This window comes from Vicia villosa, linkage group LG6 (assembly GCF_029867415.1).
Source record: "Vicia villosa cultivar HV-30 ecotype Madison, WI linkage group LG6, Vvil1.0, whole genome shotgun sequence".
NCBI lineage: Eukaryota > Viridiplantae > Streptophyta > Magnoliopsida > Fabales > Fabaceae > Vicia > Vicia villosa.
The window spans coordinates 130,834,181-130,906,269 of NC_081185.1; the positions used below are offsets into that span (position 1 = coordinate 130,834,181).

The 72,089-nt window shown below is 33.2% G+C and overlaps 3 protein-coding genes and 1 long non-coding RNA gene across 4 annotated transcripts; 1 reads left to right on the forward strand and 3 right to left on the reverse strand.

Annotated features, from left to right (window-relative positions):
• The first annotated feature begins 10,393 nt into the window (after nt 1-10,393).
• On the forward strand, nt 10,394-16,687 carry LOC131610014 (mitochondrial fission 1 protein A-like). Its single transcript, XM_058881864.1, has 5 exons — nt 10,394-10,587; nt 11,172-11,310; nt 12,303-12,424; nt 16,265-16,328; nt 16,400-16,687. The coding sequence occupies exons 1-5, from the start codon at nt 10,495-10,497 to the stop codon at nt 16,483-16,485; spliced, it is 504 nt and encodes a 167-aa protein (XP_058737847.1). The 5' UTR covers nt 10,394-10,494; the 3' UTR covers nt 16,486-16,687.
• A 3,088-nt stretch (nt 16,688-19,775) lies between these two features.
• LOC131612389 (DNA-directed RNA polymerase V subunit 5A-like) lies at nt 19,776-23,228 on the reverse strand. Its single transcript, XM_058884188.1, has 4 exons — nt 22,829-23,228; nt 22,528-22,704; nt 20,493-20,606; nt 19,776-20,165 (listed from the first exon to the last, which is right to left on the reverse strand). Exons 1-4 carry the CDS (start codon nt 23,153-23,155, stop codon nt 20,040-20,042), a joined length of 744 nt encoding a protein of 247 aa, XP_058740171.1. The 5' UTR covers nt 23,156-23,228; the 3' UTR covers nt 19,776-20,039.
• A 7,676-nt stretch (nt 23,229-30,904) lies between these two features.
• On the reverse strand, nt 30,905-33,251 carry LOC131612390 (uncharacterized). Its single transcript, XR_009287363.1, has 4 exons — nt 32,983-33,251; nt 32,782-32,888; nt 31,610-31,876; nt 30,905-31,038 (listed from the first exon to the last, which is right to left on the reverse strand). It is a non-coding gene; the product is annotated as an uncharacterized LOC131612390 (long non-coding RNA).
• Nucleotides 33,252-47,093: 13,842 nt separating this feature from the next.
• On the reverse strand, nt 47,094-48,825 carry LOC131612391 (uncharacterized protein At5g39865-like). The gene has a single exon (XM_058884189.1). It carries the CDS (start codon nt 48,491-48,493, stop codon nt 47,228-47,230), a length of 1,266 nt encoding a protein of 421 aa, XP_058740172.1. The 5' UTR covers nt 48,494-48,825; the 3' UTR covers nt 47,094-47,227.
• Between the last annotated feature and the right edge of the window lie 23,264 nt (nt 48,826-72,089).

The following is a 72,089-nucleotide window of genomic DNA, read 5'->3' on the forward strand; positions in this document are numbered from 1 at the left end:
CAGCTTCCTCTTCATCTAACCTTTCCTCTCCCTTAGTCTCTTCTGAAGAAATCTCTTCATCTTCACCTGCTGGGAATGCTGTCTCTGGTAAAGATGGTGGAAGATCTGCTTCAGAACCAAGTCTCCCTGACTCCTCGCCTGAAAGCCCGAGAAGCAGTCAATGAAGCGTTTCACTCCTTCATGGCATGCTGGCACAGACGTTGTCTTAGCTAGGGTCCTAGGATTTGGTCTTTGTAGTTTTCTTTTCCTTGTTGCTTCTGCTTGTTAAACATAGGAATTTCTTGTAAACCTTTTTGATTATCAATGAAAAGTTTCTTTGTGTTTTACATTCCAGTGATTCTATTTGTCGTTTTATGCATCTGAATCTTTTGAAATATTCTTTTTGATGTTATGACAAAAAGGGGGAGAAGATAAATGATAAATGATTTGATTTAATCAGTTGCTTTTACTAACAAGAACTGCAAGTTCTATATGGTTTAAGTGTTTTGCAGGTACAGAGAAGTGAAGTGAATCTTCAGAAGCAAACACCAGAAGCAAAACCATAAGAAGCGTTATTCTGTAAAAGGAATAAGCTCTTGGAAACTGAAGCAAGCTGAGTGCTGTCAAGCTTCAGAGATCAGAAGCAAGAAAGAAGAATGAATCAGAAGCACTGATAATAGAATTTGAATATCATTGTCTATCCTGTTCTGACAAAATTCTATTTGCTCTGATACATATAATGTTATGGCTCTGATACATTATTTGCTCTGACACATTATTTCAGCCTATATGGCTCTGATACATATAATGTGTTCAAACATACATTTTATGTTCTAACTCGTTCATGCTGACTTTTGTCGTTTAGTTTTTGTTCTGTAACATTTCAGGATGTAGAGATGCTCTGATGATGCTCTGGTACATTCAACAATGTTCTGATACAAATCTAGCATGAAGTGATGTTGGTAGAAATTCAAGTTCTGAAGCTGTCCTGAATGGAAGCAGAAGTCAGAAGCTGTGAATGTTCTGAAGATCAAAGAAATTCAAGTTCTGAAGCTGTCCACGATGGAAGCAGGAATCAGAAGCTGTGAGTGTTCTAAGGATCTAAAGAAATTCAAGTTCTGAAGCTGTCCAATGGAAGCAGAAGTCAGAAGCTATGAATTCTCTGAAGGCAGAAGCTTATATGATCGTCTCTACCGAAATAATCAGGGAAGTCTTTTATCAAAGTTCTTCGAGTATTTATTTCAGGGGGAGATTATTTATCTCAGGGGGAGATTGTTAATCTCAGGGGGAGACATATTCATATGCTTATGCTATAGCTGTGTAATTTGTCTTTTGCCGTCTACTCTTTCTGATCGCAAATTCATATCATTTATATATGTTTTTGTCATCATCAAAAAGGGGGAGATTGTTAGAACAAGATTTGTTCTTATCAATTATCTTAGTTTTGATGATAACAATAATATGAATTTTGCTTAAGATAATATGGTACTCTAATCCAATGCAATTTCCCTTTCAGGAAATATATATAAAGAGTACGCATAATTCAGCGCTCAGAAGTTGTGTCTCAAATGGTTCAGCATGCAACATCAGAACATGGTCTGGCAAGACATCAGAAGATGGTCGAAGCAGAATCAGAACATGGGTCTATGGAAGCATCAGAAGAACAAGAGATCAGAAGCACTGAAGCTCAGAAGATGGTATCACGCTCAGAAGCACTTCAAGATCAGAAGATCAGAAGATGCTATGCACCAAGCTGTTTGACTCTGATGATATTCAAACGTTATATTCACAAACATCAGATCAGAAGAAAGTACAGGTGGCAAGCTACGCTGACTGACAAAAGGAACGTTAAAAGCTATTAAAGGCTACGTCAGTAGACACAGCGTGAACAAGGCTCGAGGTAGTTGACAAAAGCGTATAACATTAAATGCAATGCTGTACGGAACACGCAAAGCATTAAATGCATTCAACGGTCATCTTCTCAACGCCTATAAATATGAAGTTCTGATGAGAAGCAAGCAAAAACGATTCTGCACCAAAACAACTTATATCAAACTTGCTGAAACTCTGTTCAAATCTAAACTCAGAATCTTCATCTTCATCAAAGCTCACTACATTGTTGTTGTAATATATTAGTGAGATTAAGCTTAAACGATTAAGAGAAATATCACAGTTGTGATTATCGCTTTTAAGAAGCATTTGTAATACTCTTAGATTGATTACATTAAGTTGTAAGGAACTAGAGTGATCGTGTGATCAGTATACTCTAGGAAGTCTTAGCAGTTGGCTGAGCAGATTGTAACTAGAGTGATCGTGTTGATCAGTAGACTCTAGAAAAGTCTTAGAGGGTATCTAAGCAGTTGTTCCTGGAGTGATCAAGTTGTGATCAGAAGACTCTGGAAGACTTAGTCGTGGACTAAGTGGAAAACCATTGTAATCCGTGCGATTAGTGGATTAAATCCTCAGGTTGAGGTAAATCATCTCTGCGGGGGTGGACTGGAGTAGCTTCGTTAACAGCGAACCAGGATAAAAATAATTGTGCAATTTATTTTTATCGTCCAAGATTTAAAGTCACACTTATTCAATCCCCCCCTTTCTAAGTGTTTTTCTATCCTTCATCCACCTCTGAAAATTTCTCTGAATCATTCCCATCAATCTCTTCACCTCCCCATCCTTCATCTTACATCTCTTCACTTTTGTATTCATCTTCCTCTTGTTCTCCTCCATCTCTTACTCTGCTCCGGTCATCTTCTGTTACTTTAGTTCTACGCTCGTTTCCTTCTTCTTGTTCATTGTGCTCAGGCTTATCATAATCTTCAACAATACTCCCATCTCTCTCTTCATCCTCGTGCTTTTGATTTTGATTTTCTTTGTCCTTACCGGAAACAGATCTTTTCTACCAAGTTTCAGAATCTCATAAGCTGTCTGAGTTCCATTAGAGACTTTTCCATCTTGATGCCTTTGGATATGTTGTTCCTACTTGATGTCGTTCCTTTGTCAGGGGTGGTAGAAGATCGTGTGAAGTGTTGGTTTAAGGATACTCTAAGGGAAGTTAAAAATGGTGATGTTAATATGTAGATTTTGGTTGGTCAGATGTATTATAGTGGCTATGGTGTTCCTAAAGATTTTCAAAAGATAGAGTTTCTTTGTTTTTTTTTGGTGATTTGAATCTGCATTTTTTTCAAATCAACTTGCATTTCCATTGATTAGAGCTGCAAAATTAATCAAGTTTAAATATTTTGAATGGTTAGAGTTGATTAGTAAAAAGGGGAGGTTGAACGAATGACGTGATTTTACTCTGTACTTTTGAAATTTGGTTGTTGGATATAATTCGTTGGTGATGATCGGTGATTATCAAACTTGTATGATTGAGATTCCTTTAAATTGTTTGAAAATGGGAAACGTGTATGCTATCAGCTGATTGAAATTTTGGTAGTCAAAAGGTTGCGGACGATGATACTAAAGATTTTATTGATCATAAAAAAAGGAAGGCGATGTTGCTTTCCGATTGCATAAGACTTTGCTTTAAAACGGTGTAAGTAATGACTATGCATATGTACCATATTTGAAGGATTAGCATTTTGTGAAGGTATCATTTTAGGTTTTTTCATAATTTTATCATTGATTGTTTTAGATTTGCAGTGCCTATTATATGTTTTCTAAGTTTAGGGATTGGTTATTTGTGAGATTTTGTATCTATTTTAAGGGGTGTGCCAAAATTACCACCAAACATGAGATTTTGTATTATCTCTTTTTCAAAGATGTCATCATTCATATAATCAAGCTTGATGATGCATGAACTCGAGAAACAGTAGTGGTGATGCATTTTGGATTACAATATTCATTTATCGTTCCCATTACCTTTTGATATCCTTAAAGTGAAGCAGATGTTGATTATTATTCACCGAATATATGACGTATAATTGCAGAAGAATTGTTATTATTTTTTTTACATTATTAACAATTTGCGAGAGTTTTTAACCTCCCAAAACAAAACTCCTCCAATTTAAATAAGATATCAATTTTTTAATACATATGTTGACTTAGATTTTCACCATCAATATTTGACCCACTGGACTGTCTTATTTGATCCGGGATCAATTCTAGCATCAAATAGTTCCAACCTCCACCCGATCGTAGTTAGTAATGATTAAACATTGTTTTTTTGTTTTTTTGTTTTTTATTGTCACTCTCTGAAAAATTTAGGCCGGTATAAAAATCAAATATTTTAATCTCTCAACAATCATATTCTTATACTTTTGCTCTACTTCTCATTTTGATCTCGATAATATGATGAAACACGTGTTTTTGTAATGAGGTGTCATACAAAATGATGATATTTCGTATATTTGGTTTATTTCACCAATTTTTTATTGATTGTTATATTATAATATATTTCATATTTATTTTTCGTATTTTTTAATATGCAACTTTTTTAAATAATTATTTTTTTATCACAAAAATAATCAAAAATTTTAAAATATACAAAAAAAATAAATCAGAATGAACAAAATCTTTCTTTATCCAAAATATCCCAATCTTTCTTAGCACCATTTATTAAAATCAACTAACCCACACTTATTTTCTACCACGAACTATGAGGCTCTAATTTTTCCATTGCACATATGAATACGTAGTCACAAGATTTCGAAATCTTGTCAAGCACAATAATAAAAGACTAAACATTTCCCCATTTGTAAATATTTTTAATAGAAATAAATAAAAGTGCAAACAATCCTTAGCAAACACTTAACCCTACTCTATTAGGAGGTTCCCGTTGAATAACAGATGTGACAGGTGCAAATACCTTCCCTTCTCATAGCTGACTCCCAAGTCCGATTTTGTTGTGATGACCATTTCCTCCTTAAAAGGGTTTTATCGACGTTTCTCTTCAAATAAAAACTTCAGTGGAAACTCTGTAGTTTATTTCAAATGTTAGTACGCTTGGGTATTTTTTGCGCCGCGACATAGTTGCTGGCCCATTAGGTCCTTCTGCCTTTAGAATCGTCTGAGGACTCTAAGGCTTGGATTCGCTTCACTTCTGGTTCCCTGGCCATGAAGGACGCATATGGGCACAAAGTTGTAGATTTTCATGTTACTTCTTGGGCAAAGTATATTTAGAATGTGGACATCCGTCCCTCCAAAGATTTTGTAGTTTGGAGACTTTATCACCACAAAATGTCGACTGATGATGCTTTATGATAAAGAGGTTGCCATTTACCTTCAGTTTGTTCTTTATGTTGGAAGAACCAAGATTCCATGGAGCACCTTTTCTTATTTTGTCCCTTAGCTACTAGGTGTTGGCATTGGTTCTTTAACATCATTAGGGAGCATATCAACTACAATCTTGTTCATATTCTAAATATTTGCGAGAAGGCATGGAACAATCAGTATAGAGCTGTTATTGAAGTTTTAATTATTGGGATTATCAACACCATCTAGTACTGTAGAAACCAATCTAGGTTCTACAATTGTTTCTTGCACTAGAAGGAAGCCCTAAATCTCATAAATTTCGAGGTGTCCTTCGTTGGTAATATCACAAACGAAAACTCCAACTCCTCTATTTCGGACTTTACCATCATTATGAATTTCAAAATCTTTATTGTCATCTTAGAGCTCCCAACATCTTAGGGAGAGGGGTTGTGATATCCTCTTTACGGGGACTGGCTAAAGTATAATACAAATGGCTCTTTCTCCTCTGTTAAGGCTTCGTGCGGGGGTTTATTCAGGGATAACCAAGGTGACTTCGTTTATGCCTTTGTTGAGCGTGTTTTATGCAACTCCTTTTTCTAGGTCGAGCTTTTGTGAGTCATCATGGCTATTGATATATCCAATAATTTCAGTTGGCAAAAGATTTGGCTTGAGACAGATTCAACTCTTGTTATTCTAGCTTTGCAAAACGCCCTCTTAGTTCCTTGGATCATCCACACCAAATGGTTGATTTGCAAAGCTAAGATGAAAAACATGCATATTTATTCCTTTCATATCTTCCGTGAAGGGAACCAATGCGGTGATAAGCCTATGGATGTTACCCTCTCATCCTCTGATCCTTTGCTTTGGGATGTCGTTCCTCCACTCCTTACATAACAAGTCAGGGAGACCCCACTATAAGTTTTGTGATTCTTGAAAGGGTTTGGTTTGACCCATTGATTTTCTCTTGTATATTTTTCTTTCTTGAAATACAAGGTTTCTTTGCTTAAAAGAAACTTCTATTTAAAAACATTAAATTATTCTTAAAATATAAAAAATATTCATTGTTTATAAAATTCATAACTGACAATAGATAATAATTTAAAAAATTAAAAATTTGATCGAATTAAATATATGAAATAGAGAAATTGAGAAATAGTGATTTGTAATTATAATTTATTTTTTATTAAAAATTTAAAATAAATTAAAATTATAAAAGTGTTCTAATAACGAAAAAAGTTATGTCATAATAACGAAAAAAATGTTCTATTTTACATGGAGTTTTAGGTACCGTTTAATCGATCTTTTTTTGGTTGTAAAAGTTCCTTTTAAGTTGAAGTTGAAAATAAGAGCTTTATAAACAAAGTTAAAGTTGTTTGGTAATATTTATAACTTTTTAACTTTAAAAGAATTTTAAACTAAATCGTTTGATATATATTTATGAAAATATTTTATTTTGTATATAGATGAAATAATCTAAAAAAGTGAGAAAATAATAAAATATAATTTTTCGTCTAAATTTAATCCAGTGTTTGATGTAAAATATTTGGAAGTGAAATTACTCAAAAATAATAAAAATATAGATATGCGGGTAGAAATGCTTTACTCAAAAATGAATACAAATTAAAATAAAATAGTACTATATTCCTAAAAGATATGATATATGTTAAGAAAATTTAATGAATATTTTTTTATAAATATTTAAAAATATGTTAAGATAATGTTGACACGTGAATGAATAATATTTTTTTAAATTGGATAAAACAAAAATAATATGGGAAGAATTATAAAAATGTATGTTGGGATGAAGAATTAAAAAATAATTTAGAATAATGTGATATTATAAATTGTATTTAATGAGATTCAAAAATATATAATTATGTACAAGTAAATGTTTCGAAAGTTATAATAAAGTTACTTTCAATTGTTTTAGAAGCTCTTTAAATTATATTTTTATTCATTTTTTTATAATAAACTTTTTATAAATATTTTTTGGCCCTATTTCTCATTTAAAGTAGAAGATAAGTCAATAAAAAGTTAGACCAAATAGTACTTATAATAGTAAAATATTAAATTATTTTTAATTTTGTCACTAACTTTTATCATATTTGTGACGTCTCCTTTATACCACTTCTAATGAATTATTATATGTTTGAAAAATAAATTATAATATTTATAAAATCAACTATGTTATTAAAATAAATTATATTGAAGTAATCAAACAAATTAGTTCTCACTTTAAGACATTTTCAAACTGTCAAATTAATCTCTATATTTTAATTAATTATTATCAATTTAGTTTATATATTTTAGTAATGAATATTACTTTAATCTTTAAAATTATTAAATTAGATTTTTACTTTTAAAAGAACTAATAGGAGTCAAACTTAATAAATTGAACAACATTTTTAAAACCTATGTAATTTCTTTAGTTGTTTTTTTCTTTCGCATCAGTTTCGGCCTACATAGTAAATCGACTAATCCGACTCGTGCTACGGAGGTACGTGCACTGGTCTAGCATTGTTTCTGCCAGGAATCAAACTCGATATTCCCCAAATATCGTCGTTTGCAAAGATTCATTTGTCACTCGAGCCCAAATACTTGGTTAGTTTCTTTAATCTATTTTGAATATGCTTTATGTAACTTGATACTTGGGGCTGCATTATTTCTTATAAATATTTATTGGGGAGCCTAGGCTACCCTGTATAAAATAGGGGGTAATTTATTTCACAAATTTGTTACCTAAAGTAAAATTTTAAAATTTTGTATAAAGTAAAAATTTTAAAATTATGTATTAATCTAATATTTTAATATTTTAAGGTATTAGGTGTATGTCACTTCTTACTTATAAACTGTTCAACATCCTCTTTTTTATCCAATGTGAGAATCATCACACTTGACATACCAACATTTTACTATTCAAAGATCAAGTCATATATTATTTCTTTGATTTAATTTTGATTCTTTAAAGTTTTGGATTAATATGTAATTTTAAAATTTTACTTTATGTGGTAAGATTTCATTAGTGCACGTCATTTAGGATAAATTACCCCTAACTTTACAGGGGTACCCAAGAATTTACCAAATTTAATTGATAGACACAATAATTAAAATTGATGATATCGAATAGATCATTCAATTTTTATTTATTTTTTGACTAAGTTAGCATCTTAAATATTGATACTTCAATTTCATATAAAATCAAGCTTATAATAATTTATCTGAAGATAACGTCAACAACAATTAGATTAATTCCTATTTTTTATGGTTGAAGACTGTACCACTTAAGGTGTCTATTTTTGTCTAATGATTGTTATTGAATCGTCATCCGATTAAGAATAACTTGACTATGCGGCATATTCTTGCCACGAACGATAAAAAATATGTGGCAAATTGTGGCATGGATGACGACATAGATCATTTGATTGTAACCTGTAATTTTTTCGGTAGGTTGTGGTCTATTATTCTTAATTGGTTAGGATTGTCTACGACATCTGAAGAAACGGTTTGGGATCACCTATTGCAGTTTGATGAGCTTGGTGGTTTTTCGAAAAAAGTTCGGTTGGTTTCTAACACTATTTAGTTTGTGGTGGTTTGGGTTATCTAAAAAGAGTGAAATAGACATATTTTTCAAAATAAAACGGAACAATTACAAGAATTATTTAAAAGGGTAAAACTTCAGTCGTTTTGGTGTCTAAAGTCTAAATATGTTACGTTCGATTATGATTACCAGTTAGGGTGTGTTTGGTTTGAGGTAGATGGAGGGGAGGGAATATTTTTAATGAAATGTGTTTGGTTCAATTTTTAGGAGAGGAGGAGAATAAAATCCCTCCAAAATACACTTTTTGCGTTCTCCCAAATAGGAGGAATTTGGAAGGGAAGTGAGTAATATGAATTTTGATATTTAATAAATTAATATATTTACTAAAATATACTCAGTTTTATTTTAGTATTTCAAAATTGTTATTTTCTTTCATGTTCATGCTTCTATTTTGTTTGATTTTCTCTATTGCTTATATCAATTTATTATAATTATTTTCCACCTTTAAATTATTATTTTATATTTTTTATTTGATATAAATTATATCACTATAATGTTTTTGTTTTCTTATAATTTTTATTTTTATATTTATTTATGTTAGTTTTTTTCTAATTTATTATGTATTCTATTATATTTTTTTATATAAAATTTTAAACTATTATTATTTTTTGTTTATTATATTATGATATATATAATATTTAATAATAAGTGAATTTATATATTCAAAAATTGTTACCAACACATAGTTTATTTTGTTCCAATAGTTATAATATAAATCAAGTTTACTTGATTTTTTAAGTTATGTGATAAGTTATGACATTTTAATTACTCAATATTAAAATTTATTTTTAAAAAAATATTTAAAAGTTTTTTACATTTGAATATCATATCATTTATATAAAATTATAAGAATTAAAATATAAATTATTAATAAAATTTCTTTCCTCCTCTAATAAACCAAACAATTTTTTAATCAAAATTTTCCCTCTCCTTTCCCTCCTCTTTTTTAAACCATATATATATATATATATATATATATATATATATATATATATATATATATATATATATATATATATATATATATATATATATATTCTCCCCTCCATCTCATTTGAATCAAATACACTCTTATAATTATTTTATAAGTTTAAATTCTTTCTTGTCGTTTTCGGTAAATCTTGTGCTGTATTAATTTGTTATTGTCGTTTATATATACTTTATTTTGACTTTTTAAAAAAGAATAGAAAAAAATAGAAATTCATATTAAAATGATCATGTTATAAAATTAAATAAGAATATTTTACTCTAATGATTATATATTTATGTGTGTGTTAATCTTAAACATCAATAGTCAAAGAAAATTAAAACAAAAAAAGTTTCGAATACATTTTCAATTTTTTATATGAGCTTAAAGGTAGTGCATTGTCAGTATAACTTTTTTTATACGGTCAGTGCATCACAACCCTTAAATTTAAATACTTTATATTTAATTTAAAGAAAAAATTAAATTTTTATAAAATTTAACGGTTTGAATTTCAGTTAAAGTGTATTTCCATTAAATCCTTTTTATATTAAATACTATATTTTTATGAAATATTTAAAAAAGAAAAAGTATTCTATTATTACAAAAGAAAATAAATTATATTTTAGCACTTAAAATGCCGCTAAGTAAGGAAGTATAGAAATGTTGTGAATCTACCAACAAAAAATAAAAATCAATCTAACAGAAAAAAAAAAAAAGGTAACTTTCCGTTGAGTTGCAGTTTGATAGTTAACCGCCGATGGACGCCAAAATCGGAAGCCTCATCGAATCCGTCGGAAACTTCTTCACCGGCGGCGATCAGATCCCCTGGTGCGACCGTGATGTTATCTCTGTAACTCCCTCTTCTTTCTCTTTTCCGTTTAAATTCACGTTTTCCTTTGTTTTTTTTCTGAGTTTTTGTTTTCATATCCCTAGTTTTGCACTCCGAAATTCGATTTTGCCGGTATTGATAACTAAATCATGACGAGGAATACATGCAAACATTGTGACACTTTTTTGTTTTTCTAATTTTTCTTTTCCATCAAGTAATTGATTTCATTTGTTATACATCATTATTCCCTAATCGGTAACCTGTTCAACACAATTTGTTAAACGTTTTTCGATTTTCATCTCGAGTTTTAACCTATAAATACAGAATTGGCACCTTTTTTCACTTGTTTATTGTATTAGTCTTTATAAACATGAAGCAACTTGAGAAATTTGTGTGAATAAAGATGAAATGAAAGTAGAAATTATTTTCTCAAACCAAATAGGTTTTCTTCCTTTTTAAAAATACTAAATCAGCTGCTATTAGTGAATGAAGGGGGTCATAAGTTTTCTCTCTTTAATGAGGCACCCTTTAGGCTCGACAGCTCTATAATGCTATTTGCTTTACTTCCTTTAGTCTTATTTATTTTGAATTGCATTGTTTTAAAGGGCTGTGAAAGAGAGGTTGCAGCAGCTTCTGATGGTGACTCTGATGAGCGGAGGAATGAGAGCATAATGAGGTTGTCGTGGGCACTTGTTCATTCAAGGCAAAAAGAAGACATTCAGCGTGGGGTCGCCATGCTTGAAAGTAAAGTGACTTACAGAATAATTTTCAGTGCTTTGGATTAAATTTTCATGTTTTATTTTATATATAAAATAATGGTATTGTGATATAGTTTTAACTCTTGCACTAAATTTGTTTTATCTTGTGTAATATTTATGGTCAGCCTATTGACACCGGCCTTTTATGAACATATGAGAAACAACTTAGATCTCTGGTTTTCTGCTGCTTCAAAATCAACTGTATTTTTTAGTTTCTATTCTGATTGTTGTTCTGTATAGGTCAGTGGTTTAAAATATTTATTTTTAATATTTAAGCTTTTAATTCATTCACCTGATTTTCCCATTTTCTCTGTCATTGTGATTTCTATTTCATGGCATCTCAACACTATACTGTAAACTCAACATATTAGTCTTAATCATTTTTGTTCTTCCACATATGGCTGCTAACTTAGATTTATCTGCCAACTGTGCTAAAATTAATGTAATGTCACTTGGAAAATAAACCATCCAATGTATTCATAATTCTATGTCAGTTGTTTGACTATTCTGCCTAAATGGAGAATTGGAAGTGGAACTGCATCATAAGTAACATATGCAGGACCACTAAACGCTGGACCTTCAAAATCCCTCTGAAGTATCATACACAAACTTCAATCTAGGATGATGAATTTACCAAGCTGACATTTGTAGGGCACCTCTATTACCCGGCCTCGAAATCTCTCAAATTTCCTAAAGCTATTTATGTTTGCTACGTATGAATGTTCCATGGTTTAAACTACCTTCAACAATGCAAATCAAATTTCTTTTTTTGCCGAGCTATATTAAGCAATTTAATTTTTTAAAACTGAGATGCTTGTGGTGTGAATTTAGACAGTTTCCTCACTTTAGGGCCCCCACATTCCCTCGTTTCTTGCTATGTGCTTTGTTATAAAGCCCTAAACAAATATCTTTGATGTTGAATTATTTTGACCTTTACATGCATGGCTAACCTCATACATCCTTAATTATGATTTACAGCTTCTTTGGGCAATGATAAAAGTCCTTTACATCAAAGAGAGAAGCTTTATCTTCTTGCTGTTGGGTACTACAGGACTAATGATTATACTAGGAGTCGACAGCTTCTAGAGCAATGTTTGGAGGTATGTCTTTCTCACTTACTGTTAGATAGTAGCTGAAACCTTTTTTTCTTGTGCCAGATCATCATTTCATATGATTCCTCATGTATGATTTTATAGGAACACAAAGCTCTGTATGATTTTTGGTTTGTTTTTCTCTTCTAGATAGATAGAAAATTAGAAATATTAAAATCAATTGTTATCTTTATGAAGTATCCAGTATCCACTGTTTTGTCTCTAGGCTGGGATATTCTATGTCTCGTTTTTCAACAATAGTTTATTTATTTCATTTAGTTGATACATAGTCTATGCGATGTGGTTGCTTTTGTGGGGCAGCAATATCATATTAGAAACGTAATCAGATCCTTACGTCGTTCCCTATAATTTGGGATCGCTTGTTATTCTAGACGCTGTCAATTAGGATCTTTTATCCTTTGTTACCAACAGTTACAATTTATAACAGGACAATCAGTGAATTGTTAGCAGGTCTCCTGTCAAGTTTGACTATACTAGGCGTGAAGGACATTTAGTAAATTGTTAGTAGGCCTTCTATCAAGTTTTGTCTATACTAGGCGTGAAGCCAAATGCCCAAGTAATTAGGCCTAATTTATGTTATTCAGTGTTTTAAATATAATAAGGATGACAATTAGTGGTCATCGGATTGTTGTTAATTGTGGTTTGAACAAGGGAGAGCCTAGGCTCTATAGTTCCAAGAGGTTGGTTACTCTTGTGTCTGTAACTATTACCACTGAGGCACTGAATAAAGGTATTCCCACTGTAACTCCTCTTACATACAGCAGTTATCATATTCTGTCTGTCCCTATCATTGGTATTGGTGGCACTGATCCAGTGCATGATAGTTACAAGATTAAAGATAGACGCAGGATTGGAATTCCTCAAGAAGGCTTACAACGATTTAATGGCGTCTTGTACAGATTTTCAAGAATTGCAATAGAGCATGGAAGCCGAGAACTCTTGATGAGTAGCACCTATGAACTCTTGATGAGTCTCAAACTAACCGGTACCCTTGAGGAATTCCGAGCTGAATTTGAGTTATTTGCAGGACCACTCCGAAGTGCCGATCCTGAATATTTGAAATGTAGTTTTCTAAATGGTTTGAAAGATGCTATTAAGGCTGAATTGAAATTGCATCCTGTTGATTCTCTGCCGGAGATGATGGATTTTGCGCTACGCATTGATGATCGGAATAAAATGTTTTCCAAACCTGCAGAGAGCAGCCATAAGCCTCAAAATTCCTTTAAATCCTTTCCATCAAATAACATCATTTCCTAAGGACCCACCCAAAGACTCTTCCAATCAATAATTCCCAAGAAACCACCCCAAAACAACCTTATAACAACCAATGAAATGCTTTTAAGAGGCTCTCTAATGCTGAAATGCAGGATAAACTTACCAAAGGCCTTTGTTTTTCTTGTGATGAACGATTTGTACAGGGACATGTTTGTGCTATTAAAAAACTTCATATGTTGTTAATCGAATAGGAGGTTGATTCTGGTCACAATACTAATGTTGACATAGTAGCCACTGAATTCCAGAACCTACACCTTTCAATGTTCAACATTTTAGGTTTTACTTCCAAGAAAACAATCAAATTGTGGGGAGATATAATAGGTCAGAAAATCATTGTGCTGATTAATTGTGGAGCCTCTCATAACTTTATTTCAACCATTTTGGTTGAAGAAACAAGTTTACCAGTTGTGACGACTCGTGCTTGCACAGTGGAAATGGGAAATGGCCGAAATATTCCTTTTGAAGGACTTCGTGAGACTGTCTTTTTGCATATGCAGGGCCTTGCCATACAAGACTTTTATGTCTTTGATCTTGGAAGAGTTGATATAACTCTAGGAATTAATTGGTTGGCTAAGTTAGGTGAAATTTGTGAAAAATTTAGTGAATTAACTCGCCGAATTCCAACAAAAGAGGGTTGTCACATGTTACGTGGAGGTCCTACGTCGGCCAAAGCGGCCATTTCATTGAAGACACTCATTCAGGAGTTGCACTAGGAAAATGAGGTCTTTGTACTAACATGTTATGTACTTCCTTTGTCTTTTGAACCGGGACAACAACTGCCAGTGTGGCTTCAAACTATCGTAAACAGCTATCGGGAAGTCTTTACGGACGTCCAAGGACTTCCCCTGCAAAGAGCTTATGATCATGTAATTGTTTTGAAAAATAGGCCTCCGTTCCCAACCTGATGCCTTATAGATACCCTCATAACCTCATTATTAGAAGATAGAAATTGAAAAGTTGGTGGATAATATCCTGAAATCGGGGATTATACGTCCAAGTGTAAGTCCTTATTCTAGTCCTTTCATTCTTGTGAAGAAAGATGATAGTTGGTGGTTTTGTGTGGATTACCGGACTTCGAATAAGATCACAATTTCCGATAAATTCTCTATCCCAATCATTGCTGCGAGTTGGGAGGGGCCACTATTTTTTTCAAAATTGGACTTAAAATTAGGATATCACCAAATCCGGATGCGACTATAGGATGTTCCTAAAACAACATTCCGGACTCATAAGGGCCATTATGAGTTTCTAGCAACGCCCTTTGGCTTGACGAATGCTCCATCCACCTTTCAAGCACTAATGAACGAAGTCCTTCGGCCTTATTTAAGAAAGTTTGCTTTGGTCTTTTTTAATGATATTTTAGTATACAACAAAACTCACGAGGATCATCGATTCCCCCTTCAAGCTGTCTTATCGCTTCTTAAGGAGAATCAACTCGTGGAAAATTTCAAGAAATACTTTTTGGCCTATCTCAACTTGATTATTTAGGCAATGTCATTGCAGCCCAAGGTGTGGCAGCAGACGCTCAAAAGATAGAATCGATGCTACTTGGCCAACACCCAAAGATCTCAAGTCCCTAAGAGGTTTCTTGGGTTTAACGGGGTAATGTCGCCACTTTGTAAAGAATTATGGCAAGTTAGCAAGGCCTCTAACCCAATTGCTCAGGAAAGATGACTTTCATTAGGATGAGGAGGTGCATACTGCATTTTCCGTTTTGAAGACATCAATGATCGAATTGCCAATGCTCACGGTTGCAAATTTCAGTTTGCCGCCCATTTGTGATAGAAACATATGCTTCAAACAAAGGTTTAGGTGTTGTTTTGATGCAGGGTGGTCGAACAGTGCCTTTCTTGAGTCAACCATTGTGTGATCATGCTAAACGGAAGTCAGTTTATGAAAGAGAATTGATGGCCATTGTGATGGCAGTACAAAAAAGGCCATTGAATAAAAGATATTTCTATTGTAACTGCCCATGCATATACCGGCTTATCATATTCTGTCAGTCCCGATAGGGTTGGCTAAGTAGACAAATGCTACATCTGGAAGTAGGGAGAATGTGTTTATAAATACTCCTTAGCAAGAGGTTTATAGTTCGATCTATGGTGAAAAAACAAATTTCTTGAGAAGCAATTTTACCATTATTGCTTTGTCAGGCTCAAACATGTTTGCTTATGGTAGGAGGATACATGTGTGTTTCATTAGTTTGAAACAGTTAGATCTATCAAGTATTCTCTCAAATTTTAGTTGTTTTAGAAGAAGATCCTGCCATGGACAGGTCTTTCCTCTAGGTCTCGAGGGTTCCTCTGTGTCCAATCCTGTGATTCCGTCCTGTATATGAAAAAATTCACTGTATTAGATGACTGATTTGTTATTATTATTATTTACACATAAGTGAGATTATGAGTTGTATTCATTGTTTGATTTCATTTTGATTCCGTTTCTAATGAGTAAAGAAATTAAACTATTTCTGTGTCTTAGTTATTATTACATGAATGGTTCAGTCTCAGCTTTTCTTTTATCTCTAAATTTTGGGGTGCCCTTTTATCTTTGCAGATTGCACCCGATTGGAGGCAGGCACTGTCCCTCAAGAAAGCAGTTGAAGATCGAATTGCAAAGGGTAAGTTACTTCTTTCTTAATCTTGAATCACAACATCGGAACATTACCTAATGGTTTTTGTATCAATGCAGATGGTGTTATAGGAATTGGCATCACTGCAACAGTTGTGGGGCTTATAGTTGGTGGTGTTGCTACAGCATTGGCCCGAAGGAATTGAATATTATACATGATTTGATATTTGGTTTTTTGTTTATTTTACTTTCATCGGGAAACATTTAAAAGTCGTGTAGACAACTACAGCTTTCAACATTCTTTATTTGTTCAAAAGAGAGTTTTTTTTTTTACTGCAAATATATAAGTGAGAATACTTTACTATTATTAGAAATGATAATAATAATAATATAGCCATTATACTGAAACTATCTGTTCATATTATTTTTGTACTTAGAAACTGTTAAGTAGGCCTTCCTTCACATACAGAGTAATGGTTTTCTTGTCACCATTGTGTAATTTTCTGGCTCCTTCACGTGTCTGAATTTGTTTCTCTTTTTTTGTCTGGATGTTTTGCCACAACATTAATGAAGGATAAAATTTCATATTTATAGATTTTTTCTATATTACACACAACTAAGGAACCATCAATCCATCATACAACTAGAGATTATGTTAAGCTCTTCCAGGCAACAAAAGTTGTCAATCACTTTTCAAAAATTTGAATGCGTTTGTTTCGATTATTACCCTAAAAGCAATAAAGCTAGAGCTGTCAAAATGGACTACCCGGTCCTAAACGGGCCGGCCGTGACGGGTCCTGGGTTTTTTAGGGCTGGGCCAAAAAGGCCCGGTTTAATATGGGCTCGAGAATTACTACCCGAGCCCGGCCTTAGATGGGCTTCGGACTACCCGACCCTAAACGGACTTTTTTAATTAAAAAAATTAAAATAAAAACTCCATAATATTTATTATAATTAAAATTAAAAATTATTGTATTTTAATTATAATACATTTTTAAGTACTATATTATCTTTTATAAATACTATAATGTGCTTTTAAATACAATATATATCCAAATTGTATAAAATAATACTTGAATATTTAAAATAACGGAAAAACTAATATAATACAATCTAAGAGTCTTGATTATATTAATGTAATATTTAAAAGTGAAAGATCGAATAGAATAAAGATAAAATTTAGTGAGAAGAGAAAGATCAATATGATATTTTGGAGTAAACAATTTAAATATTAATATATATTTTTTAAATTTTATAATTATGCGGGCCTAATGAGCTACCCACGGTCCATATGGACTAGTCCTAATGGGTAGCGGGCTTTTTAGGACTGGGCTAAAAATGTCCTGAAAAATATGGACTATAATTTTAAGACCCAAGCCCTATAATTTTCTGGGCTTGGTGGACCGACCCATAACCCATTTTGACTACGGATAGAAAATGGATATTGAATACTATACGTATTCGATACGTTAAAATATGATTAATGTAAGATACATAAATTAAAATTAGACAATGTGTAGCTTTTGAATTTGCATGTTGATGGATGAATGTCTCGTCTGGATCTCTTAAAGAAAATAATATGGATTCGCACAGAGACCACTAGAGGTGAATGTTTATAGTCTCTTGTTGGTATTTATGAAAATGGAGAAACAAAGCTCTCTTTGTAGAAGGTTTTCAACGGCTTGACAATTCGATTGAACCAATCATGCAACTAGTAAAGAAGATAGAGACAGGTGGCTGTGTAAAAGGCAATGTTAGGTTATCAGAGATAGAGATCAAGTTTATTTAATGGGATCACTCGAAGGGCAATTAGATCAAGCTTATTAGATCAAGCTTAATTATGATGGTACTTGCAAGAAGTTTACTTCTAAGGCAAGATGTGGAGGCTTGTTTAGGGATCTTTCAGAAATTTGGCAGAAGGACATGCACATAAAATTGGTGTGATGCTCTTACTGCAGAGATGTGGGAGATGTTGCATGAGATTGAGATAACTTGGCATGAGAGAATTACAAAGCGGGAGTAACTCTAAAGTCTTGATAGATATGATTAATTAGGAGGTTGGGGAAGAACACAACTTTTCAACTTTAGTTCATAGAATTAGAAGGATGACATAAATGAATCGACACATCAAGTTCAATCATACCTATTGAAGAGTAATTCAATATTCAGAAGATGGACTGATCTTCTGATGGTTACTCAGAAGATAGTATTGACCAGAAGATGCTGTTTGGGTCCCATTAGCTTAGCTGTTTAGTAGTAAGGGTACTTTAGTATTTTGTAGTACTGTACTGTTTGTACCTTAGACTTGTTCACTAAGTTTACTGTTTTAGGGCTTATGTGGCAAGATTTTCTTTTCTTATAAATAACCTTGTAATAGCTATCATTAGTAGTAGAATACAACATTTATTCTCTCATCTCTTTTGCGCCGTTATTCCTTTATTCTCTTTGTCACCATCTTTATTCATTGTGCACCAACAATACCTGACGGAAAAAAAATTGTTGTGCAATTGAGTAGTCAATTACAGTCTTTGAACAATAATGGTCTTCTCTTTTTTTCAAATCTTATGTTGGATAAGTTGGATGTCATTTGAATGTCATTGTAGCTAATGATAAATATAAGACCTCGCTCCCTAGACATGTTAGAGTAGCTCATTAGTCTTTTTTCGATTTCTCTTTAAGCCGTGAGGTCCTCTTTTCTACTTAAAAAATACATAAGTTAAAATTAAAATTAGATATTGTGTTTCTTTTGAATTTGCATCTTGATGGACAAAAATAATACTGACATTTCTTTTATTTCAAGTATATGTTTGAATCAGTGTTTCAAGTGCCATTATTATATTTCAATGCACTTTTTAACGTTATTTCGAGAAGCTTCCACATTCCAATGCACTTTTGAACGTTATTTCAAGAAGCTCCAAGTGTTAGCACATGCATTAATATGGTTTTTTGACGTGATTTGATCGAATTCAACTCAATACCAAACACATACGAAATCTACCAACAGTAATTGAAGCTTAAATAAGTAATTAAAGGAATTGGATTTTGTGCTGTTGGCCAACGCTCCAGCCTTAGTTTTGTGCTGAGATGAAAATTAAAAAAGAAGTGGCAAAGATGAGAGAGTAAAATGATGAGAGATAGGAAAAAAAGAGAGCATGAGTGAGAGCTGCAAAAGAATGACAGCTGCAGATGTAGTATTTCAATACACATCAACAATTTAGCCGAGATCTTAGAGTAACCGCATTTGAATAGTTTTCAACAATGATTATTTGGGGTAGATGTATATGGGATTGTCTCCAAGATGAAATTCAAAATTTCAAACTGATCATTTATTTGGACATTACGATTACTTTCAAATTCAATATATTGACAACAAATGATATTTGTCCACAAAAAAATCTGAACCTTTGGTTGAACTTCTTTTTTAAAATAAAAATAGGCTTATGTCACGTGAATTTCTTTAACCTTGAATTCACTCCACTTTAATTTGACAGGAACAAGGTTTCAATGTGCTGATAGCTTTCCTGATTTACATACATTAATTTAAATCTGATACATTAGCAACACCTCGACGGCGCAGTAAACATTAGTAGTACACAGAGAAATCCACAAGATCAAACTTTGTGAGTTCAAAACATTAGGATAGAAAACCTAGGATTATAAGTTACACTTCTACTGTCATAAACTTACGCATGATACAACAATTGAATTCTGCGAAGAATTCAAACACCAAAACAAAAGAGAAACGGAGACTATGGTTATATCACCAAACGCATCGATAGGTAACATGCATCTGGGTGATTTCACCGGTGTAGGTAACTTTAACTACCTGCCCCCTCTGAAGTCCATAATATCGAGCAATTGCATCTGTCTGTAGCATCCGGGGAAGCTGATAATAACAAGAGTTAATATAAGAATACTATAGTATTGGAATAGGATGAACAGTGCATAAATTTAAGATTCTTGAAATACAAGTTATAACATATGTGTGGAAAAAGAGACAACAACGACTAAGCCTTATCCCACTAGGTGGGATCGGCTACATGGATCAACTTTTGCCATAATGTTTTATATCAAAGACCATGCTTCTATCCAAATCATTAATCTCGAGATCTTATGAGTGGAAAAAGAGAATACATACAAAATACGTCTATTTCATACTATTGCGAAATCTAATTCAGTGATTCAGTTATCTTAAGAAGTTATATTGACTAACCTGCTTTTCTTGTATATCGTACTTCTTCAGGAGATTTCTTTTCTGCTTATCAGTAAGAATCTGATGCTTTGGCTTCAACACGTGCTTTGTAATATTAACAAGCAAGTCTGTGATCTGAAAAGAATTAAAGGCTTCAATGAGATTTTGCTCATGAAGCTGATATTTTTGTCATCACAAATAAGAAAACAAAAAGGACAGACACCTAACAATGAGATTTTGCACATGAATTTGATATTTTTATCAAGTGTGAAGTAAATAAGATTGTTGTAGGGATTATTAACTCATAAGCTATTTAGAATGAGATACTCACAGCTTTTAAGCATCTCAAACTTGATGGATCTTATCGACTTTTGTATGTCAAAGTTTTCATCCTCAATAAGTTTCAGCAATAGCAATTTTAGTACACTCTGGGGTGACAAGACCCTTTTTAAGAATGGTGGTCTCTTTCTTACTTAACTATTTATTAGAACATAACGCATAGAATTTAACTTGTCTGGTACAAGGTAGACAAAATTGAGATCTTAGATAGGATCAAGGAGGGAAGTCAAGATCCTAAATCGTAACACGGATCATAAGATCATTTGAAATTCATAAAACTAATGTGTGTACACAGATGCAGATACGTTGAGCGCACCGATGCAGCAGTCCAACACAAGATCAAGAAGAAAGATCGAGAGATGGGAGTAATCAAAGCAGAAGAGTGAGTGTGGTTGGTGTGGGATTAGAGACTTGGGGTTTAGTGTTTGAACCACTTATTGGGATCTGTGCAAATGGCTTTTGAAATCCAGCCTGCACATTTGAGATCACCAAAAAGTACCAACTCAACTGCTCCTACAAGTTTGCGCAGAGATTCCACTAATAACAACAAAAAAGCAATTTTGTATGGACTCAAACTGGCAAACGGTTTCATGTAAGTTTTGATATAGAGATGATAACAAACTAATGTTTGCACCAACTAGGATCGTATAGCAGTTTAAATACAGATGATAACTTGATATAGGTTGACAGATATGCAATCAGAATATTAGTTTATTTTCTAGTAAAATGTGAAAGATTACCATTCAATTTACCAAAAGCAGACAAAAATCAGAATCATGCAAAATATTCAGATATAAATTTGGTTTCTTTTCAACTATACCCAAGCAAACTCGTGAATGTACTTACAAATACGGGTCTAAAGAGAAGTGAAATAAAACGCAGAAAAGAGCAGCACACATTTATATCGTGTGTATTCAGTGGTGCTTTACTGTCAGCAAGGACATTCTCACCGAGAGTTCCCTATGTGCCACCACCCCAGCCTCCTTCCCCGACAGTGACTACCCCTCAATGTTTTTCTCTAATTTAATTTTTTTACTCATTCCTGATTCACCAATTGGATGTTGTTTCCCCTTTGCCAAATTGAGGTTTTGTGTTTGCTCTTTTGAAATTAGAATGTTGAGTTATTTGTGTTTATGGTATAGTATGTATCTTTGTCATTTATAGGTCTTTTAACATTACCTAAATTCTGAGCTTTGTACACCCTGACAACAACCTTGATTACAGAAATTCTTCCCAAAATTTCCAACTACAAAAAAGTAATCATTTCCATATTTTTTCTTAGATGCCCACAAATCCTAATTAACTCAATTTCTTCATTATTTAAACAACTAGTGCATGTTTGGTTTAGCATTTTCCTACTGCCACCGCACGTTTGGAGACCATTTTACCGTGAAAACCAGAAGCTACAAAACTAAGCTTCTTCCCTGCCGCCAAACCAAATGTGCTATTAAATATGGATTTCCTTTGCAAAGAGGTTTAGAGAAGCTAAAGACAGATTGCCATTTTCTAACAGTAAAACAAACACAAAATTGTACTTTTTCAGAATAAAGTTGCATGCAAATGCAGCTTTAGGGTTAGACTAAAACATCAAATATATTCATCAAACTAGAAAAAAAATCAGAGCCATCAGATACCATTTAGAAACACAGCATGCACAATCATATAAACAGATTTCACAAACACACACACAAAAAAAAAAAACATGAAACAACCTTACCTGAAAAATTTCAACTTTGAAAGATAGAACATTAACCGCTTTCAAAGCCTGGCTAGTGATCTGATTTTGCACAATCAAAATCAAACCACTGAGAGTGTCTCTATTCACAATCTGTCCAACAATGTTCCTAACCACATTCAGTTTCACAGTCCCTGGCCCACTAAAAATAACCAAAATCTACAAAATCCAACAAAAACCATCACAATAAATCCAACACAACACAACACAACATCTAAACAACAATAATAAATACTACATTAAATTAACCAAGAGAGAGAAAATCAAGAGAGAGAATGTATACCCTTTTAGAGGGATCAGTGCTATGACTAGCCGTAAACCGGAGTCGATCAACATCAGGAGATTGACCATGAACTTGACGAAATTCTTCAAGGGAGAGCTGGATTTCGGGAGTGGGAATAGAGTAGCCTCTGTCTTTGAGCATCTCGAGTGTTGTTCTGCGAGAGAGGTAGTAACGATGACTCTCTATGCTTCCATTGTCGGTCTTGGTGATTAAACACTTGGGTTGTTCTTGTTCTTGAGGTTGGAGTTGTGGTGTGTCTCCGTTGTCAGTCTCCATAGGGGTTGTGGTTTGAAGAGAGAGGTTGTGTACTCCGTTTTGTTCTGCCATTAGAATTTAGAACTCTCTTTTTGGTTCTCTCTCTACTTGGCTTCTCTCAACTTTCAACTCTCTTGTACTTATGTCGGGTTTCTTTATGATTTCTTTTATTGTTTTATTAAATGTTCACGTCGTAAATTGTGAATTCAAAGAATTTTTACAAAATTATAGACACAATTACCGTCCTCTTGCAATTATAAACATAATTATTCATTCCTTTTAAATGTTTTATTATTATTTACTATTTTTTTCATTTTATTTTTAATTAAAATTTTATTTTAAGAAAATAAAAAATACTTTTTAGTTATTTTAATATCAATTAAATTAATTATAATATTAATTAAATAAGTGAAATGCACTGAATAATAATATAAAATAAAATAATTAGTACTCCCTAGTCCCTATACTCGTGTATATAGGAAAAAGTTATTCTCTCTGTCTCATAATAAATATCTTATTTAAGTCATGCGCGGTTCTTAAAAAATAATTAGATGAATTAATTTTAATAATAAAATTAATATTATTTACTAAAATACTCTAGTTTGTAGAGTTGTTAAAAAAAGTGAAAGTTAAAAAGAAAAGTATAATAGTAAAAAAAATAATAAATGTTGTATTGATATTCTAAAAAAATATTTATTTTGGCATGAAAAAATTGTAAATTAAATACTTTTTATGAGATAAAGAGAGTAGTTTTTTAGATTTATTGGATAATCAATGTATCTGACCTATATACTATCTAGATACATTGATTATTCAATAAATTTTAAAAACATTTTTTTCTTATAATAAAATCAGAGGGAGTATATATTTAGACAAAATTAATATATATGGTAACACTTTTCTATAATCTAATATTATTACTCGTCTTTGACACTTTATTATTCACTATTATTACACTCCTTTTAAACTCTAACTTATTTGGGCATTTCAGTACTACTCCCTTCGTCTTATAAAAAATATCTTATTTGAGTAATGTGCGATTTTTAAAAAAATGATTAGATGTGTTGGTTTTGATGATATAATTAATATCATTTATTATAACACTCTTATTAATTATAGTTCATAGAGCAATTGACTAAAGTAAAAGTTATTAGATAGGGGTATATATTAAGAAAATAATAATAAATGTTGCATTAGTATAATAAAGAGACAATTATTTTAAGACAGAAAAAATACAAATGAGACACTTTTTATGAGAGCGAGTGAGTAACTTGCAGGTCCACCCCCGCTCTACCGTATGAGTGATCAACGTCATTGATTTTAAAGTTGTACCCCACTCTTACATCGTATCCAAGAACTCCATTAAATCCTTCAATCCTGCACCACCTCAATTCTTCTTCACCAATGAGATCTACACGAAAAGAAGGTCTGACGAAGATCTGTCACTAGAGGACCTCATCTAAGCAGGGACTGATACCGAATTACAAACCAGAAGACCTCATCCAAGCAATGACCGATACCGAATTACAAAGTAAGGGCAAACAAAAGCTAGGATTTCTAGATCACGGGAAGGTTAATGGATTCCCAAATGCGGAGTTACCATTAGTTGTAATACTTGTCATAGAGGATCACATAGTAACAGGATTCCTCGCAAGCGACATAAATTCGTATAATGTTCTCTACGCTGGCACGCTCGAGTAGTTAAGGCTCCTTCAGCCAAATAGGGATCCATGCAAGGATGGAGATATTTTGGGTTTCAACGATTCAATAACTCTTTTAACGTCGATCAACGTCAAAAGATAACGTCCCTTGACGAATGACAAATCTACCACTATCACCTAGAGAAGAGGAAAGCCAGAGTTTTGGAGAGGATCAATATGTTTGACCTTGGCGAACGCGAATAATAGGTTAGATCAATTATGGACAATGATTCCAAAGTCGTTCAGCTTGGCGATAATCCAACCAAAATCGAGAAGATAAGACCCAGACTCCCTTTCGAGGTAAAGAACCAACTAATAAAATGACTTTGGATAATGTGGATCTCCTTGCTATGTCTACACATTAAGTATCCAGCATTGACCCCACCATAGTGTGCATATAGTGGAACGCCTATCTCAACGTTTGACACGTCTCGTAACGAGAAAAGAGGCAACTTCCAAGGAAACTCGCAACTATCACTAGCATGTTTGAAGACTATTAGACACCTACTTCATTCCCGAAGAAAAACACATAGGATGACTCTCCAATGTTTAACTAGGCGAGTGGGTAAACAACTCAGTCGAATGTATGCAGTTACTAGTCTTGAGCATTTACTCTAGGTGCAACCAAACATAAATGTTTAAACCTGATAGAGTGTAAACTTCATTCAAGAATAGGTAAACCAACCACAAATATGTTGGTTGCATACTTATCCCATTTATAAAGGGATATGTAGACACGACAAACTAAAGGTGATAGATAAGGTCATCCAAAAGTGAACGGGAACGACGCCAGCGACATATCAAGACTAGCATTATTTAGAAGATCAACCATTCACTAGACGGTTGGACGCATACTTTTAGGAGTTCATTTTTTGGGGAACACATATCCATACTCTTGTATTATACATTTTATTAAGGAAGAAATTAAAAAGGAGTTGCACATGCCTTACATGCAGTTCCCCACTGACCATATAAGTATTTCTCAAAGATTTTTGAAATATGAATAAACGAATCTTCTAACTAAAATAAATATTACACATACAAATATTATTGTAACTTCGGTAGCATATCATGGATTGTGTTCATGAAATAGGTCCCTCATTGGGCGGAACATGCTTAAAGTGCAGCAAGTGCACCACCTCTTAGGAACTAGTCATTCCAAGAGAATAGATGGTGGAGCTCTGGAGACGTCCACCCGAACTAGGACAAAACCTCAGGTCATTGACAGGAACCCTTCCTTTGGCCGAGGATGGTTCATAGTGATGCTGAAGACCAACACTAACTCTCATCGATTGACATAGATAACAACTAACACTTAGTTTCTATCTGATTCACACCAATCTAGACCACAAAATTAAGCAAATATGCTAAATCTCATCAGAAGGCGACCAAAAATTGGTTTAAAGACCTGGAGAGGATAGCAATGGGGTGACTCCCACTTACATAAATAATCCTTTCAATCATGTCAAGAAGAGAAACCACAAGCTCGTTCGAAGCTCAGAAACCAAGCCAACAACGAAGCTGGATGAAAGGATTAAGTGGAATATAGAGTAGATAATCGACAACATATCACTCATGACGGAATAACTTATTTTTCTTTGTGGCCTTTGTTAATTATTTTGATTCGGGAAACTAACTATTTAATTTTTTTATTTCAGGGATGGATCCTACAACACTTCCCCCGCATCTCGGGTTGGTCACTTGCAGAGGGTTATATTGAAGATAAGCATTGTGCCTGCGCATACGACCCCTCTGAGGGAACCAAACGGTAGAGTCGTTCCGGTTGTACATTGATCGGCTGGCACATGAGGACGTACACTTCTCTTCATACGACGACCACCGTGAGACGATATCATTTGACAACGTATTGCTGTTTACGGGTTAGAAGACGACTGCCTATATGCCTGAGCGGGTGATGCGTCAATTCGGGTTCACCCAAACTATTCCTCGGGATCCTGTTGTAGATGCTCCTCCGACACTAAAACAGAGGGATATGGATGAGCTTTTTGATGATTTTGAGAATCATCTTGTTCCCGAGGAGGCCAGAAGTACCGTAGCTACATCTAATTGGAGTAACTAGTATGATTACATGTTATGGTTCTTCCGGGTGTCCCATCCATACATGACACATGATGTTCCAAGGAACCCACCAAGGCCAGTTAATCAGGATATCCTAGAGGAGGAGCAGGCTAAGGCCGATCATGCGACTGACGTGTTTCCCAGGTGTCATCATATCATGGAGCTTGCACAAGATGGTATAGAGAGAGGTTTGTTTCTTGATGGCACCATTGTTAGAGGTGTTCTGGATGCCATCTTGGCGGAGGCTCAGGAGGTTATGCTTTACAGGAGGCAATGGAGGGACGCCACGAGGGTGACATGTTGACTCATCATCCGTCGTACCTAGTAGTTTTTGTTGATTCTTTTGTTATTTGGTTGAATTTTTTAGTTATTCAGTTTGAATTAAAATTTTTCTATCTCATACTACTATAAAACTATATATATATATAGTAGTTCGGGTTTAGTAGCATTTTGTTATTCAATAATTTATGGCCTTTTTTCCAATTGTACAGGTGATCCGGAGGGTGTTCGGAATCAAAAAGTGGACCAGGGACGTCTGCACAATGCTGATGAAGAGGATGATGGGGTGTATCTGTAAGGCACTTTGACGAGTAAGTAAGTAGGAGTACATATAGGTGAGAGTGTTTTGAGGGTTAAAAATTGTGTTACCTGACCCTCAAATGAGAGGGTTTTTATATTGTCCCCCAGCGCTTAGCCATTGGTCCACGTTTTGGGTTAGATCGTGGATTTTGGCCCAAAACGCGTGACTACCAGGATTCTAGGAGTATGTTTAGGAATCCTGGGAGGCTGCCCGAAAATAGTCGTTGGTCGGGCAGATGAGTGGTTCCTGGTCGACACGGTTGTCTGTCGAGCAGAGGTTGTTCCACCCCTGATGGGAGCAGGGCGTGTGCCTTAATAATGGGATAGAAGATGCCCGGTCGAGAGGACAGTCCTTGACCTGATGGGAGCGAACCCAATGACGGGCAGAGGAGATGGCGCCTCCACCGCCCTCAGGTGATTGGGCCAACGTCACTAGGTCGTTCTAGGAGTAGGATTAGATTGGGCCATGCCTGACCATCGGGCCAGTCCAGAACAACAGGTATTTGTATTATGTGCGAATCAACCATAAATATATTAAAATGGTTCTGATACTGGCACAAAAGAAATCGGAAATATATTGCCGGTTCAAAATCGCAAATATACTTCTAATTTTTAATCAATTTTAACAATAAATGGTGCTAACCAAAAATATATTTTGGATTTTAGAGGAACATTTTAAAAATTACAAAGGATTTATGTTTAGGACATGATGTAGAATAAGAATTTCCTTTTTTTTCAATATATGTCCCCTATTTATAAATAAATAAATTCAGATCTCTACCCTCTCATCTCTAACCTATTTTTATCTTCTTTTTCAACAATTCTTTATGAAGTTCATTTTTCATACAATTTTTCTTAAATTTGTTTTAACATTTTTTTCAGTTTCTATTCTCTTTTTATTTTCCTAATTCTTTAGGTATCTCAAGTTTTGATTTGGGTTTTAGGGATTTGAAATTAGAATTTAGATTTGGGATTTAGGGATTTAGACTTGAGTTTTATGCATATTGATTTAGATCTGAGATTCAGAATTTAGATTTGGGATTTAGATTTGGTTCTAATGCTTTATGTATCTTAAAAGTTCCAACAAACTGTTTTTTCACGACTGCTTTGAGTTTCAAGTTGATATGATAAAATCTAGTTCCAACCAAAATTCGGAGCTGGTAACATGTACAGTGATGTTTCCTATCTGTTCATTGAGAAATAGACTTAAAACCTTGTCTTTTAGTTGCTTTGGTATAGGATACAGTTGGGAAGAACATGGGAGGTGGTGGGTGTGATAAGAACAATGATAGTACATGTTGACGATTGCAGTGTTGTTGATGTACATATCTTTGTTATTTTTATAGTGAAGAAAACTGCCAGGGATTATGGTGATACTTTAAACATCAATTATTATAATGTTATTTATTTATTTGTAATGATTTTGAATTGATGTAATGTTTTTTTATATAAAATTCATTTATTGTTAATAATAACCTGGCATCACAATTTAAAGTTGATAATTTTTTACTGGAATTTAAAGAAATGTTTATTTTGGATATGAGTATCACAATTTAAAGTTGATAATTTTTTACTGGAATTTAAAGAAATGTTTATTTTGGATATGAGTATGTTTAGAGGTGGTAAAACGAGTTTGGTCCGTCAATTTTTGTATGACGGACAAAATTTTAATGCCCGCATGTTTTAATGTGCCGACCCGCTCTGTTTTTTTACGGGTTTTTTAAGTTTTTTTTTTTAAAATTTTATAATTTTAAGGACTAAAAGGTTGAATGTTTACAGATTTGCCTCGTTCCGTATTCACTTTTTTGTGGTAAGGACCAAAGTTTTAGGCATGCATCCTCAAAAAAATTTACAAGACAATTTAATCAGGACAGATATGCCTATTTGCCACCCCTAAATCCATTTGAAATAGATAATTTAAGATATAAATGTTTTTACCCGTCTGGACGCAGAGTTTCTATTAATTGACAAAATAAAATAATTAGAAAAAATTATTTATATTTTTGATTAATTTTCATTAAAAATTTAAAAAATATTATTTTCAATTATTATTATTATTTTTTTACATGTTACTCTTTTATTTTCTGTTTTTTGTTATTTATTAGTTTTTTTAATTTTTTAAATTAAATGAATAAATATAAGAAAAAATTACATGTAAAATGAAGGGAATGATTTGGTAGTGTCCCCTAGGGTGGACATCGGTTCGGGTTCGGGCCCAAAACCTCAATCCGACTCAACTCTCAGGTGATAGTTATAGGCCCAATTCCAACCAAACTATGTATTAGTTTTTTCGGATTTGGATTAAAGCGGATTCAGGTAACTATTCTGATTTATTTCAGAAAATTTTACTTCCTACCCCTACACTTGCCTTCCCACCCCTACAATTTTTTAAAAATGGCAATTTTACCCTCAAACATTAACAACTATTTTACCATTTTACTTTTTACCATTTTTCCAAAAAGTCAAAAAAATTTGAAATCTGCACCCCTACGCGCATCAAAAACGGAACACTTGAGGTAAGAGTTCCGGTTCACAAAATTACAAACCGGAAGACTTTTGAAAACAGTTCCGGTTTAGTTTTTTTCTTTCCCGGAACACATTTGGTAAGTGATCCGGTTTGCAAAATTTCAAAAAATCAAAAGAAAAAAAATACACACCGGAACACATTTCCAAACTGTTCCGGTTTGTAAAATGCTCACCGGAACACATTTCAAAACTGTTCCGGTGAGCATTTTGGCCAAACCGGAACAGTTGGTGAAAGTGTTCCGGTGAGCATTTTACAAACCGGATCACTTACCGGAACAGTTTGGAAATGTGTTCCGGTGTGTATTTTTTTTTTTTTCTGATTTTTTGAAATTTTGCAAACCGGATCACTTACCAAATGTGTTCCGGTTTGGCGATTTTGTGAACCGGAAGAGTCTTCTGAAAGGTTCCGGAGCGTATTTCGTGGAGAGAAGGGAGAGTGTTTGTTCAAAATCAGTAAAAAGTTGAAAATGAAATTTTTTTTACCTATTTATACGAGGGTAATTTCGTCCAAAAAATTTGATTGTAGGGGTAGAAAGACAATTGTAGGGGTAGGAAGTAAATTTTTCTTTATTTCAAATTTACTTTGCAAATTGGGCCCATACGAAATTCAGCCCAAATAATAAATCATCAAAAAAATTCTAATTTTTAAATTCTTACTATAAAAACTAGTAACTAAGTCACTCAAAACGATTTTTAACTTAATTTTTAAAATGGAAAATTACCTTTTTTTTTATTAAAAAAAATTTTGATTATTTGAATAAAAAAGTATTAATTATTTGCTTAAAGGACTATTTTAAGCCATTTTAATTCATCCTTCTAAAGATGGATAAACATAGAATATTTTCAATGAAATTGGATCCTATGTCTGTATCATTCAAAAAGAATATTAAATAACAAGTTTAATATTACAAATTTTGTATGAAATTGAAAACTAAATCTTACTTACATAAATAACAAATTTAATAAAATATACAAAACCAAAACCAATACAAATACAAATTTGAAGTTATTCTCAAGACCTCGGGTTTATTAGACAATAAAAACAAGACTACTCCAATGATAACTCCCTATCTGCACACACACAAAACTAAGAATTAAAAAAACCTTGGAGAACAAAAACTTATTAGAAAATTAAAAAAAAAAAAAAACTTAGCAATGTTCTTTCTCTAAAATTTACTTCATTTTTCATTCAACAACACCTTTAGAAAAGACATTGAAGTCAACCTTTAGTGAAATTAAAAGAAAATCAACACTGTTATCAAATTTATAAAAAATTAATAATATAAAGCCATACTCTTCTCATTTACTAGATACAAATCCTATTTCTTTTTTAGATCAACAAGAAAAATAGAGGAGGTTAGAAACACTAATAAAAGCTCATTACAATAAAACTCAATCAAATTAATAACTAATCTTTGAGAGTTAAAAATATGTCACGTAAATTTTTTTATATTAGCTACTGTAAATTTTGAAATTCTTTAAACAAAATTAATTTATGATATTTTATAAGATATACAATCTACATAAAGAATTTAAACAAAAAAAACTATTGTATTTTTTAGGCTTTTAGTGTCTAATATCTCAAAAATATAATGCTTTAATGTTTCATATTCAAAAATAAAAAGTTGAGTAAAATATTTACCATAACTAAACATGGATCTTTGGATCTTTGAAATGAAACAAAATCGCCTCCTTTACTTCACACTTGAAACAAAATAGCCAAGCTCAATTAGAAGATAATATAAAGTATAACAATGTAAAGCTCTTAATGTCTTTCTCGATAGGAATCTTCATAATGTCTTCACAAGTTCCATATTCTTTTCCTACATTTGCTTTTTCATTCTCGATACGAACCTTCATAATGTCTTCACAAGCTCCATATTCTTTTCCTCCATTTGCTTTTTCATTCCTACAATTTATGTATACATATTCTATAAAGTTAATGTGTTGAAGATGCTTGACGCTTGAACGCAAGAAGATCATAAATTCTAGAAACTTTAATTTTAATATGATAACTAAGTTTTGGAAAAAGTTATATGCAGCTCTTCAACTTCACAAGTTACAGTAGTAGTACTATCCAAAAAATTCAAGTTCCAAAATACAGTATTAAAAAGAAAAAAAAAGAGTCCAAACTTTCTCCACACAAAACTAATTCAACATTTTAACGTTTCAAACCAACAATGGCACAAAACTAATTAGTTTTTTTTGGCTCCCGCCCTTAGCTTTTCAAGCCTAAATAACAATACAAAATTTAGACTCCAACAAAACAGAAGTTAAAAAACTCACAAACTCACAAACTCTAATGTTTATTTTGGAATAAGTCCTCTCTCTAAGTCATGAACTTTCTAGTAAAGTTACTTTTTATCTTTGTTTAACACCCAACAAAAAAACTCTCAAAATATTAATGGATACACTAATAATATTTTTAACAAAGTGAAAGTGAAAACTAATAATAAGTAATAACTAATAACATTTGTAACAAAGTGAAATCACTATATCAAGCCAGGGAAGTAACAACTAATAACATCTGTAAGATGAACATTAGTATTTAGTGGAGCAAAGTGAAAACACTATATCAAGCATAAACTATTTCTCACACAAAGACCTAATCAATGCATAAATTTTATCAAATATAAACTTTTGCACACTCACACACCAATAAGACATTGGGTAACGATAGAGAACTCCATAGAACGCGATTAAAATTATAGATCTGAAATAATGAGAGAAGGCGAGTCAAGTAAGAGGAAAAAGAGTTTGATAGCCAGTGAAATTGTAAATATGAAAATAGTGAGTGAAGGCAAGAAACTTAACCAAAATCCATGGACGAATAGAGAGAGAAAGTGTCGGATGAAGGATTTGTCCGCGAGACGTTGAGTGACGGCACAGAGCTTCATGGATGGAGTTTGAGATCGTAAACCCTAAAATTAAAACCAAAGTTAGAGAACGGCAACCATAAAATGAAAATCAAAGATTTATACGAAGGAAGACGTAAATTGACAACCCTAATCTAACCTTATGAATGTTCAGCTTGTGTCAAAGATTGAGGGTGAGCTTGGGCCAAGATAAATTGAAGTCCATCTCTGAGTGTATCTTCGGTCGGATTCGGTTTCCGACGAGCCCAAAACCAACCTCTGAATCCGACCGCACAAGCTCGCAACAACCCATTGTTGATTTTCAACATAATCTGTCAACCGACTAAACCCAAACCATGTCTCAAAGTTTGGATCAGAACGGTCGGTTACCGTTTGTCCACCCCTCTTTCCACATCATTCAAAATGTGTGAACTATTAAAAAAAGTTATACGTGATCTCTTTCTTAACTAAAAATAATAATAAAAAGGACAAAAAAATTTAAAAATAAAATGGAGGACTAATTTTGTGATTTGACTAAAATTTGGGATATATATATATATATATATATATATATATATATATATATATATATATATATATATATATATATATATAATTACACTTTTAAATCACATTACTTTAATATCATTTAAATAAAAAATTCTTTTACATTTTTAAACAAATGATTTTTAAATAAATATTCAAAGAAAATTCATTAAAAAATTACACATTTAATTAATATTTGGACGACTTTAAATTGCGACAAGCCGTTAATTTTATTTGTCAAATCTTTCTATGTGGGATGACATTAAATACAGTCCTTCCTTTGACGACTTTAAAGAAAAGAAATGGTTGTAATGTAACTACTATCAAACACTTTATTCGGGGTTCAAGATTAGAAATGCAACATCTCATGAAATATTTGGTTCAACATAAGTATGTGTACAACTATATATTGAATTATGATTGTGACATTGTCAAATATGTTTTCGATGCCGATCCATATTCAAATAAAATGGATTAAAATTTGTGTTCGTGATAAATCCGACTTACAAAATCAATAAGTATTATTTGTCATTGATTAAGTTTGTCGATGTAACTTTTAGTGAAATGATATACTCAAATGAATTTATTTATGAAAAAAGCTAACATGTGTCATAAGGGTACAAGTTAATAAGTTATTTATAGAAATATTTTCTTGAAAGACGCACATTCAATGTGTTAAAACTTTAAATGTGATTTAATTATATTTAATTATATTTAATTTTTTCTAATTATAGTATCCTTAACGTATGCAATAAGGGCACATGTTAGCATGATCCTTTATTTATTTGATGGTTTAGAAGGAACAAAGTGGCATATGACTTTAGAGAGGATTTATGATTTGTTGAAATTCTAGATTATAACCCCCAAAGTAATTTTGACTCATTGGGAGAATACTTTGATGAAGGTTGTTCCCAAATGCCTATGACATGATCACTGAGGCTTTAGGCACAACAAAATGGTCGCACTTCCCGTGGGACAAAGACTCAGCCCCAACTCACTCTATGATCGTGTGGAAACTCTTGCACAATAGACTATCCACTGATAAGAATATATGTATGCGTGGTTTCTCATTTCCTTCTATCTGCTCTCTATGCCAAGAAGCTGCTGAAACAACTACACATCTGTTCTTCTCGTGCGAATTTGTAAGGAAAATTTAGCATTGGCTTTGTGGGAAGCTACAACTGTCTTACTCTATTAACAACATGGCAGACTACTTCAAGATTTTAAATGAGTCATGGAACCCTCAAGCCCTTGCAGTTATCAGAGCAAGCATACTCTATTCCGTTTACCAAATTTGGTAGGCAAGAAACATGCTTAGATTTGACAATAATGTTACTCAATGAAAGCATTGCATCTCCAATATTGCTGCCAGAGCTAAATTGGTGGGAAATTTAACTTCAAAAAAGGCCAATAACTATTTGAGTAGCTTTTCTATGCTTAAAGCCTTTGACATAGACACCCATCCTCGTAAGCTTCTGACCGCTATGGAAGTTATTTGGTGTCCGCTGGCTCGGGGATGGATCAAGTGCAACATTGATGGGGGTTGCTTCGGGTAATCCGCTCTTGGCTTCTTGTGGTGACCTATTCAGGGATGATAAAGCTAATCATTTGCTTAGCTTTAGTGTGTTTTTGGGCCCTGGAAATTATGTAGTTGCAGAGTTCATGGCAGTAATCTTAGCTATTGAGAAGGCTAAGCAGATGAATTGGACTAAATTATGGATGGAATCAGATTATATGTTAGTGGTGAAGGCTTTTGCGAATGTTCATTTTGTGCCTTGGATTCTCAAATCTCGTTGGCTTACGTGTTGGGCGTATACTCTTAGAATTGATTTTATTATCTCACATATTAATAAGTGCCAAATTGTAATTATTTTTCTATATAGTTTTGAGGCACTTATCTTCTCTTTTTCCTCAATTTAGACGAGTTTTAGTGTATATTACACAAATACGTATACTTTGTGTTTTAGCGAGTTTTTGATTCATTTATGTACCGACTAATATTTTTTTCATTTATTTTGTAGTTATTTGAGCATGTATGGAGCATTGAGTAATAAAGCTTCAAGGATGCAATTTTGGATTAATAAAATAAGAAGCAATTGAAGAAATAAATAGTTGCATACTGGTGTGAGTCGCCCGGTGGAGCAATTGGCTCGCCGGGTGAGCGTGGAAAATAAGTGTCTTGCTTCTTCCTTGGGCCGCCTATTGTTCGCCTGGCGGAAGAATAAGGAGTCGCCGGGCGAAGCAATTCGTTCGCCGGGAGAAAGTAGATATTTTTGCCCACTTGTTGACATGGCGTGGGCTGTGTGGCCAGAATAAAGCTGTTTGCCGGGCGGAGCAATTGGCTCGCCGGGCGAACGTGTCGGGACAGACTTTGTATATAATTTCATTTTAGTTCATTTTAGGTTTTGTGTGGTTGGTTTTGGGGATTTTTGTGCTCTCATTCCAATTCCACCCATTTTTCTTTAGGTTTAGCTTAGATAACAATTGTAGGTCTTGCATTCGGAGGTGGATTGCTTATCAACCGGCGCTGACAAACCGGAAGATTTATGGTTTTATCTCTATTTCTCTCTATGTATTTTCTCTTAGTTGAGTTTTGTATATACATTTACTTTGAACTCATGTATATTTGTCACCCATGGTGTTATATAAAGCTTGTTGTACAAATCTTTGTTGACTGTTGTCTTTGATTTTTGCTCGGTGCTGGGGATTTGGGTTGTTTTAGAGATAGACTTCTTGAATCTTTATCTAGGATGATTATCTGTTAGTTTCTGGATTTTAGAGATAGATTCAGAGCTAAAATTTTTTATGGATGTCGAAGCTTAATGCGTTCGTGTTGGTTGTGTCTGTTGAGAGATCGTCGATACGATTGATATGGATGTCTGATGTGTTGTTGAGGTGTGCTGAGAGATCGTCGCCGAGATGATATAGTAGTTCTCTCTACTTTGAGTTAGAAATGACTCAGGGTGTGAGCGATGCCGGATGACATTGACGAGTACTGTAGGTTGAGTGTAACTGGTCGATAAGTTTAAGGGCCAGTTTGTTTCAACTTTAAAAAAATGGATTTTTTTCTTTGTATTTTTGAAAATAGATTTTCCAAAACCGTTTTTCAAAATATTACAAATTTTTTTATACTCGTTTTTTCTAAAATGAAACACTAATTTTGACATCCTGGAACATAAACATAGATTATTGAAGACCAAAACTTACTCAAAATCGTAATTTTTTCAAAACGTTGTATTTCAAAAATGATTTTTATGAAAATCTATTTGAAATAGCTTCAAAATTAAGTGATTTTTTGAAATTTTGATATCTAAATTTTTTCCTCATAAATAGATGAAATACCTAAAATAACATTTTAAGAATAACTATTCAAACAAAATTTTCATTTGAAGCTTTTATCAAAAGTTTCTTTGTAAATTTTTTTTTCACAAAATTTTGTAACACTATAAAAATCATTTTTAAAAAAAGTCAAAACAAACGGGCCCTAAGTTTGTGAGAAGTAGATTATATACAATGCTTGATAAGTCTTTTCTTTCTGAAGAATGAATTCTTTTTGTGTTGATATTTACTTTTCCGTTTTCATATTTAAATTCATTAAAATTCAAACTCATAACTTTGGAAACTGTTGAACGGCAGTTCAATGCACTGATCCCTGTGGAGACGATAATTTCCCAGATAAATACTTTCAAATCTTTTGTTGCTTGCCGCTTTACCGCTCCAACACATATCTTTAGACAGGTCAATTTTTGTCCAGATATCCTGACTAATATCGGGTTTAAAAGCAAAAACTTCGCTTGGTTTGATTTTGTGCATGGAGACATTAGACCGAATTACTTGTTAGACAAAGCGGATATCCCTAGACTTTACTTAAGAGGTTTTACTTTGGTCTCCCTCTTGTGTCTCTTGTATTTTTTTGTTTTGATAATTAATATAATCCTCGTTAAAAAAAAATGCTCTAGAGTTTTGGAACTAATTTATCATAGGAGATAATTTAGTTAATTTTTTTTAGCATTGAGCTTTATGCTTGTCTTAAGTGGATTCTCTCTACTCAAAATATGGGTACCGCTAATTTCAGTTGGAGCACTTTCTCTAGAGATTATCTTTGGGCTATTTGAAAGGAAAAAAATCTAATTGTTATCTCTAAGGATGCTTATCGGCAACATGTGATCTGGAAGAAATCTGATATGAGCTTCTTCAAAGTTAATTTTGATGGATCTCATATAGGTGGTCACTCAACTTTTGGAGGTTTTGTTCAAGACAACAAGGTAATTTTATTAGTGTTAAGAAGTGTGGTTAGGCCTAATTCAACCCTACAAAACTGACTTGTAGGATGAGGATTGCCCCCACTTATAAGGATATGTTTAGGCCATATATTGTCCAATGTGGGACTCTTAACACACACCCCTCACGCCCAGGACTAGATAACTAGAGCGTGGAAATAAATGGCGGGTGGCCCGATAGCGGAAACCATAGAAGGTGGCCCACCGGATCTTAAACGAGGCTCTGATACCATGTTAAGAAGTGTGATTGAGTCTAACTCAACCCTACAAAACCGGCTTGTAGGATGATGATTGCCCCCATTTATAAGGACATGTTTAATATATTGTCCAATGTAAGACTCTTAACAATTAGAGGTTTTATTTGTAACATTTGATCGAATAATGCTTCTTGCAAACTTTCTAAGTATGTTTTGGGATTCTACTAGTAAAAGATATTACTCTAACTTATGTTATAGTTTAAAGATATTACTCTAACTTATGTTATAGTTTAAACTGACTATATGATGCATACACTTCCAATATTCATTTTAGACCTCTACTTAATTAAATTCTATTCTTTCTCTGATTCAACTTATAGTATGTATCATTCATGTTCACACATATACCATTGAGCAAATAGTTGGGTTGAGGCTGTTGCTTTTAGAGACTATAAAGTTAATTTTGATTTTAGTTATACTTAGACTAAAGATTTAAGAAGAAAATTTCCTTTTTTACACCTTAATCTTTTTAACCTTTTTAAGTGTCTCTGACCGAATTTTTTTTTTATTTTTAGAATTTGGGGATACATCTTAGAATGCGCCACATTTCTTTTTTTTATAGGTGTTTTCGGTGATGTATTTTCGAATTCACAATTTTTTATATTTTTATCCAAAAGAGTGTTTGCTGAGATGCATTTTCGAAATATCTCAATATTTAATCTTGAAATTTTCCGGAGATGCATTTCCAAAATAACGTAATATTTGTTAAAAAATTAAAATCAAAGTGTATCAACTGTATTAATTAATTATATAATTAATAGTATAAAATAAGATATATAATTAAATATATAACATTTTAATTCAATAGTTTTAAACAAAAATCAAATACAATGTTTATATTATTAATAGAATAATTAATTATTATAAATTCAAATATATATTTTTTTTGGTATTAGTTGGTTAAAAAAAAGTTCTCATTAGAGACATCACAAACTCTTTTTAAAGGATGGACTTGAATGCAAACATACAAATATAGGCAAATATATAATTATATAAATTAATTGATAATTATATTATATAAGTATATAATTAAATACAAGAGAATATTAAAATACAAGATAATTAAAAAATATTTACATAATTTATAATAATTAATTATTCAATTAATAATATAAACATTCTATTTGAATTTTTTTTAAAAAAATTTAAATTAAAATAGTATATATTTAATTATATATCTTGATTAATACAATTAATACAATTGATACACTTTGATTTTAATTTTTTAATAAATATTGGGTTATTTCCAAAAATGCATCTCCGAAAAATTCTTAAACAAAATATTGGGATATTTCAAAATTACATCTCCGAAAACACCTTAATTTGGAGTGCGTTCGAAAATACGCTTCCGAAGAGCATTTTTGGATTTTCATAGACTTTATTCACCCATACAAGCTGGAAAAAGAAATTCTCTTCAATAAAGGGAGGCACATTTAATGTTCTAAAGAAAGTCTTGTGAACTGCTTGATTTAGCGGTATAAATATTTATGCACATGTAAAAACTTGAAGTACACACTTACTTTTTAAACTTTACTCTACCTTGTTTTGAACTCACTAATTGACTTGGGTGCTTAAGTGCTAACTTTGCAGGTCCACCCATGTGTTCCGTTACACTGGAGATTTGCAACATCGCATCAAGATTCCAACACCACAATCCATGTATAATTCTGGTTAAGGTCTAGAATAATGGCGCAACTATGAGAATCGATTTCAGATTCTCACAAATTTCCACAATCAGATCTTGTTTAATGTGAGTGTGTGTTTGCTGTAACAGAGTGCCAAAATAAGAAAGGATGACCTCTGTTTAAAGTTCCTTTGGATCTTTTGACCCAACACCTCTTCTAATTTATGACATCGAAAAAAGCCAAGAGAAAATCCCCGTGGAAGAGGAACTATCCGTTGTTAAGTTCTGGTCGATATGCATAAATAGATCGTGAAACAGAGTCGAGAAACCTGATACTACAAAAATATCGACGATACCCTCAATACAACAATGTCATACGCAAGTGAACCTCACCATTCATCAGCACAAACGTGTAGATCTGCAGAAGCTAACCACAATACAAACTAATAGAAAGCAGAGAACATATAGTTTACTCTTGTACTTGCAGGGAAATCATCATCAATTTTATCAGGAGGATTGTGATCGTCTGTTCTAGGCATGAAACTACCCCCAATCCGTAATGCAGAAGCTACATAGTGAATACAAAGAGATGATCACCACCACTGCTAGCTCGCCTAAAACGAGGTGCCTTTTCTATAGGAAAAATATGCCAGGATTCTCACACCCAGAGCAACAACACCTCTTAGTCACGGTGGCACAAACTTAAGGTCAACCAGAAGATTGAAGCTAGAAGGAACATTGTTACCCACCTAAGTGTGGTCGATCATTCGCAGGTGTCGATCATTAACCATTACCCAACTCTAGAAAAGAATGAGATAATGTTTGAAGGAGTCTCAACGACCGTGAAGCAACTCAAAGGACGATCTTCCGCAGTCCCATAAGGGAAAATAACAAACTACAACTCCACCTTAAACCGAGCGTCCTAAAAAGTATTCGGGCTAAGTACTTAAAAAAAGTATATTTGAATTAGATAATTATTTTCTAACATAATAATATTGGATAAGAATAACATCACGTTTTCTGTCAAAATGATGTTGACCACCCCTTCTAAAAGTATGAGCAATCAAGTAAAGCACGTTAAATCGCAGTTGATGCACCCCCTAAGAGTTAGCCACTCTAAATGTGTAGGCGGTGGAGTTCGAAGACATCAACCTCGAACCATACTCAAATTTGGGGTCAGGGAAGTGGACCTAACTCTCGGTCGGGGATGGTCCCTAGTGACAATGAATAACTACACTTGTTCCCAACAAATGGGACAAGTAAGGATTACGCCAGTTCCCAATAAGCGTGATGCGTAATGAAGAAATGTGAAAGATCGTGTTGGATCCCAAATAACAATAAGACCAAAACTGAGTGTAGCAAGCTACCCAATTCTCGATAAGGAGGAAACACATGGGAAAATCAACCCAGAAGATATCAAATTCAATAAAAACCCGACATCGGAAAATAAATTTAATTAACATAATTAAGAGAATTACAATAACCCAAGAAAGGAAACAAAGGTGTGCATGTCAATAACCCAAGAAGTTTATACACGAGGGCCTGCTTCAGGGACTTCACTATCTCCTATAATAGTGCCATCCTTGACCACTTTATCTAGGACTAACTTTTACCAAGGAATCCGAGTTCCCGGACACAACAGATCCACTTTATTAGCTGTGTCTTTAAAAGATCTGAAAACGGTCTTAATACCCTCGTTAATATGTTTGTTTACTCTCTTATGTATCACCTTCAACTTTTCAGTATGAATCTTCCGCTGCATGAGAGTCTTTTTCCTTCTTCAGGGTATCTTCAGCCACTGTCAATTTAAAGGTCAATGTCGCCAAAGAAGCCTTTGCTTCCTCAATGGCCTTATCTTTGGCCTCTAAAGATTCCTGTAACTCTGACACCCTAGCATCCGTAATAGAGGGTGATTTGTGGGTTTCGTATCCTTTTGAAGGCTACACAACCCGACCATCTTTTTCTAAAGGTCAAACAACTTCTCTTGGAATCACGATCGGTCATGGGAAGCTACGTGATACTTCCCTTTCAATATATCTATTTTATTAAAGGGATTACCTAGAGTAAGAACATCCCTTCGAAATCCAACCACCACTGACATCAAAGAAGCACTGCAGAACATGTGGAAGGCGGCCTCTGAAATTAGCTCAGTCTTCTCACCATATGGAAGATTCTAGAGGAAAGCAAGATCCCGCTCGAGCACATAAGTATGTGCCTCCTATAAAGTACGAGGTACCCGAGATTGGAGGACATCAAGAAACTTAAAGAAATTAGGCAGAGCTCTAACTTCCAAAGTAACGAGTCTCGTGGGAGAAGTGTAAGAGAGATTGAGCCTTTTGCCCATAATGTCCTTTCAGGAAGCGTCAGAATCCCATATTTATTTGAAGTGGTTAGCAGAAGTCAGATTCTGTTCGTTATGCTCTTTATTTGGCCCAACGAAAGAAGTCTGGTCCCGATCATAAAATACAAGATAAAATTGAGTTGTGAGTGACACCCTAGTATCCCTCGGAAGTTTCTATAATGATGCCCTCGTTGGAGTAGCAACAGAGGAAGTATAAGTGGTTATCCCATATTTCTGTCGAGATTTTTGTCTATCAAAAAGACCTTTCATTGTATCCATACCACTTGAAGCCATTGTATCTGCAAAATGAAAGTAAAGAAGATCAGTGTTTATCAATTAAAAAACACGTTAAGCAAATAAAAGTCAATGACGACTTTCACTGCTTACTAAAAAGTTCTTTCCTATCAGGGGCATCAACAACATTTACTAGGGACCGAGTGTTGATACACAGTTTCTTATGAATTAAAGAACATGCATCCAAAGGACAGACCCTTTTCTCATAGCCTAGACTCTCCCAAAAAGCTGCAAAATCTTTGTTAATTTATTTCTTCTTCGGAGTTAGAAAATCAAAAGAAACATTGTAGAAATGGGATTCTCTTTCGAAGTGGATCTAAGATTTTTTTTTCCGAATTTGATCCCAAGACCTATCTTTCCTTTCCCAGGAGAAATCAAGCATCATTGACTCGTCCCTAAGGACCATGCAAAGAAGAAACGACCTTTGAAGTCCTCTCAATTCTTAGAATAATCGCTAAATTATTTTTGATAAGTCCAAGTTTAAATTTTTCACTTGTCACAAAATCGGTCACTTCAAAAAGAATTGTCCCGAAAAAGGGAGAAAAAGATATTACGTTCAAATTGTGGGGGTTAAGGATTACAAAATGGATCTTGAAGGATCAAAATTTATTATAAGCATGGATGTTACTTTTGATGAGAGTCGTATGGAGATGACATGCAAATACCTAAAGGTTACACAATAAAGAAACTACGGTGAAGAAGACTCTGTTTGAGTTGAGACTTCCTACTATTGAGGCTAGAGGCAATAAGGTAGTTAACGCTCTTATTTCTAGTATTATCGAAGGAAACATACAATCTCTCTTAATTATCACTTGACTGGTGATAGAGTTAGGAGAGAAATTGAATCACCTCAAAGGTATTTTTATGCTTATTTTATTTCTTATACTTTGAATGTGAATGAAGGGTTGCAAGACTTAAAATCAAAGATATTTGAAGAACTAGTCAAAGAAAATATAGTAAAAAATGGTTGATATAGGTGAATTCACCGATGAAGAATCGTAGTTGGGAGCTTGTGAGACTACCTAAGAAACAAAGGTTGGTTGGATGCAATAGGATCTTCAAGAATAAGGAAAGTCTTCTAGAAATTGAAGAATTAAGTTTTAAGACAAGACTTGTAACAAAGTGTTTTACTCAGGGGGCAGCGACTGGTTATAGTGAAAAAGTGTCACCTCTAGTAAAAAACTTATTTTATAATGGTACTTATGGAAATTATGAATCAATATACTCTTGAGCTAGAACAAATGTGTGTCCAAACAACTTTCTTGCGTAGACACCTTAAGAGACAGTCTACATGGGAAAACCTGAAGGTTTTGTATAAGATAAGGCTAACGTACTTTTCTTGAAGAAATCTTTGTATGAGTTGAAACAAAACCTAAGGCAGTGGTATCGTCAGTTTGATGAATTTATTTTAAACATGGTTTTGTAAGAATTTATCATGATATTTGTGTACACATATTGAAGAGGAATAAGAAAGTCATTCTCTACCTCTTTATGTATGTTTATGATATTTTAATGACAAACTCTAGAAATATAGAGATCGGTAATTTCAAGGAGATCTTGAATGATGAATTTTAGATGAAAGATCTTTATGAAGCTAAATAAATAGTGGGTATAAATATCATTAGAATTCACATGAGGAGCGAATTGTTCTTATCTCAATTTAGTTACTTGAGGAAATTGATCGAGTGGTTTAAAATGCAAGATATTAAAATCATCAACACTCTTTTGGGTTATCACACAAAGCTTTCAATTAAGCAATGTCCCTAAACTAAGGAAAATAAGAAGATAATGCAAAGTATTCCATGTGCAAGTAGGGTTGGAAACATTATGCATGGTATGATTTGTAGGCAGTCGAACTTAGCATATGAAATCATCATAGTAAATCGATTTGAGGAAAGTCATGATGCAAAAAGGGTTGAAAGCATTATGCATGGTATGATTTGTAGTCGATCGAACTTAGCATATGCAATCAGCATAGTAAGTCGGTTTATAAAAAATCCTGATTAGGTTCATTGGGAAGCCTTGAAGTAATTGTTGAGGTATTTGAATGGTTTTTTAAAGGATGGTTTAAAGTACACAAAGTCAACTCAAAAGAAAGATGTCATGGAGGTTTATGTAAATTCAGACTATGCAAGTAATGTGGGCATTCAAAAATTCCTATCAAGTTTTATGTTTACTTTGTTTAGGACAACTATAAGCGATAAGGAAAATCAACAATTAGTGGTTGCGTAATCTACTGCTCTAGCAGAATATACTGCCCTTGCTGAAGGGGTCAAGGAAGTCATATCACCAAAATACATGATTAGGGTGTTAATGATTACTCAAGAGTGCGTGAAGATGATTTATGATAGTCAAAGTGTCCATTCATTAATTTTATTATGAGAAGATAAAACATATGATATTCGTTTATAGTTTTTAAGGAAAATGGTAAAGTCAAAGAAGATTCAGGTTCAAAAGTGCCCTAAAAGAAAATCCAGCAAATATGTTAACCAAATCATTGTCAATATTAAGGTTCAAGCATTGCTTGGATTTAATCAAATTTGTTGAAGAGTGATTAAAGCTTTGGAGGGAGCAAAAAAATGGTTGATGATTAAATTGACACCGCCATTATTTTAAAATCAAGGTAGAGAATTGTTGTAATATGTCTTAAAATCTCAAATGAGAAAAGAGAGAAAAATATACTTTCTATTCGTTAATGTCGGAGGGTGGAAGGCAGCAGGAGTCCAATCGGATCTTGGGCTTTTCGGACTTGTTTGTGGATTCATTCGTTAATGAGTCATATCTTGACCATGTTAAGATTTTGGTAGTTATGAATATGTTTATCTCTCATTTATTGAGCAGATGGTGCATAAGGTTGCAATCTTAGTGAAAAATAAAGGGTAAAAATTTATGAGGTTTTTTTTCTCTGGGATTTGACATGCTTTTGGAACAAGGATTTGAAAAACAATTTAAACACTTTGAGTTTGTGTGATTTTTATATTGAAAATAGAGTTTCTTTTAGAACTCCAAATACTATTTTTTTATTACTCATATCATAATCTCTTTGTAAGAATTGTTTAGCTATAGTGAATTAAATAATTGCTCTCTTTCTCAAATGTAAATCGATTTGATGAACAAATTTTTCTTAATTCTTGCTTATTATATTTTTTATTATTTGAAATAATTTTATTAATTGTCATTGTTCTTTGACTACCCATCAAAGTTTAGATGTGTTTGACTTTTCAATAATTATATCCATTTTTTAGTATAAATATTAAAAAAATGTTGTTGTTTGAATATTAACATACTGTATACAACCATATTATAAAAACGAAGATATAACAAAAATGATTCTCTCCAGTAGAATTTGGTGCAGTGTGATCTCCACCATTCATTTTTTTTACTATATATTCACTTTGTCCCACAATAAGTGACTCAGTACACAATTTTACATAGATTAAAAAAAGTGTATAAAAGTAAGAGAACAAATATTGTTTTAATAATTTTGTCAAAAACAAAAATTGTTTTAATACAATAGTACAGTAATCCTTATCATGTATTAGAAATTGTGAAATTTTTATTAATCAGAGGATAAAATTGAAAAAAATATATTAAAAATTAAAATAGATGTGATATTACTTTATTTCAAATTCAAATAAATCACAAATTGTGAGACACATTACAGTACCCTCCAGTAAAATTTATGCGGAGAAGATCCGCTCCATATGGTTTCCCACATTGCTTTTAAATCTATCAAATCATATAAATTTGTTTTCTTTACATTGCTTTTAAATCTATCAGATCTTTTTCTCCATACATTGCTTTTAAATCTATCAGACTCTAAATTTGTTTTCATGCATTACCTTTAAACCCATCACATGCAGCTTCTCCCTCACCATTTATTATTTCTTGATCTTGCAAATGCAAACATTATTACAAACCTCACCCCAAGAGCCTTGAACCCATAAAACATTTATTAGCATGGTCTGTAGTACCATGTGGAAATGTGAATGTCATATAGTAGGAAGCAATAGTGTCCTTTGTTTTTGTTATGAAATAATTGTGTCCTTACATATTTAACCTTGCCTAGAACACAGTAAATTATCATCACATAAACAAGACGAAAGTGGCAGACACATATATGTGCTGGCTCAACGTGAAAAACTGTACTAGTACTATGGTAAAGCAAAATGGGCCATCTTATGATACTGACCCTCTAATAAATTTGCTATTTTGGATGAAAATGACCAAACACTAATGCTAAAGTTACACCTCAATTTGCAATTTTTGTTTTTTTACGTCTGTTATCATAAATCATGTGTTTCTGTTTTTGATCGTCACTTTCTTAGCCTCATTCATTGTTGCATAAAACAGATATATAACTGATGTATTTATTCAGAATTTCAGTCACATGAAATTAGCAATTAACCATGTACATTCAAACTTTGTAGACCAAAAAGCACTTGAACGAGATAATAAAAAATCTCTTCTCTTTTAATCACAGATTTTGGGTTTTTGGGTTTGAACCGAGTAAGTCCGCCCATCAAAAGCATGCAAAAACACTGGGCCGCAGGACAATGCAGATATACTTGAGAGTGTGGATTTAAAATCTTGGTCCGTTCCCTGCAACCTTAAGACTAAAAATTGCAAAAATTTCAACAGGGCGAGACGGGGTAGACATATGAGAGGAAGCGGACCTAAAACCATAATCCGTTCCGCAAACAAATGCCGACAAAATGACATGTTTGGCGGATGAGACCCATCTTTCCACCCTTGATTGTAGTCCTCTTCGACTCGATATATTAATCTCTACAATTACGGACAGAGAATTTCATTTTCTATAGACAAAATTAAAATAATCACCAATAATATTTAGATTTCAGGTCACATTTTCCTATGAACAAGGTTAAGACAAAAAAAAAATCCAACTAAATGACTAAAATCTAAGAATCAAATGGAAATATGCATATTCATTCATAGTAGCTGCCAAATTTATCATAATAACAACTTCAACCCAAGAAAAACAATAACAACAATAAAAACATAACATCAATCATCAATCAGTAATTTCAATCATCACAGATTCATGAACAACAGCTTGTGCATCTGATCAATCCATTCTCATTACAATGAACACACCTTTTCAACTTCCCTTGTTCTTCCTCAAACACTTTCCTGCTTCCATTGCAATTACCACAAGGCACAAACCTCGCATCACCACATTTATCACAAACAAACCAAAGATCCTGAGTTGGAAAACCACTCAACAGTTTCGCCAATTCGCCCGATTCATTCAACTGTTTCATATCCTCCGCATTTCCAACATGCTTTCCTCTGATAAAAACCTGTGGCAGTGTCACTACTGATTTCCCACCAAGAGCATTCTGTAACTCCTTTCTGTATGATGAATCCATAGAAATGTCTCGTTCATCGACCGCGACTCTGAATCCTCTCAGAATCATTCGCACCGAACAACAATCTTCGTAAGTCTTTCGAATTCCTCGCAAACTTGTGCTGTAAACAACTATTCTGTCTTCTGTTCCTGGTAACAGACACAAACTTTTACCAAACAAAGAGGAACAAGAAGGGTTCATAGGACTTGATTCCATTGATCTAACATTTCTTAACCGGTTGTTGCTGTTGGAACCTAGTTGTCTTGAAGACAATGCTCTTCTGTAACTCCAAGCAACACTTGGATCCAACTTAGCTAACAAAGCTTCTTCTGATAAGTGCTTCCAAAGTGGCTTCTTCACAAAAGATTTTGAACTTTTCTCTTCCATTACAGCTTCTGAAGCTTTCATTGATTCAAACGAATCAAGAAGGTTCTTTTTTGCAGACCCATCAAAGGCTGTGTACCTGCATGAACTGTGTTTATCTGAAAAACTCACTGGGTTGTCAAAGATTAAAGCTTTATGAGCATTATGAGAAAAATCTTCATGTTCATCCAAACCATCCATGAGTTCCCAAGTGTTGATGACAGAATCCGGAGACAGTGTTTGTTCTTGTTCTTCATTGTTTTGAGATGTTTTGGTGAGATGGGGTTGTTCAATGGAGGTAAAGTTAGGGTCTTTTTGGTCAATTAGGAGAAGAGAACCATAGGTGGTGGAGGTTAAGGAAACAAGGTGGTGTGTGTCACCCTTTTTGGTTGGAGGGTGATGGATAAGAGGCATTGTTAGTGACAAAGCTTTTCTAACAGGTGGTGAAGAGTTGAAGTATTGTGAAGCATAAGAAGGGGAGAATGATGAACAAGTTGATGAAGATGAAGATTGGAAAGAAACAGAAGGTGTTGTTGGATCTTCTGGGTTTTTGCTTGCAATTATGGTTGTTGTTTTTGAAGCTGAACAACCCATTATTGCACAATTTGAGACCACAGTTTAGAAAAATGGGTTATGTTATGTTATGATATGATAACTTTTGATTCCTCTCTCCAAAAAGACACTTTTTTTAGAGGACCATTTTGAAGTAATGATTGTTGTTAAGAGGAGGATTATTCTAGAGCTTTTGGAGGGTTAGATGGAAAAGATGAGGGAAAGAGGGAGGTAGTAGAAAGGGAGCTTTCAAGTAGGTTGGAGGAGGGAGTTGATGAACATCAATGCTATGTGTATGTGAGGAAATAAATTGGGGTTAGAAACTTTTTTAATTGATACTAAGAATTGTGAAGAAAGGGACCATTTGTTTTGGGAAATCAATAAAGTGGTGAGATTTTAGAGGAGACAATAAGCATTGGAAGTTTCTTTTGTATTGTTGTTTAGGGTAAATGTTTTCATATCAAAATACCTAAATCTCCTTGTAAGTATTGTAATCTATTTTAACATGGAAAAACACGATGTAGTTGACTTTTCTAGAATGGAGGAGTAACATGGTTAAATTGGCTCTCACAAGTTCATAGCTATGGTTTCTTAAAGGTTAAATCTCATATGGTTTTTGTCTAGTTGAAAATATTTATAATATTCCTTTTAATTGTAACTTATCGTGCAACTCTCATATTTTGAGAATATTGATGAAAATTGAATATGAGTGAACTTGAAGCAAACAGTCAAGCAGTCGAAATAACGAAAAATTAATAAGCGCTAAACCTAGAATGGAATATAAGTTTGTAAGTGACAAGTCAGATAAAACTTTAGAATCTACCAAAAGAGAAAATATTTGAATTTTATTATGTTAAAAAATAACTTTGACAACCACACCCAAAGTATTTAAATACAGGGGAAAAAAAGCCCTAATACCACAGGTATTCAAAAACACAAATAAAACGGGAATTGCTAAAACTGTGAAAAATGAAAGGAAAAAATTGCTAGAATTGTGAAAATTATTAAATAGTTGTTTTGGTCTTCCTATACTAGTCTCATTCACCTCCGAAGAATTTGACCCCGGGTTCTCTTCTTGATAAAGAGTCTCATTTGCTTGATATATATGAATGTCTGCAACATTGAAAGTATTAGATATATTCATGGAATCCAGGAGAGCTACCACATAAGCATTATAGTTGATCTTTCAGGTCTCTTTGAATGGGCTATACTTGTGTGGTTGCAGCTTGGCGTAAATATTAACTGGAAAACTCTCCTTACACAAAAATACCATCACATTGTCTCCTACATTGAAAACTTTAACTTCTGTGTGTTTATCTCGCATATGAGGCAAATCGTTTGGTAGTTCTTGTGCGGCTAACTCCATGAAATCCTCTAGGATCCCTATAACTCTTTTTAGAAAATATTGTTTCATCATTTACTGCACTCATCAGCCCTTTAATCACCACTATAAAGAAAAATTCAGTTTCCTTAACAGCTTCATCAAGCTCTTTTTCTCTCTGCGTCATCACCAATAAAATAGACTTCTTTCCTCTTGGACTTTTATCAAAGTGCAAAACAGGAGCCATAACAATTTTATGTGTGCCCCATGTAAACATCATCACGTTATTTGGTCCTCGATAAGTGATCATTATCAAACTCCTAAGGTTTACCCAGTAAAATATGACAAACATCCATATCAAAAATGTCACAAAGTACCTTTTCTCTATAGTGTTTTCTAATGGAGATAGGAACTTTGCAGGCTAATATTACTCGAACTTGAGAGCCCTTGGTTACCTAACCGAGGGTGTATGGATTCTCATGGTGTTTCATGGATAACTTCAAATAATCTACCAATTTTCGTGACACTAAATTCTCGGCGCTGCCATTATCCATGATCAGATTACACACCTTGTCCTTAATAGAACCGTGTGTTTTAAACAAATTCTTGCGACGCCGTTGATCTTTGGATGCTAGTAAAATTCTCTGCAATATAAAATTTACCCTTTCATCATATTCTTCTTCTGTAAACTCGACCTTTGCATCGTTATCAACTACAAATCCTTCTCTTTCCTCTTCCTCTCCTCTTTCTTCCGCAACAACAACGACTCTCCTTGTTAGACAGACATTTAATATGTGACCTCTTCCATTATAATGATAACACGTGTCTCCAGTGGGTTTATCATATGTATTATTCTGTCTCTAGATTGATGCTTTACCCTACTGCACATTGTTAGGGCTGTTAGTTACCTTACTCCTAGGGTTTGAATTTCTTGTTGCACTATTTTCCTTGTCGCCTGCTGATTCAAAGTTATTTTGGGGGCAAATACCTAAAGGATGAGATTTCAAGGGGATTTATCCATCAATTCTGCCTTCAAAGCTAGACTCAATGCCTCAACCTTAGTTTATATAGTCTGTTAACCCATATTCTCCTGCAAAGATCCCTTTAAGCCACTAATTTTCACTCAAATCAATTAAGGTAGTGGTAAAAGCTGTGGTAATTCCTTCAAGATTTGCTCTAGTCAATAGTTGATCTTCCATGGATGATCAAGCTATAAAAAGAAACAAGAAAAAACCTGCTATGATGCCACCTGACACAGTTGGAATCAAGATAAAAATTTGGAGAAAAAACCTGCAAGCGACAAACTTATTAGATAAAAATTTGGAATCCATATAAAGAGAACATACTTGAATTTTACTATGATAAGAGATAACATTGACGGTTACTAGGGGTGTTCGCGGACCGATTGGGTTTCTTTTTAGGGTTTAAACACTTTGGACGTAACCGTTAGGGGTGTTCAATCCAACCCTAATGTTAAAATTATTCAAAAACAAAATAAAATGGAAATTGCTATAATTGTGGAAAATAATACGAAATTTGCTAAAATTATGGATATTATTAAAATATTGTTTTCGACCTTCCTACATCAGATAGTATGAATTGTAGTAATATGATAGAAGGTAGAGAGCTTTTTCCAAAGAGAGATTATGTACATGTAAAGATTCTTACGTTCACTAGACCCAAAAAAATATTCTTATGTTCATGTTAGTAAAAATTTATTAAAAAAACTCAAATTTAACTAAATAGAAAAACATACATTTCACCCTAAGTATAATTCTCTTTATTAGAAAAGAGAACATACTTGAATTTTACTATGATAAGAGATAACATTGACGGTTACTAGGGGTGTTCGCGGACCGGTTTGGTTCGATTTTGAGAGAATCCGATATCCGAATAGGTTCAAATTAAATGGATTGGTTTGGATTTGCAAATTTTTACGATAAAGCCCAAACCGAACCGAAAAACAATGGGATGGTTTGGGTTGGATTGATCAGGTAGATAAAAAAATTCAAAATGTTTTGAAAAAATACTTATTTACGGAAATTAATTTTTCATAATAATATAAAAAATATAGTATTAACAATGTTCAATTGTAAATATTAGACTATGAATTTTTCCTTAATAGATTCAAAAATATCTAACGAGAAAAATATCAACCATAAAGGATTTTGAATCTTTAACTAGTTACTTGAGTTAGTTTGAAAATGAATGGATTTCATAGCTCTATACTTAGTTACCAAATTACACTAACAATTTTCTAATTACAGATTAAAATAGCATAACTTGTCCACAAACGACATTTCACTTTTTTCTTCTTGAAGTTAAATGATTGGTAGTAATTTCATGATAATTAATTATCGTTGGTTAGGGTTGGGTTTGCGGATAGAAAATTGAATATCCGATGCCCGAACCAATTGTCATTGGATTTCATTGGTTTGGTTCGGTTCTTGCTCGAACTGAAAAAATGTCCAACTCAAACACTATGATTTGGTTCGGATTCCGGTTTGGTTCAGATTTATCCGAACCAATGAACACCCCTAACGGTTACGTCCAAAGTGTTTAAACCCTAAAAAGAAACCCTAATGCTAAAATTATTCAAAAACAAAATAAAATAGAAATTGCTATAATTGAGGAAAATAATACGAAATTTGCTAAAATTATGGATATTATTAAAATATTGTTTTCGACCTTCCTACATCAGATAGTAGGAACTGTAGTAATATGATAGAAGGTAGAGAGCTTTTTCCAAAGAGAGATTATGTACATGTAAAGATTCTTACGTTCACTAGACCCAAAAAAATATTCTTATGTTCATGTTAGTAAAAATTTATTAAAAAAAACTCAAATTTAACTAAATAGAAAAACATACATTTCACCCTAAGTATAATTCTCTTTATTTGTTCAATGAGAGGTTGATTTACTCTATTTTGTTAAATTTATGGTTCAAAACGAGGTAAATAAGATGGTTTTTGTAAAATTAAAATCTCATCATAAAATTTTCTTGGTTAAAAAAGTTTCAACCGAGGAGAAAAGTTAGTCCAACGCACCATTTTAAAAATGCAAAAATGTTGTTATTGTGATTCTAGCTAACACAGAAAGGCATAGAAGCAAACCCAAAAAGTGTGTGGTGGCCATCAAAATTAAAACACCGACCACGAAAAAATAAATAAGGAAGCTAAATGGGATGCTAACAACCTTAAAAAGATTCATCGCAAGATAGGCTTATCATGCATTGCCATTTTACAAGTAACTAAAGAAAGAACCACGCTTTGATTGGATCCTAGAATGCGAACCAACATTCGTATAGTTGAAAGCGACCCTATCTACCTCAATAGTTTTATCTAGACCTATCGTTCGCCGTTTCCACCAAAGTAGTCAATGATGTCCTCATCCGAGAAACATGCTTTAACCAGAGCCTAGAGTATTTCACATCCAAAGTATTGGTCGAACGACAAACACACCATTAGAAGAAAAAAATATGGCATTAGCATTGGAGTCTACTTCTAGGAAGTTGTGACATTACTTCCTAGCATATATCATCTTCGTATGAACCGACCTAAGCGTTAAACATGTCCTTCATAGGCCATATTTGGAAAGGCAGATGACCACAGAGCAGATGACGAAATGGTCTATCAAAATGTAAAAAATTGATTTCATTTTTAAGCATAAAAAATCTCTAATGGAACAAGTGTTCGCTGGCTTTATAGTAGAGATTGTTAGAACAAGAAATGTTCTGATCAATATTCTTAGTTTTGATGATAACATTATGTATGAATTTTGTATAAGACAATGTGGTACTCTAATACTTTACATTTTCCATTTCAGGAAATATTTAAAGAGTATGCACAAATCAGCGCTCAGAAGCACTGACTCAGAAAGTTTTGGATGGCTTCATCAGAACATGCTCAGGCAAGACATCAGAAGATGGTCATGCAGAATCAGAACATGAACTGGAAAGCATCAGAAGAATGGAAGTTAGAAGTACAAGCTCTGAAGTTCTGATGGTATCACGCTCAAAGCTCTTCAAAGTCAGAAGACAGAAGATGCTCTGCACCAAAGCTGATGACTCTGATATTCAAACGTAGTTATATACAAATCTGAGTCCAGAAGAAAGTACAAGATGAAAGGCTGTAATGTCAAATCTCTGACTGACAAAAGGAACGTTAGAAGCTACAAAAGGCAAAGTCAGTAAAAGCAGCAAAAGCAAGGCTCGAGGTAGTTGAAAAAAGTGTGAAACATTAAATGCAGCGTTGTACTATTCACGCAAAGCATTAAATGCATCCCAATGGTCATTTCCTCTCAAGCGCCTATATATAGAAGTTCTCATCAGAAGCTGAATACAACACTTGCGCAAAACTTACAGAAACGCTATCAAATTCAAAAGCTAAAGAACTTCATCTTCAACCTCACAAACTCTTTGTAATATTTAGTGAGTGTTAAGTTTAGAACTTAGGAGAAATATCACAGTTGTGATTACATCTTTATTAGAAGCATTCAAACTCTTGTAAACTTTATTTTACATTGATTGTAAAAGGATTCCTAGAGTGATCAAGTTGTGATCAGGATACTCTAGAAGACTTAGAGTGTTTCTAAGTGGATAACCATTGTAATCAGTTGGATTAGTGGATTAAATCCTCAGTTGAGGTAAATCACCTTGTCAAGGGTGGACTAGAGTAGTTTGGTTAACAACGAACCAGGATAAAAATAACCGTGTTCATTGTTTTTATCTTCAAAGTTTTTGATTTACACTTATTCAACTCCCCCTTTATAAGTGTTTTTCACTCCTTCAATTGGCATCAGAGCGCCGGTTCTAGGTGCAAGCACTTAACCGTGTTAGACAAAAGATTCAGGGAGAAAAACACAAAGTCAAAATGGTTGAAACAAGTTCATCTACTCCTACTCCTTAACAAAATAAGAATGGCAATGGAAGCAATAATTTCAATGGCTACAATAGACCACCAGTCTTTGATAGTGAAAACTTTGACTATTGGAAAGATAGACTCGAAAGTTACTTTCTTTGTCAAGATGGTGACTTATGGGATCTAGTGCTGGATGGTTACACACATCCTGTGAATGCTCAAGGTGTCAAGATTTCTAGACAAGCCATGAGTGATGCTCAAAAGAAAGACTTCAAGAATCATCACAAGTCTAGAACCATATTGCTAAATGCTATCTCTCATGCTGAGTTTGAGAAGATAACAAACAGAGAAACAACTCATGATATCTTTGAATCCTTAAAGATGACTCATGAGGGTAATGCTCAAGTAAAGGAGACAAAGGCCTTAACTCTAATCCAGAAATATGAAGCATTCAAGATGGAGGAAGATGAGAACATTGAAGCAATGTTTTCAAGGTTCCAGACTCTGACTGCTGGATTGAGAGTGTTAGATAAAGGCTACACCAAAGCTGATGTTAGGAGTGAATTAGTAGTATTTTCATGTGTTAAATTAACTACCTTTTGATCTAAAGTTAAACATATCTTATGATTTTTAAGGATTTTTTGGTTAGAATTGAACTCTAGAGGTTTGATGCTAATTGTAAAGCTATGTGCATCACTTTGGGTGTTATTTGTGCAGATTTTAATGTTGAAAGGTAAAGATGAAGAAACACAAAGGCGTGGAGATTCTGGAGAGGAGAAAGCACAAAGAAGGAAGGTGAAACAAAGGCCGAGCCGCGACAATAAGGGGCGAGACGCGCCTTAACTTTCTGACTAGGGCTCGCGCCTCGCCAATCCGTGTCGCGCCACGGAGGATGCGTGAAAAGAATAAATGTTATAAATAGAAGCCCTAATCCTTATAAGACTTTTGGTGAACGAAATTCAGAGAGCAATCCTATTCCAGAGCATAAACCAACTTCCGACGGAGAATTCAACATCAATTGAAGACATTCCCTTGATGAAGATGAATCTCTCTATGAAACTTTGTGTGTTCTTCATGGCTATGGAGAGCTAAACCCCATTGTGTTGAGTTTAAGGTAGTAGTTAACCTATGAAGATGCAATTACTTGATTAATTCCTGTGAACAATTGTACGTTTAAGCTTTATTATCAATGAAAAACCTTGCTTTTATTTTATATCATTGTTGAACTATCAATCGAGAGATAGGGTTTATACTTTCGCCCTAGGTTTTTACATTGACTTGTTGATTAATACTCAGAGATGAGATTTTTAAGAAGTTTTCATAAATCATCGCGGTTAATTCCCTTTATCTTTATAGTTATTCTGAGAGATCAAATGTTATACCGGTAGAGGTGTCTCTAGAGTGATCATTAGACATAATATCTCTTTTGAGGATGAATGAAGATAATAACTTAAATAATGTTCACTTGTGGATTAAATGATCAATTGCATATGAATAGGTTGATGAACCCTAAAACTCAACATATTCATTCACCATTGTTATTCGTCTTTAAGCTTTTTATCATTCAATTATTATTCTGTTATTTGCAATTCAAGATTAAACAATCAAAATCAATACTTTTCACTAACTCATTATAATTCGACTATAGAATGACAGCAATATTAACTCAGTCTCTGTGGATACGATATATTAGAAAATATTTACCCAAAATACTTTCAACAGCTGATCATGTAAAGAAGATCATCAGAAGCTTACCCAGAAGATGGGGACCCATGGTGACTGCATTCAAGATTGCTAAGAATCTGAATGAAGTGTCTCTTGAAGAGTTGATCAGTGTCCTGAGGAGTCATGAAATTGAGCTGGATGCAAATGAACCTCAGAAGAAAGGTAAGTCCATTGCATTAAAATCTAATAATAAAAAATGCACTAACGCTTTTCAGGCTGAAGAAGAAGATTCTGAAGAGTCAGAATCAGGAGAAGAGGAAGATGAACTATCTTTGATATCCAGAAGAGTAAATCAACTCTGGAAAAGCAAGCAGAGAAAGTTCAAGAACTTCAAAAGACCTGAGAAGGGAGAATCTTCTGGACACAGAAGATCTGACAAGAAGGTGACGTGCTATGAATACAAGGAACCTGGACACTACAAAAGTGAATGCCCAAAACTTCAAAGGGAAAAGCCAAAGAAAAGATTTGAAAAGAAGAAAGGCTTAGTGGCTACTTGGGATGACTCAGATTCTTCTGATCAAGAGTCAGACTCTAAAGATGAGCAGGAAAACATAGCTCTGATGACCACTGTTGATGAAGAATCAGAATCTACATCAGACTCAGATTCTGAAGAGGTATTTTCTGAACTTTCTAGAAATGAGTTAGTTTCCAACTTAACTGAACTTCTGGAAATCAAGGCTCAACTTAGTATCAAATACAAAAAGCTGAAAAAGCTCTTTGCATCTGAAACTAAGAAACTTGAAATAGAAAACTCTAAACTTAAGGAAAAAGTTTTAAAATTATTTAAAGATGTTGAATCATCTTCAAGTTCAGAAAAGTCTATTCCAAGTGTGAACAATATTCTTAAGGAATATGACTTGAGTTTCAGAAAGTTTCTATCTAGAGGTATAGGCAGAAGTCAGCTAGCCTCTATGATATATGGTGTAAGTGGAAACAAGAGAATTGGCATAGGCTATGAGGGTGAAACTCCATATAAACTTGAACCTGTTGATGAGATGATTATCACATACAAACCTCTGTATGATTAGTTCAAGTTTTGTCATTCTCATGATATAAAGCACACATCTAACTCTAAGAGTTTTCACATAACACACACCAGGGGTGGCCCTGAGCATGGGCTCGCGGGGCGGGAGCCCAGGGCCCCATAATTTTAGGGGCATCAAATTTTTTATCTCTATATATAATAAAAGAGAATTTTCTATTATAAAAGTATTTGCTAAATTTTTTTTTTTTTAAGAATCCAGCTAACAAATATATAGGGGCACTACAAACTCAAAATTAATAAAAGAATGTAGAGAATCTAGCTTTATAAATGCTAAGGCTAGTGCTAAAAAATATTGGGAATGAAATGGAGATTGAATGTGTGTTTATTCAAAAACGTTAAATTCGTAAAAAAAACAACATTATGATGAAAATCCATCTCAACCCACACAACTAAATCTTGAGTCTGCTGAAGAGTCTTTTTGAAATCACTATTTCTTATATATTGTAGATCAAACAATTGGCTCACTTGATAGAAGATTAGAGCAGTATAACACATATGAAAATAGTTTTGGATTCTTGTTAGTATTGAAAGGCTTAGATCATTATTTGATAGGGACTTGAAAGCATGTCGTAAATATCTTGAAACTTGTTTAAAACATGACGATTCTCTTGATCTTGATGGTGAAATTTTGTTTGAAAAATTGAAAGTTCTTAGAGAAGCTTTAACAGTTGAATCAAAATCAAGCTATATTATATTGAGTTCTTTAAAGACTTTTAATTATTTTCCTAATGATACATAACTTATAGAATAATAGTAACTATTCCTATCAGTGTTGCATCATCTGCTGAGAGAAGTTTTTCTAAATTAAAGTTATTAAAATCTTATTTGAGATCTACTATGTCACAAGATAGATTAAATAATCTTACGTTGATTTCAATTGAAAATAATTTTTGAAGAAACTTGATTATGAACAAATTATTAATGATTTTGCAACAAAAAATGCTAACATGATGATATTTAAATAAGAAGAAGAAGAATAAGTCTCTTTATAGTGGTTAATGTTTTAATGTAGTATAAATATTGATTTAAAGATCCATACTTGTGTTCTTTTTGCACAATGTCAAATGTGTTTTTTTATCCTTATGTATTTATTGTTTAAAAAAAGTTATAGGGGTACCATTCTTTTAATTCGCCCAAGGCACCCAAATTCAAAGGACCGGCCCTGACACACACCAAGAAACATGTTGCACACACCAGAAAATCATATGATAAATCTTTTGCTAAACCTCAGTTCAATCAGAACTTGAGGAAAACTAACCCAAAAGGACCCAAAAGAATGTGGGTATCTAAGGAAAAGATGGGATTCTTAGATAAACAAATAGCAGAAGTATTATCACATAATATAGAAATATCATGTCAAAGTATCTCAAGTAATATCAAGTGATCAGGTGACTACCCAGAAACTAACATTCCTATATTCTGTGATAATACTTTGTTAGTTTCACATGTCAATTATATATATATATATATATATATATATATATATATATATATATATATATATGAGGAGAGATCAAATTACACCCGAAGAGTTACACCACGAGTTACACTCGTTCAATAACTACATCTCGAAATAATATTTTTTAAATTCAACCGTTGGATTGAAACATAATATCATATAGATCATTCCTATAAAGTTTGAGCTTAATCTATAATGATTTACTATGTCATTGAATAACATCAAAATTAACGTTATATGAAAGCTCATTTTGACGTTAATCTTTGGATATCTTGATGATATAGTAAATCATTATAGATTAAGCTCAAACTTTATAGGTATGATCTATATGATGTTATGTTTCAATCCAACGGTTGAATTTAAAAAATATTATTTCGAGATGTAGTTATTGAACGAGTGTAACTCGTGGTGTAACTCTTCGGGTGTAATTTGATCCCTCCTCTATATATATATATATATATATATATATATATATATATATATATATATATATATATATATATATATATATATATATATATATATATATATATATATAAAAGCCGAAAGTGCATGCATGGAGTTAGGAACTTGACCTTTTAAGCCAATATATGTTTCACTAGCAAACACAAGCAACTAAAAGCAGTGTCTTATCTTGGAAGATATGATTCATATTATGTGATCAAGGAAATACAGATAGACTATGATGTGAATTGTTTGTCATAACCAATTGTCATAGTCCTTACCGTTACACTTCCCATCCTATTAATTTGTGAACAATATATGTTATTCTCATGTCGTTTTTTGTCAAATCATAATTATAATCTTCAAACAAAAAAACATCTATCAACATCACATAGTAATATTTAAGTGAAATCACATGTCATTTAAAGAGAATTTCAGCAATTTAATGTAATCAACACCTAAATACATCTCTCTCCGTCTCATAATAAGTGTCTTATTTGAGTTTTGCGCGGTTCTTAAGAAAATGATTAGATGTGTTGGTTTTAATGAAAAAATTAGTATCCTTATTTATTATAGGTAGTGGAGTAGTTGAAAAACATGAAAGTTACATAGGGGTATAGTAGTGGAAAAAAATAATAAATGTTACATTGGGGCTTTGACTAATATGCATAAAGATTTTACTTATGCACCATGCATAAGCCTACATAAGACATTAGATCATGTTTTTAATCCAGTATTGCGTATTGAGTATTGAGTATTGAGTATTGAGTGGTGAGTATTGAGTAATAACAATTGATGTCTAGAATTTGATCCAATGATCCAAGGGTCCATAATAATCTATGCATGATGCATAAATTTTTATTTATGCACGGTAACTGCCCCCTTGCATGGGTATTCTAAAGAGACATTTATTTTAAGACATAAAAAAAGTGTAAATGAGACACTTATTATGAAACTGTGGGAATATAATTTACAAAACCTTGCATAACAATATCCAAGCAACTTCATAGTTAAATAAAAAGTGAATGAATGTGTAACATCATATAAAGTAGTTTTTAGGCCAATGACAAATAATAGACATGTGGTGTGATAAGAAATGATCAAAACAATCTGAACTTAGAGATAAATTGAAATAAATTCTACCCTCAAAATAGATTGAAATAGACATTACATATAAAAAAAGGACCACCATATCACAAGGCATCAAACTCTATGGTTATTATGTGTCTATGAGCTGCTAAAGTAGCTGCATCATCTCATCTACTTTGTTGCTTTACTCATAACCCTTTTCAAATTTCAAAAGAATTGGAAAAATGTTGCAATCTTTACATGATCTAAATAAAGTGTCTTGTGTATTTAACCAGCTTTGTTAAATGATGAGATTTTATCTGTCAATGTCATTGTAGGGAGCAGCTTTACAACTATGGTAAGACAGAAAATATTTTGATGAATAATTTGCTTTAATATTTAAGAAAATAATATGATTATTACTCCTTAAAATAGAATATGGATCTCTTACTTTTTTTTTTGAACTGCTATACTTTTAAGGTAAGATAAACATAGGGTGCTGAATTGCCTAAGTTACTTTATTTTTAAATTAAACTAATTTAAAATCAACTTTTGTCATCACAAAATGAAACATGCACCTAACAAAAGTTAAAATTTTCTCATTTAAAAAACATTTTTATTTGAGGAGATAGATATATAAAATACATGTTATTATTTTATTCGGTTTATCTTTCACTATAAAATAGTACATTAGATAAAGAGATACATTATAAATAGAGAATTTCATGTTATTGTTAAATGGTCTGTTTAATTTGGCGTTTGCAGCTATAAATGCACGTTCTCTTGCTCTCCGCTATAATTTGGAGAAGTTACAAAAGATAATATTTTTCACCTGCTATAAATTTTCACTGTGATTTTGAGAATCCCACGGTCAAACTAAAGAGACTAAAAAAAACTATTTCCCTGCAAAATAAATTTGATATTATGAGAGCCAATGATTCATGTATCAAATATTGAACATTTGAACTCAAGCCAACCTATGTATTACACTTCATATCAGTCAAAAGACATAAAGGCATGATTTGAGATGTAGTGATGATTATGTTTTATTGCTAGATTTAGTATTATTGTTTGCAATATTTGTTCATGTTACTTTTTGAAGCATATGCCCCGGATTTGGAAAGAAATGCCCCCAAATGTTTTCACTTTGATATTTCTTTTTTCAAAATGCTCTACTTTTTATTTTTTATTTGAATTTAATATTGAATGAACAAAGGATTGAAGGCCCTTTGTATCTTCGTCCATTTAGTTTCACACCTTTTTTTTTTTTTTATAAAAAGTTTTCTTCTGTTTTTTTAATATGTGATGAATTAATTAAATGTCTTTTAAATAAAATAACAATTTTGATAATAAAATAATTAATTTAATAATACAAATTATTTTTAAAAACTTAAAATTAATACTATCAATTATTTTTACTTTTTAAAGGAAATAATATTTTAAAAAATTTAAAATAGATAAATACACTATATGGGAAAAATTATATTTAAATATGAAAAAATGGTTACAATAAAAAATAAATAAAAAGTTGTTGTCGAAGTAGGTGACTGCTGGCTAGTTTCACATGGGCAAACTTTGGGCTAAAGTTTGTCACAATCTAATTTTTGAACTGTGCGAGTTGGAAGAAACAAAGAGTGTTTAACGGTGAATCTTGGTCATGTTGTGATGCGTGTGAGGATGTAGGAATTTTTGGAAATTTAGATAAAGGATTCGATACATCCTCAAAATCAAAATCCAAGACAATATCGTCCATCGATGCAAAAAGGGTTTGGGATTGTGTTGGATGTGTGTCAGCATTTTGGTAAGTGGGATCAATTGAAGAGATATAACAGTTGTTACATGTGGATGTTGTAGGGTGTTGAGAGAATGAAATGTTAAGGTTGTGTTATTGGAGGTTTGAGTTATCAAAGTTTGGTTGAAAGATTGAAGTGTATTGAAGTAGTGGTTGAAATGAGGTTTGTTGTTGCAGTGGTTAATAATTGTAGTTTGTTTGAGGAGTTGAGGGTGTAAGGAGATTGTTGTTCAAACTGAGTTGTATATAATGTTTGTTGTTGTGTGGTTTAGGGGTAGTCTTATGGGTGTGGGTCATTGGTGTATGTTGGTATTTGTGGAGTTTGTTGGCAATAAAATTATTGAGTTTTAGTTGGTTGTAAGTATGGATTTGGAAATGGGTTGTTGGACGAAGTGGGTTGGGATGGAAATTATGTTGGGTAGCTTTATGTTTCTTCTCGAGGAATGGATGAGACATGATGTTGGGCGAAAGTAGAGCCACAATGATAAGGGTCATTTTGAAATTGGGTGTCAACATCATAGGTAAATGGAATTGTGTTAAACCAAGTCATATATTCTAGGCTTAGATTTACCTCACCATCAAATATTGGGCTTTTCAAGACCAAACAACTTTTTCTCTTCCACTAAAGTTTCTCCTCTTTGTTCAACTCGACATACTTGTGCTTCCATGACATGATCATGGTCATCCATAATGTTTTCTAAGACATCTTTGTGGATATGGAATTTATTGTTGGAAACCAAATTGGACTTTGACCTTATTTGTCCAATACAAATCAGTAATATATATGTTGACCAAGTAACTCCAAATACAAGAGGGTGCGAATTGTGATAGTAAAATTAAATTTGATTTATAAAACTTTTATTTATAAAAATGTTTTAAGTTAATTTTTTTCAAACACAAAGAGATTAAGAAGCAGAATAAGTAAATAGAGTAATATCAGAGAAATGAAGAGAAAGAAATGTAGTTGAAAGAAACAAAGAACAAAAAGATAAAGAGAGTTTCCACTTAGCCTACTCCTGTCCCCAAAAGTTTCCTCTAGAGAGTTTCTAATAAAATGATTGTGAGCTTTTCACATAATTCGCCTACGAACCTTCTTACAACCAAACAAGATATTTTACACAAGCTTATCTCCAAATTAAACAAGAGATTTTACACGAGTTAATATCCAAACCAAACAAAGATTTTTTAACGGGCTAATGTTATCAACCAAAATGAGTTAAGCAGGATGAGCTCAAGAATCAAACAATTTTTTTCCAATACTAAACTCAATAAATAAATACATTTTTTACAAGATAATCTCCAAAACTAAATAGAGGCTTTAGCAGGTTAATCTCAAGAACCAAACAACAATTCTTACATCGATATTACACAAGAGAAATGATCCTCTTAAGTACAATACAATATTAACACATCATCATACAACAAAATTCCCACTTCTATTTTTCACTCTTTCGACACTAAGGCTACTTTGGTGAAAGAATAAAAAAAGTAAAAAAAAGAGAGTAGAAAGTGAGAAAGATAGATTTCAAATTTAAATTCTGGTGTAAAATATAATTTAGAGAAGCTCTCCTTATGTAAGAAACAATTTAGATAAAAAATAAATGATTTTTTTACACCGGTTAATCAAATAACCCTAGCTCATAATCGACTAGACAAGTCAAATATTGAAAGTTTCTTTAATTTCTCCTTCATTAATCAATTAAATGTTTCTCTAATCGACTGAAGACATTACAAATGTGTTAATATATTAACCCTAATATGGTAATCGATTAACGTGTGTAAAAAGCACTCTTAATTGATTAAATAAGTCCTTAATCAATTAAGTACATATATAAAAGTATTTTCAAGAGTTTTTATAAAATAAAAATTGCTTTAAGAAATATTTGAGTGTGTCAGAGAGAGAGAGAGAGAGAGAGAGAGAGAGAGAGAGAGAGAGAGAGAGAGAGAGAGAGAGAGAGAGAGAAAAGAGAGAGAGAGAGAGAGTTGCCTTCACTATACCAAATTTGTCTTTTAGCAGCACCCCTACGAAAGCGCTTTTAGGAAAAAGCGCTGGTATAGGCTTTGCTAAAAACAAAATTAAAAAACATGCTAAAAAAGCGCTCTTATAGGGGAGGGTACGAAAGCGCTTTCCAAAAGCGCTGGTATAGGGGGGATACGAAAGCGCTTTCTAAAAGCGCTGGTATAGGGGGGGTTACGAAAGCGCTTTTCAGAAGCGCTCTTATATGGGGGTTATGAAAGCGCTTTCAGAAGCGCTGCTATAGGGGGTGGGCTACAAGAGCGCTTTTTCCCCAAAAAGCGCTGGTAAAGGCTTGGCTACGAAGGCGCTTTTCAGAAGCGCTGTCATAGCCTTTATCAAATTAAAATTTTTAAAAACCAATTTTTCTAACGCGCGTTTCATATTTCAGAATCCCTAATTCCTCTTTCATTCTCTGCCTAGAAAACTTAAACTTTCTACTAACATTTCAGAATCCCTCACGATTTCAAGCTCATTCCAGAAAACTCAACCACGAATTCAAAGAAGAATCCAATTTCATTCACGAAGCTGAAGCCACCGTCTTCTTCCTGCACTCCCCTCGCCGTTTCAAACCGCAGAAAAGATGTTCAATCTTGCAGACGAGGTGTTCGACGTATCTTCTCAATGTAAGTTTTCTCACAAGATTAGAGTTCTCTCATCCTATTTTAGTAGCATGAAGTTCTATTAAGGTTCTCTCATCCTGAAGTTCTATAAGTGGTGCTTTTATATTCTTGTGGAATATTCTCACTGTCCATATATTTTACAAGATAGAGATAGATATGAAATTTGAGCATGATAGAATTAAATAGAACAGTGATAAGAGTGCGCGTTGCTTTGAGATAGTCTCAACAGTGAGAAGAACTAACGTTCATGGTGTTCTGAGTAGCACCCGATTATTTTGCCTTTGGCTGGAGTTTCATTCATGGGTCGAGTCGGGTCTAATGTACATGAACCAAGATGATAGGATAGGGATAGCACCCGTTTTCTTGTGTACATGAACAAAGATGATAGGATAGAATTAATTTAATTTAATGCTTGTTTATATTGTAATCGTTATTATTAATTCATTAGGTAATTAAAACTTGGTAAAATGTGGAATCTGAATAGAGTAATATGTTTATGTTCTTTGTTAATACTTTTGGGATAAATTATTTGAATTTTTTTTATTGTTAGTGTTTCTTTCAAAATTAAAGTTTATCATTATGTTCTTTGTTAGTTTTAATAGAATTGAGTTTAGTATAACTGATTTATTTTTGGATAAACTCATATAAATCTGAGTTGAATATCACATTGTTTTGTAGTTTATCAAATATAATTTAAGTAGAAGCTTTTGGGTGGAACAATTTGAACTTATTACCTCTTGTCAAGCTCCGATACAATGACAGTGCTATGCATTGTCAATAAGATATTCAATTAAATGCTTAAATTAAATTGTTCAGTGGAACTCCTTGTTGGTTAATATCTCTAACAAGCTGTTCAGATTGGTTCAGTGATGTTGAGTTTTCTTATTTCTTGGTTTACTGGTTATATTATCCTTTTTCTTATTTCTAGGATTTTGTATTGTAGTGAGTTTGGTTGTGTTAGGATTTTGTATTGTAGTGAGTTTGGTTGTGTTAGGATTTTGTATTGTTGTATTGTAGTGAGTTTGGTTGTGTTAGGATTTTGATTTGCTTGCTAAAACAGTTTTAGTAAAATCCCTATTGTCTTTGAATTGCTTGCTAAAACAGTTTTAGTAAAATCCCTAGAATTAGGTTAATTATAAAATGGTCTTGGACTTTATAATTTTAATCATATTATTTAACTGCATCGTGTGTGTGTGTTTAATTTTACAGTTACTTTGAAGTCTCTGGTTTCTACTTATACAACGCCGATTCAAACCTACCCATCTCCCCCATCAAGTCTAACTCAGGTTACCATCCCTTTCTTCTTGCTTATAGTTTGTTATTTTCTGCTTATAGTTTATTGTTTATGGTTCTATTTAATATCAATTTAGTGTCTCTCAACCAGTTTTTTGGTTTGTGGACTTATATTACCTTGAAATAAGGTAATGTCTTCTTTAAGAAATCGGGTATTCTGATTAGGTATTCTGATTAGGTATTCTATTATGATGATAGCTATTTATTATCTTGACAGAATTCCTTAGTACCTGATAGAGAAACCAAGAAGCATTTGTTTAGCTTAATTAAGACATGGATAAGACATGGATGAATTCAAACCGATTGTCGAAAAAGTACGAGAAAGAGGTATGGGAATTCGTTGAGTTTGTGGTTGCGCACTTCGAAGACCCGCTTCAAATGCCGTGTCCTTGCTTAGGTTGCTGTTATGGGGGTAAGTTTAACGGGAATAAGTTGGCATCCCATTTACTACGGTTTGGAATTGATAGAAGTTATACATGTTGGACAATGCATGGTGAGAAAAGTAACGGGAATGTTGAGTCGAGGTGTAATAGGAAGTATGCTTCAAACGACGATTGCACAGACACATACGATTGCGATCGAGTCGAAGAGATTGCAGAAGCGCTTGAAGAAGATCTTGAGGATTGTCCCAAAATGTTTGAGAGGTTTGTAAGCGATGCAGAGAAACCGTTGTATGATGGTTGTTCAAAATTCACAAGATTGTCTGCGGTGTTAAAGTTGTACAACATAAAGGCGGACAATGGATGGTCGGATAAAAGTTTCACAGAGTTATTAGCCCTTATAAAAGATATGCTACCAAAGGATAATGTTCTTCCCAATCGAACGTATGAAGCCAAAAAGATGTTGTCCTCTACTGGCATGAGCTATGATAAGATACATGCATGTCCAAACGATTGCGTTTTGTTTCGAAACGAGTATGCAGCATTGAATGAGTGTCCTAAATGTGGTGCCCCTCGATATAAGAAAAAGTTGTCTCCTGCTAAAGTCTTATGGTATTTTCCTATAATTCCGAGATTTAGACGCATGTATCGTAGTGAGACCGATTCAAGACACTTGACTTGGCATGCAGATGAAAGAATTATTGATGGAAAGTTGCGACATTCGGCAGACTCACCACAATGGATGAAGATTTTCGGAAAAGGAGTGCCACGAATAGTGCGAGAGCATCCAAACCCGCGTATCCATACAAAAAAGGGCGTTTGGGATATGCACGTTTAGAGGATAAAATTGTAAGTAAATAGAAATGCGTTTTAATTAATTGTCTAAATGTGTTTTATTTGACGATTTTATCATTTGTGTCAATGCATAGTTAGAGGAGACTAAAAGTGAGGAAACTTCACTTCCTGTACATGTGTTGTGGAAGGAAGCTCGTGTGGGCAAAAATCAAGCTGTCGATCCCGATGTTCAGAGAGTTTATACTGAATGTGTAAGTATAATACTGTGTCTTTAATTAAATCAAATGTTTTTTAATATATAAATGATTTTTTTATCTCCACTAATAATTATTGAAATGTAAATGAATTACAGGAGACCTTATCGCAATCGGTGTCCACCAGTGAGGACCAGGATGATATGAGCGTACTTAGTAGAGCACTAGATGCTCCTGAGTATCCCGGTCGGGTGAGGGGTAAGGGTCATGGTGTGACTCCAACCTCTTTTTACAAGCATCCTAGGAGAAGAAATCCTTCAAATGAAGAAGTGTTGCAAAAATTGCAGGAATTGCAAGCACAAGTCTCTGAATTGCAAAGAGATAAAGATATGTATATGAGAGAAAAGTGCAATACTGCATCGGTGAAAGAAACTAGTGATAAAGCTAGTTTCAACTGTCAAAGAAAACTTCCCGAGGTAATTATAAATTTCTTTTCCTTACAAATTGTTCTATTTTATTAACGATAATGACTTTATATTTACTATTGGTTTAGGGCATTTCTTCTTGCCAACTATACTTATCGTCACCGTCTTATCACCTAGTTGGCAAGGGAAAAGTGCACAACATTGTGGGAGATTTACTTCACCATAGACCGCTCCCGGATGGACACCTGAAAGTATCAGTTGATGTTGTATTAGATCATGATGCGGTGCTACCGGTACCTGACATGGTCTCAGAGACAACATTGATGCGAGATGCAATAGGGTCATTTGTTGCATGGCCCTCGGAGCTCATTATCATTGGTGATGAGGTATATTCAAAACCATTATGAATCATTTAGTTTTCGAATGTCAATTTTGCACCGTTACATTAATTATTTTTTACATTTTAATTTTAGACTGCTCCTACAAAACCCGCGATTAAGGGCAAAGGGATTTTACAGGAGGAGGAGTCTGTTGCATCACTAAAAGAGGTACATTTAAGGTGTTAATATATAATTTGAATCTAAAACTGCATGATTTTATATTTTATCGATCGTTATTTGATTTTTAGGCATCTGCTCGGGAGTCACAACAAGTGACACAGGTCGTTCGTAGCGTACCGCCTAAGGGTCCTCCGAAGCAAGCGGCAAAAAAAGGTGGTGCTTTTTTTCCTCGATACCGGATGACGCTCGGAACACTTGTTGATATGTCCGATTTGAAGGAAGGTGCTCTCCGTCAAATCAATATGGAGGAAGGTATCTTTGGTGTTGAATTCATTTCACATATTGCAATAGATGACTTGGAAGAGATTTTTACGCAGGAACAACTAGGCGTCGCTAATATGCACTCGTACATCCGGTAATATTCACTCATCCGATATATTATTTAATTAGTCGAACAATTTATTTACACATTATGTTTATTATGTTTTTCACTCATCCGCTAATATGTTTATAATGTTTTTATTTAAGGTTGTTACATGACAGAGTGTTGCGCGGGACTGCATTGTCAAACAGATTCCGTTTCGTGTCTTCCGCCCATTGCAGCGGAATGACAATTGCTTCGGAACCGGAATCAGTTAGACAGCGCTTAGTCGATAGATTCATGTCATCCGGCAATACAGAAAGTCTGATTCTTTGGACGTATAATACCCGACCAGTAGGGTTAGTTTCTCATTCTTGGTTCATTTAATCTTTGTTTCTTTTGCGTAGCAAAATTTTTATATAACCTATTGTTTTAATTTATAGAGCACACTGGTTGTTGCTTGCTATCAACCCGATAAGAGAAGTTGTATATTTTCTGAATTCGGTAGATGGTGAGTGGAGCAATTATCCGGCTATGAAGGAAATTATTGATTTGTAAGTGGGATCGTTCTAAATATTCTTGTATATTTATATATTTAATTATTTGTGAGATTGATCTAAATATATGCTTTTATATTTTTGTTAGATCAATACAAGTGTACCGTAGTCAACGAGACGCACAGGTATCCCGGACTAAATCAAACAACATTACTTGGATCAAAGTGCAGGTACATTATTTTTCACAATTTTGCTTATAATATTTATGTTACTTGATAAAACAAGACAACTATAATTTCTTATTTGTTTTTCTATGTAGTGTCCGATACAGCGGAATAGTTCAGACTGCGGATACTTTGTTTTGAGGTTTATGAAAGAAATCCTTCAAATGAATCAATTAGAGATTCCAATCACGGTATGGATTTATAACTTAATTAGATAACTTCTTATAATTTATTACATTTAACTAAATCATTCATATTATGTTTTTATTCTGTAGTACTTTGACGAATTCCGTGCTGCTTCTTACACGAAACTCAAGTTGGAAGAAATCAAAGAGGAATTGTGTCAATTTTATATTCATCAGCTATTCATGTAGTAGGATTTGTGTCGATTTGAAGAGAATATTATAGTACTCCAGGATATATGGTTACTAACTTTGTTCATATTGTTGCCAATTAATATTTGAAGTATACTATTGTTGATGTTAGAGATTTAGTTTGATTGACATAATGATGTATATATATAATTTTGGATATTATAATGGTATTATATTAGTATATATATAGTCCTACCTATGGTTGAAAATATATCGTCGAAACTATATTACAGGTCGAAAATATTACAGGTTGAAAATATATTACAGGTCGAAAATATTACAGGTCGATCTGGGAGGCTGAAATTATAGGCTGCACTTTAAAATAACTCATTTAGCAACGACAGCGCTTTTGAAAAGCGCTCTTAAAGGTCCACATACGAAAGCGCTTTGTTACAAAAAGCGCTGCCAAAGATTAAATAAAAGAAAAAAAAACGCAACCTACCAAAGCGCTTTTGGAAAAGCGCTCTAGTAGGGGGGCTACCAGAGCGCTTTTTCCAGCAAAAGCGCTCTTATAGGTGGTCTACCAGAGCGCTTTTTCCATAAAAAGCGCTCTTATAGGGGGGGTCTACCCGAGCGCTTTCTGTAAAAAGCGCTCTTATAGGGGGGTCTACCAGAGCGCTTTTTCTGGAAAAAGCGCTCTTATAGGGGGGTCTACCAGAGCGCTTTTAAAAGCGCTTTCGTAGCCTACGCCAGTGCTGGCTTTGGCAGCGCTTTAAAGCGCTGTTAAAGGCCAAAAAAGCGCTTTTAAAGCCCACGCGCGTTGTAGTGCTTAGAATCTTGAGAATTACTCTTATACCTTTACATTAAACTAATCATTCAGACACACGCTAAGTACAGGTCCAAGCGAGGTTTCACATTTCCTCTATTTCACAACTTTTAATCTTAAATTCCCTTTGCTAGATTCATCAATGACTTAGCACTTCAATTGAAACTTGACTCTTTTTAATTGATGAGGCTTAAGATAGATTCTTGATCATATACCATCATCAGATATTGGTGGACTCTTATGGGTGGATAGTTGTCACCGAAGACATCACCGAACATTGTTTGACATAAGGCGTTGTCATTATAGAGGATGCTTGACATTTGTCATCATAAAGAATATCTTGAATGTTGAATTGTCTTGATAGATAAAGGCTTCACTGAATTCTCTTTGACATATGGTATTGGCATCATTAAAACCTATAAGATCATCTAATGATTGCATATAGTTGTACCTGCAAGCACATAAATTGATATTTCAGTGTTACCACTTACAACTTTTCCATTTACCCAAAGACTCAATATCATACTCAAATATTCCAATGTTATATTACATTCAACGGTTAAAAAAATATAAGTTATGTGTTTCTGGTCTCCATCTCTCTAGTAAGGCAGGAATAAAATGTGAATATATGGTTAAACTACCTAATTTTATAGGATTGGAAATATCAGCTCTTCCCAAATATGGCAGTATAAGTGAATGAGGAATGAGTTACCAATGTGAACTAACTCTAAAAATTTTGTTTGACACTTTCCATAACATATATAAATAAAAAAATAAATATGAAAATATGTTGATTAAAAACAAATTAACTAAGTGTATTAATAGTAAAACTTATAATTAATACTATATTTTCCAGTGTTCCACACTGCCTATCTTCTAACTATAACAATGCAATTTTGGTTATGAAGATAAAGTTTGAAAATAGTAAAGGTGTTAGGAAGTTAGTATGAAAGTGAATTTGGAAAATGAAAGGTAAATTAATGGTATTTATAAGGGGAAATTTGAGAGATAGTAATAAATGAAAATGGTGTAGTATATTTTCATTGTAAATTTTTACTATTTCAATTGGTTACACAACGAGAAAATTTCAACAACTAATATAATAAGTCTTTCATACAATTCAATTGGTCTTATATTAATTAAATTTAAATAATTTAGAAACTTTTGACCGACATCTATGTCTTGTGGAACCACGTTTTATAGGTTGCTCAAAGAAGTAATAAAATGAGCTTTTGACAATGTGATTTTGATGATTATAACTAAAAGGAGATTTTGATGATACAACTTGAATTAAAAATTGTATGGAAATTTACATAACAACCTTTACAATCTGTGATGATTTAAATATGACAAGCAATTAAAGATGCAAGCAGACAAATTAGGGTTTGGTGATCACTGTAAACATCCTCTGATAATGGTACTCAACTTGAAGAAATATCAAGCCTTATCTCTAAAAATATTCAAGCAGGTGTATATTTG

Bases quoted from the DNA above. Each gene is read 5' to 3' on its own strand.
- LOC131610014 (XM_058881864.1), top strand. From the start codon at position 10,495: ATGGACGCCAAAATCGGAAGCCTCATCGAATCCGTCGGAAACTTCTTC. The intron at 11,311-12,302 runs GTAAAGTGACTT...TATGATTTACAG, and splicing joins TGGGGTCGCCATGCTTGAAA to CTTCTTTGGGCAATGATAAA. The intron at 16,329-16,399 runs GTAAGTTACTTC...GTATCAATGCAG, and splicing joins TGAAGATCGAATTGCAAAGG to ATGGTGTTATAGGAATTGGC.
- LOC131612391 (XM_058884189.1), bottom strand. From the start codon at position 48,493: ATGGGTTGTTCAGCTTCAAAAACAACAACCATAATTGCAAGCAAAAAC.
- LOC131612389 (XM_058884188.1), bottom strand. From the start codon at position 23,155: ATGGCAGAACAAAACGGAGTACACAACCTCTCTCTTCAAACCACAACC. The intron at 20,607-22,527 runs GTAAGGTTGTTT...AATTCTTTTCAG, and splicing joins TCAAAGTTGAAATTTTTCAG to ATCACAGACTTGCTTGTTAA. The intron at 20,166-20,492 runs GTTAGTCAATAT...TGTTATTATCAG, and splicing joins ACGATATACAAGAAAAGCAG to CTTCCCCGGATGCTACAGAC.